Below are 72,089 nucleotides of genomic sequence, written 5' to 3' on the forward strand. Positions count from 1 at the left end.
GTGTTGGAGGAAGGCCACAAGAGAAGACTTAGCATACATCCGGGTATGACTAAGATGTACCAAGACCTCAAGAAGACTTTATGGTGGTCTGGTATGAAGAGGGAGATAGCTGAATATGTGGCGGCCTGTCTGACCTGTTAGAAGGGGAAGGTGGAGCATCAGAAGCTGAGTGGGTTGATGCAGCAGATGGAGATTCCAGAATGGAAGTGGGATAGTATCACTATGGACTTCATTGTCGAGTTGCCTAGGTCGGCTAGGAATAGTGATGTTATCTAGGTGATTGTTGATCGGTTGACCAAGTGTGCGCATTTCTTACCTGTCAACATCAAGTGGTCCTTGGAGAAGCTGACACAGTTGTATGTGAGGGAAATAGTATGGTTGCACGGGGTGCCTTCCAGTATTATTTCAGACAGAGATCCGAGGTTAACTTCCAGATTTTGGCAAAGTCTACATCAAGCCTTAGGCACGAAGCTGAAGCTGAGTTCTGCTTATCATCCACAGACGGATGGTCAGTCAGAGAGGACAATCCAGTCCTTGGAGGATCTGCTGAGGACTTGTGTGTTAGATCACTTGGGAAGCTGGGAGGATGTCCTACCGCTAGTTGAGTTCACGTACAATAATAGCTTTCATGCTAGTATTGGAATGGCGCCGTTTGAAGCCTTGTATGGCAGGAGGTGTAGGACTCCTCTGTGCTAGTATCAAGATGGTTAGTCAGTGGTTGTGGGACCGGAGCTGATCCTACAGACTACTGAGAAGGTGAAGCTGATTCAGGAGAGGATGAAGAATGCTCAGAGTAGGCAGAAATCATATGCTGATAAGAGGCGTAAGCCTTTGGAGTTTGTTGAAGGGGAACATGTGTTTTTGAAGGTGACCCCGACTTCTGGTGTAGGTAGAGCGCTGAGGGCAAGGAAGCTGACACCGAGGTTTGTTGGTCCCTATCAGATCATACAGCGTGTGGGTCCGGTTGCTTATTGGTTGGCCTTGCCACCGTCTCTTTCAAACCTACACGATGTATTTCATGTACCCCAGCCGAGGAAGTATGTTCATGATGCTAGTCATGTGGTAGAGCTGGATGATGTATAGGTGAAGGAGAATCTGACGTATGAGAAGTTGCCAGTAGTTGTGATTGATCATAAGCTGAAGGAGTTGAGGGGAAAGTCCATTGCTCTGGTGAAGGTGTTGTGGGATGCAACTACTGGTGAGGCTACTTGGGAGGTGGAGCAGCAGTGCAGGGAGCGATATCCGTTTCTATTCCCAAGTAAGCCTATTTTCGGGGACGAAAATTCCTATTTGTTGGGGGGTATTGTGACGTAGCAAGTTGGTGTTTTAGTAGCCCATAACGGGTCGTTCCCAATCTGGAACGGGCCGTTCCAAGCTATTAAAATGACTTGTATAACGTGGTTGAGAACGGGCCGTTCTGGTTGGAGAACGGGCCGTTCTGGTTGGAGAACGGGCCGTTCTGGATGAGTTCCAGAACGGTCCCTTCTGATTTTAGAACGGGTCGTTCTGCATGTGATTTTTGCACATGATGCCGGATTCGGTACAGGCCGTTCTGGCCACTCCAGAATGTCTATAAATAGAGGTTGTGAGCAATTGAGGAGAGGAGGTTTTTAGAGAGAAGTTCTAAAGAGAAGGGTTCTGGACTAGAAAGCTTACTTTTGAAGGATTGAAGTTCCAGGTTAAGCTTCAAAAAGGGAATTCCGCTTCTTGGCTATCCTGAACCAATCTTCAGGTAAGGGAAGCTAGTTCTTTGGCTGATTTTTGTTGGAAAATAAGTTCACAAACTCATTGAGTGGCTGATTTTCTGATAATTGATGAGCTGTTTTGATGAAAACGAGTTTTCGGGGTTTCCGGGGTTTTGATGAAAATCTTGGGATTTTTCTTGATTGTGGTTGCATGTGGGAAAAGCTGGGATTACTGGGTTGTTTGATGAAAATGTGATGTTTTGAGCCGATTGCATGCGTTTGGAAAGATGAGTTGGTGCAGGTTTTGAAGAAAATTTTCGAAGTTTGAGGGTTGCTGCTGGGTATCACGCCGGGCGCAATTCTTCGCGCCGGGCGCGTGACCATCAGAGAGCTCCATTGGGCAAGTCCTCCGGGCGCAGTGGTGTATGTGTCGGGCGAGCTTGAGGGTGTGAGCCTCTGGATGCCCCCCCCCCCGTCGGGCGTGGTTGGACTGCGCTGGGCGCGATATCAGTAAGTGACATTGCTTGGGGATTTCTGGTGAGGCATCGAGCGTGACCTTGTCTCGCCGGGCGTGCAGACTCCTTGGGAGTCTCTGCCAGAGGTGGCACCGGGCGTAATTTATATTGCGCCGGGCGTGAGACTTTGGGGAAGTCTCTACTTACCCTGCACCGAGCAAGGGTTTGCACGCTGGGCGTGTGGGACCTTCTGAGGTCTCTGCCTCCTAGCACGCCGGGCGCAATGGGAATTGTGCCAGGCGCGTTGAGCCCTGGTGCGCACCGGGCGCTGTCATGATATTTGATGTTTAGATGTTATGTGTAGAAATTTGCTGATAGATATGCTGAGCTGAGCTGTAGATGTTAAATATTGTTGTGCTGACTAGTTGATAATGCTGAATTATGATGTTGAGTTGTAGTTGATGTATATTGTTGTGTTGTAAGTTGTTTAGCTGTGCTGGATGCCGATATTGCTATGTTGTAAGTTGTTTAGTTGTGCTAGATGTCGATATTGTTGTGTTGTAAGTTGTTTAGCTGTGTTGGATGCCGATATTGTTATGTTATAAGTTGTTTAGCCGTGCTGGATGCTGATATTGCTGTGTTGTAAGTTGTTTAGCTGAGCTGTAAGCCGCTATTGTTGTATGCTGATTTGTTGTGTTGTTCTGTATGTTGTTGACTGGTGCTGTTATTGTCGTTATGCGGTGTTGTTATTGCCACTAATGTGGTGCTGTTATAGCTGCTAAGTCGGTGTTGTTATAGCCGCTAAGTCGGTGCTGTTATTGCCACTATGTGGTGCTGTTATTACCGCTATGCGGTGTTGTAATTGCTGTTATGCAGTGCTGTGCTCCGTGCTGTTAGGAGCTGTTGTAGGCCGTAAGGCTGAGCTGTTGATCACTAAGACTAGAGGAGATGTTTTTCAAAATTCCTCATCCCATTGTGTGGATTGAGTGGCTGTGGTGCTCTTAGAGCCCAATTTGTTGAAAACCCTCCCTGGAAAGCTGACCCTTGGAGTGGTAACTTGTTGTTCTCCTCTAGGTTTTTAGTGATCCCGTGTGTGGGCAAGGTCGAGGCACACGTGTACAAAGCGACCACGGTATAGGGGCCAGGTCGAGCTATACCTCTTACAAGCGACCAATACTAACTTATATGCGTGACGACGTACTGTGTGTTTACTGTTGTTTACCGCTGTGTACTGTTGTTTACTACTGTTATTGCTGAATGATGTGAGATGTGTGTTGTTATATATATTAAGCTGATGTTGTTAAGCTGATTGATGTGCTGATAGTTGTAGCTGTTTATTATTCATATATCTATATATGTATGTTGTTACTTTTCACTAGCTTACCCTTTGTTGAACTGCGATGATCATACTATGTGTGGGAGAAGAGCAGGGTTAGGTTGGTGTGCTGAGGAGAGTCTGCAGCTGGTAGATGGCGTTTGATTATTCTGTTGTATTTAGCTATTTAGTATAGCGATGCTGGTTGTATTTTGTGCACTCTAACTCTGGCCAGATTTGGACCTTGTATATATATATATATAATGTAGACACTATATGTATATACTTGTTCGTTTCTGTGTGGTGTTCTGGTGTACTGTGCTGTGTGTAGTGACCATTCACAAAAGTATTATGACTTTTCTCATATTAGTGAATAATAAATTTTCTCATATTTTATGTTTACGCCCATTCACAAAGGTATTATGACTTTGTTTGAATTTAATATAAAATATTAGACTGTTTTAATCTTGAATTAGTCTAGCTAATAAGGCTTTCAGTATATCATATGACATTTAATTTAAATTTATTTTCATCGCTGTTATTATATAATATATATATATATATTTATATATTTATATATATATATATATATATATATATATATATATAATATATATAGAGAGAGAGAGAGAGAGAGAGAGAGAGAGAGAGAGAGAGAGAGAGAGAGAGAGGAGAGAGAGAGAGAGAGAGAGAGAGAGAGAGAGAGAGAGAGAGAGAGAGAGAGAGAGAGAGAGAGAGAGGAGAGAGAGAGAGAGAGAGAGAGAGAGAGAGAGAGAGAGAGAGGGGGATCGTTTATTTCAATAGAAAGTTTATTTAAATTTATCTCTTTTAATAGTTCATATTCTACATTAGTTTTAATGATCTAATAGTTGAATTTAAAAATATTAATATATAAATCAAAATTTTAAATTTGTTAAAGAATTTGAAAATTATTTCATATTTCATTTCATTAATTCAAATTGATGAATAATCGTAAAATTATTTTATACGTTAATTTGAATTAACGAAATGAATTTGAATTAACAAAACGAAGTATTAAATAATTTTCAATTTTTTTAAAAAAATTTATAAATTTTATTTATACATTAAAAACTTTAAATTCAATGATTAGATCATTAAAATTTGAGATAGAATATGAATTATTGAACATAATAAATTTAAATAAATTTAAACAAGAATAAATAGATCCATTCTCATATATATATATATATATATATATATATATATAAAGAATAATCAATTTTCTTCGAGAGGAGGGACGGATTTTCTTCGAGATGATGGACGGATCTATATTCATATAAGGATGGGGACAATTGTCCCAACAAAATTTTTTCTCTCATTATTATATAATATATATTATATTATATTGCATTTTAATTATCCTTAATATATTTCATATATTAGTATTTTATTCACATTTTGTTGTACTAAGCAATTGTCCTCACCAATAAAATTATCTTTACTTTTTTATTAATATAATATTCTATAGTTTTAGATTAAAAAAATATATTTCTTGTATAGTGCTGTTATAATTTAATTTATCAAAATATCCTATTTTTCATTTCTTTTATTTTTAAATTTTTTCATCTTGTATGATAGTATAATATGTGTTGGCAGAGAAAATATATAAATAAGAAGAGAAAATAAAATAAATTTTCCTATAAATTAAAATTAAGTTATTATAAATAAGTTCTTTTACATAACTTCTCCCAAACATTACAAATTAATTTATATTTAAGTTAGTTTTAATTACAATTTATTTTATTATTTATATTTTTTCTTTCAAAAATTACTTTTAAAGAAGTTTATTCAGATATGGAAAATGATAAAATTTCCGAACGGGATTCCGAAATACGTTCTGAATAATTAAAATAATAATTTAAATTATAAAATATTAAATTAAATAATTATTTTATAATAAATTTATTAAAAAATATTAATTTTTTAATAGTCAGAGAATAATTCGGATAAAAGTTTCGGAATGTGTAACTATACTCTTCATACATATATTAGTTTTCCACCGACATTCTCATAGTACTAACCGCGTCTGAAATCGTCCGCAAAAGTATTTGTTAATTAATGATGTTGATTGAAAAGACTTATGAATGAAGACTTATGAATGACAGGAAATAAAAGTAAAATTGGTGGCGGCTAAAAATCGTGACTTATGAATGACAGGAAATAAAAGTAAAATTGGTGGCGGCTAAAAATCGTGAAGAACAGTGAATTAATACAGGATTGGTCGGGCTGCTCAATCAAATCACTTGTTAGTGATTACAAGTAAAAGAAAAATTTGGACGAAGAAAATGACGCTCGTTACACCTGGGGAAGAAAAAGTAAAGACGAAATTATAAAAAAAAGAGAAATTCTACTGTACCCGTTATAATCGTGGAAGTACCAGAATAATCATTTTTTTTATTGTATTTACTTATTTTATTTTTATTTTAATTTAATATTTTTAATAATTTATTTGTATAATTTTTTTTTATATCTTTATATTATTTTTATATTTTTTAATTTATATCTTAATGTAACATCTATTATAATTAAAAAGTTTAATATTAATATTTTGTTAATATTTTTTAGTTTTTCTTTGATGATAATTTTTTTGAATTTATAGTATAAATTAGTTTTTCAATTGTATTATTTTTTTTTTATTTTAATGTTTTTATAATATTATTATAATTTTTTGTTTTTAATTTTTTAATTTTGTCACATATAAACAAAATTTGTTATAAAAATTGGCCTTTTAATTATTTTTTTGAATTAGTCTTTTTGATTGATTCATCTTATACAAATTTTTAATCTAAAATATATGTTATTTTGAATTTATTTTTAAAATTTATTTACTCTCATAATTTAATATACTAAAACCTTTTAATTTTCATGGGTATAGCAACTCCTTGAAAAAAAAAACACAGAAGAAAAATTTGGACAAAGAAAATGATGCTCGTTCAACGATTTCATTAATTGGTTGGACTTTTTTTCAAATTAAATTAATTAAACTTGATATTAATAATTCACATATTTAAAATTTGAATCAATTCAAATTTAATTAATTTATATATTATTATTTTTTAATTAATTAATATATATCTATCATTTTGATGATTTTGAAGATATTTGTATTATAATATGTAAATTTATTTATTTATTTTTTCAAATACTTAAATAAATTAAGAAGAATTATATTACAATATATTAAATGTCACTTTTACATATCCATAGTTTTAAAAACCGGACCGGTCATCGAACCGGTTAAGGTACTGGGTCAGTGGGTCAAAGATTGAACCGGTGGGTCATTAGTTGAACCGCATGACTCGGTTTTTATTTATTTTTATTAAAAAATATTCATATTAAATATATTTTATACTTATAAATTTTAATAAATTCACATCTTATTTTAAATTTCAATTTTTCTATCTTATTTAAAATTATTTTTATTTTTATTTTGTAAAAAAATACATAAAAATTACATGTTAAACGGTATATTAATACAAATTAAAAATATAAATAATATGTACATATATAATATGCTTACAATTAATATCACAAAATAATATATGTAATATTTACATAAATATTATATTATTAAATATATAATTTAAAATTAATAATATATTATAAAAGTTATTTAAGTTGTATATATTGCAAACAAATATATTAGAACAAGTAGTCATTGTTATATTTAATAAGACTCCTTGCCTTTTCATTAAGAGATTCAATTTTTATTATTATTTTTTGTGATTTATGGTCCCTTAAAAAAATTTAGAAAAAAAAAAAAAGAAAAAAAAATGGTTGAACCGGTTTGACCCACCGGTTCACCGGTTGAACCGGAAAATTGACCGGTTCAATCCGATTTGAAACGGGTCGACTGCATAACCGATCCAACTTAAGATTTGGACCGGCTGGACCACCGGTTCCCGGTCCAACCGGTCCGACCGGCCGGTTCGGTCCGGTTTTTAAATCACTGTGTAAGTGTATTGAATGAAGTCTTTAAGTAATCTAAAGGAACAATATTATAAATGATGAGCTCCTTCCTTCTATGGTGCCATTTTTGACTTTCAAGGAAAAGCTCTCTCTTTCTCTACAGACTAGGAAGAAGGATGATGGTTGGATGTTTTATCAAGGGTGATGAAAAACAATATTAGTGATATGAGAGTGAAAGGTGGATAAAAAAGGAGAAGGAAAGGTGGAATGTGTTTTTGGTTCTCTTGGCTAGCTCTCTCCATCAAGGGATGGTGGAGACCACTCAAGTGAACTCAAACTCACTCTAGGGTGGAGAGGAGAGGAGATGGTCGTGAGGTCCTATGAGACTAAGGAAGGCTTTTTGAGACAACAAGACTCACTCAAAATGCATATATTCCAAAGAGGCTACAAGGTGGATGACCTAGAGTATTTATAGAGAGAGGAAAGCATTTAGGATTTTTTAGGAGCATTTAGCCGAAAATTTCAAGCCCAAATGCACCTAAATGAACCCTAGATGTAGCCCAAATGAAATGGTTCACATCTCTCCAAAAGACTAAAGTACTTTTAGGCCTAGAAAAGGAAAGAAATGGACTTTGACATCAGAAGTCAAGGTTTAAGTCCCAAAATAAATCCTAAGACTAATTTGCCCCATAATACAAAGGCTAAATAAAAATACAAAATAAAATCCTAATATTTAATGTTCCCCAAAATACAAGGGCAAATATAGGAAAAGAAAATAACAGACTAAGGAGAAGACTCAAAATCCACACACATGATGATCATGACTTTTTGTGTGGTGTGTTCTTCATCTTCCTCCACTTTCCTAATCATGGACCTTGTGATAGGCTCTATATGATACTTCGAGAATGGTCCTCCATCAATAAATCTATTAATTTAATTAATTTTTGATAATATATCAATTTAGTTAATGTTAAAAAATTTATTTTCTTTTTTAAAAGATATTTTTTAATTTTTTTTATAAATAATTTATTAAATATTCGATGATTCAAACCAAACTATAATCAACATTGAATTGATTCGGTTCAAATTAAATAAAAAAAATTATAAAATTCAAATTAATCAAAATCAATTAAATTTAATTTAAGTTAAATTTTTACTCAAATCTAAATCAATCTTGAAAATTGTTGCATCGTCTAAAAGTAGACTTCGAAACTTGTTTCAAATTATTAAAAAAATTGATTTAAATAATAAAATATTAAATAAAATATTTATTTTATAATAAATTTATTAAAAAATATTAATATTTTAATGATTCGAACGTTTATTCGTAATTTGTTTCGGCTTGTATAGGAATGCTCTACGATCTAACCCATTAACACCCTTAAATACGAGGTTATTACGTCCACTCGTGTATAGAAGACGTGTCATCTGTTTTTTATTTTTCACGTTGCAAATGTCATTATTATTTTATTTTTCACGTTGCAAATGTCATTATTATTTTATGAGGTTACGTCCACTGATGTAAAGAAGACGTGTCATCTGTTTTTTTATTTTTCTCGTTGAAAATTTCGTTATTATTTTCTTACAAAAAAAACATGTAGGCTATTACAAAACATTACTCAATAAAGGATTGCAAAACAGTCGGTCTCAAGTCCTAATTAAGAAGAACTAAAAGAATTAAACAATTGTGTCACCTTGCAGGAATATTGAAAATGTCATCGGATAGTTAAAGTAAAAAACAAAACTTTATTTTTTTAATTAAAAAAGACCTAGCTTAGGTTACCATTACCTAATGTGATTTAAAGTGAACCATGTTTACCGTCAAATTTATTAATGTTATATCTAATAGTTTGAGATTTGTTGAATGCAATCTTTTTTTCAACTAGTTACCACTTAGGCGGAAAATATATTTTTTAATTGTTTTACATATTTACCCTTTTTACAATTTATTGATGATGTGGAAAGTCATGTTTCACAAGTATAAATTAATCTTTAATTATCAAATGTCAATTATATAATATTGTAAATTATGTTTATGAACTAAAAAAAACAGCGAGAGACCTGATTTATTTGAAGGCACGTACTATTGTTTCTAACTAGAGGAAGGTATAACGACTCGATAGGTCTTTTAAATTTATATATATATAAATGAGTAAACAACCAAAAACATAAAATTCTTTAATGAGATTACAACACAATTATGCACACACACGTATACAAATATTAGAAATATAAAACATAAAATGTTATAAATTGTCGGTCAAACAACACCTAGTTGTATTAGAACAACCTTCATTCAAAACACACCAACACTAGGATGGCTCAACATCTTGCTCACCCTCTAGCCTATTCATAATAGTATGATCATCACAGTTTAACAAAATGAAAAAGTAAAGGTAAACTTGTATGTAAATAATATATATATACATGAGAAGGGATCCACTTACTCCAAAAGTAAGTCTACTTAGACTTAAACTTTACTCAATAACTCATACTCTACATTAGATTTTAACGATCTAACTACTCAATTATTAAAAGTTCTTAATACATAAATCAAGTCTGCAAACTTTTAAAAAATTTGAAAATTATTTGATACTTTGTTTCATTAATTCAAATTGACAAATAATCATAAAAATACATTGATTTGAATTAATGAAACAGAGTACCAAATAATTTTAATTTTTTAAAAAAAATTTGCAAACTTGATCTATACATTATGAAATTTTAATTCAATGATTAGATTCTTGAAATTTGATGTAGAACATGTGTTATTGAGTGGAGTAAGTCTATGAAGACTTACACTACGTAAATGGATCATCCTCTCTCTTTCTACACAACATGTATATATATGTGTGTGTGTGTGTTGTATATATATATATATATATATATATATATATATATATATATATATATATATATATATATATATATATCACTAGTGCAAAAATTGGATTTAAAATCGGAGTTTTAAGATCGGTTACAGGGTAACCGATCTTAAAAGTGATGTGGTGGCAATTTTGTAAATAATATGAATATTTTTAAAATCGGTTAAAATTTAACCGATTTTAAAAGTACTTTTAAAATCGGTTATTTTATAACCGATTTTAAAAGGTATGTCTGGCACAACTTTTAAGATCGGTTCAAATATAACCGATTTTAAAAATTATTTTTAAAATCGGTCACAATTTAACTGATTTTAAATCATGTCTTTTTTACTACTTTTAAGATCGGTTATATAGGAACCGATTTCATATGTAACATACAAAATCCGTTCTTAGATAACCGATCTTAAATATCCTTTTCCATTTCTACAATTTCAGCCTCCACTCTCTGCTTCGTTCGGTCAGGTTCGTTTGTTCGTGCTTAGGGTTCAGGCTTCTTGCTTCATTCGTTCCTACTGGTCTTCTTCGTTCCTTCATTCGTGCTTAGGGTTTCTACTGGTCTTCTTAGTTCAGGTTAGCAAAGAGACAGCTCTCCGTTCGGGTATGCAGAGAGGTTCGCGAATATTGAAGAATCTCCATCACTGCAATAGCACATAGACCCATATGCTTACCCGCGTTGCAGCCCCTTCTCCTTCTCCGTGAACAACATTAGGTGCGGGAACCAGATCGGCGCCAAGTTCTGGGAGATGATATGCAACGAGCACAACATCGACCACACCGGCAGGTACAGCAGCGACTCCGACCTCTAACTCGACCAGCGGCGGAAGGTACGTCCCACGCGCGGTCCTCATGGATCTGGAGCCCGGCACCATGGACTCCGTCAGATCCGGCCCCTGCGGCCAGATCTTCCGCCCCGACAACTTCGTCTTCGGCCAGTCCGGCGCTGGCAAAAACTGGGCCAAGGGCCACTACACCGAAGGTGCTGAACTCATCGACTCCGTCCTCGACGTCGTCCGCAAAGAAGCCGAGAATTGCGATTGCTTGCAAGGTACTGATTCATGATCCATTCATTCGCTCCTTCTTCATTCGGTTGTTAATCGGTGATTGTTATTGTTGTTGTTGATGTAGGGTTTCAGGTGTGTCATTCGCTTGGGGGAGGGACTGGCTCCGGCATGGGGACGTTGCTGATCTCCAAGATTCGACTAAAATTTTACATAATCATAGGTAAAATATACAAGAAATGTACAAGAAATGGCGAGGATCTGAATTCGAGAAAGCTCCTGTTCATTGCCCGTGCTTTGTTTTCTTGTTAGCATGGATAGCTAGCTCTTTGTTCCCTGCAGTCGTGTTGCTTTGTTTAACACTTGGCTCAAGTTATTTTCCCTTTTGTTCTTACAGGGGTATTCTGATCATCATTCACGGGCTTAATGAACACATGTAATCTTGCTTGGTCTACTTTTTTTGTGAAACTGCATTCTTTCTGGGCTTAATAGTTGTTTTTCATTGTGGGACTAGTGTAGTCTGCTTTTTGTTTTCCAAGTTTGATTTTTCAGGTCATTGTCAAAACATTAAAATCTTTTTCCTTTTTTTGTTTCTAATGTAAGATAATAGGATTTATCCCACAACTTCTGACTTGGTACTCATTTTTCAGTGGCAGATATGCAGAATTTGCAAGGCAATTAACCTCATGCAACTTTGGTGTCTATGCGATGGACTGGATTGGTAATTTGAGATTTCTTTTTCCATTTACTCCCACTGTGATCCTCATTGGTACACAATACTTTTTAATCTAATGCATTCCTGCCCTTATCATTTTGTGATGAATTTGGGGTGATTTGTCTGTTTGTTACAGGTCATGGTGGTAGTGATGGATTACATGGTTATGTTCCTTCTCTTGATCATGTGGTTGCAGACACAGTAAGTAATATATATACTTTCTTCAATTTGTATGAATATAGACTCGTTCGTGGCATATGTTTTTGTTGGTGATGGTAGTTCTTAGAATGGAAAAATGTTTTAGGCGTCGATAGTTTTCCTACCATTTCAAACATTGAGACGTAAGAAGTGAAATAAGCTATTGCGTAAAGTTCAAATGCATGTTAATCTTTAATTCTTAAGAGTATAAGGTAGTGAAGGTGTCTCAATTAACTTGCTATTTTTTTTTCTTGCTAGGTATATTTATTTTGACGTTGTCTCAATAGTATAGTAAGTATGTATCCATCGTTCAAATATTCTGTGCTATTCTTTGCTTGTTTTCCTTGGGAGATATATTATATTATTGCATTTCAAATGTCAGTCAGTGATTTTTGCTGTGTAATTTACATACTGATTGTAATGCCATGGATAGGGTGCTTTCCTGGAAAAGATTAGATCAGATAATCCTGGGATTCCATGCTTTCTCTTTGGTCACTCCACTGGTGGGGCTGTGGTCTTGAAAGTAAGGGCTTAAATCTTATGTATTATACCTTTTGCGATTAAATTTGTCTTTGATGAATTTTGAAGTTTAATTTCTACAAATTCTGTGTAGGCGGCTTCTCATCCTCATATTGAAGTAATGGTGGAAGGAATTATACTAACCTCGCCAGCTTTACGTGTGAAGCCAGCTCATCCAATTGTTGGTGTAAGTTTTGCAATTGTAGGTTGTGCATGATGTTTGAAATTAACGTGTTTCTGATTTGTTACTATAGTGCTAGCTATGATCACTTGGACTTATGTCAGAATATGAATATCTAATTTTATTTTATAAAAGATGTTCTGTCTTTACAACTCTTTTATATTCTTCATTGGATCTTGAATTGTGGAAAAATTTATGATCTTAAGGAAAAATGATTATTTTTGTTTTTATTTTATTCAGTTCATATGCATATTCAGTTCCTATTTTATTCAGTTAATTATTTTAAATTTTAATGTATATTTGAAATGTGCTTTTATATTCTTCATTGGATCTTTTAAATTTGATTCAGTTCCTATGCATACTAGAATAAATTTGCATTCATATTTCAAATTTGAGAGTTAATACATGGTTATTTTAATATCATTTATGCTATTTATTCTCTTTTGAGAAATAGATGAATTATCTGATTTTGTTTGTTCATGCCAAATATATAGAGGGGAGAGAACTGGTGCAGATATTGCTTGTAGCTGGAGCTGATCCATCTGCTCAAGATTCACAGAATGGGAGGACAGCTTTGCATACTAGTGGACAGGCATAAAAATGAGGCGAAGAAGCATTAATGTGGTAGGAGTAGTATTTTCTTTTCTTGGTAGCATGTTGCATCGTATCTTACATGAAGTAAATTGTGTGCTTGTGTGTCCCCCGCACAAGGTCCCAAAAGAATAAAAAGGCAGAACAAAAGTGGGAATATGGAATATCAGTCGCGACAAGCAAGCGTAAAACCACGGTATCTTTGGCATCTTAATACTGTTAAAGTTGAATTTGGATCCAACCCGGTTAGAATTTTGAATATTGAGGTAAATAAAGGTACCTAAAGCACATTCCACACTGCGTGCTCTCCAATCTCAAAGTCTGAAAGTCTTAATTGGTGTCTTAAAGCAACTATCATATCCTATCCAAGGATTTCCACCTTGTGGAGATTGCTGCCTCTTGCTTCCATCAATTTTCATTTATTAACTATGCATAATCCTAATTTAGTCTTTAATTTTTTGTAACAAACTATTCACTTTATTAGTGTGAGCAGGTTATATATTTGAACCTTTTGCACTGGATTTTATATATGAACCATTATAAGTGTGAGCAGGTTATGTTTGACTCATAAGAGAACACATTTTAGTTTTGAATTTTGTTTACTTCGTAGAAATAATTGGTAGTTTATATGTTCCCTATCTTTTGGAAGGAAGCTTCACCATTATGTCCTTTTCATTAAGGTTCTAATGTAACTTTGTATCAGGATGATGATGGTGACAATGCTTTCCATATCAAGTGGCTGAACGCTGTTTATAAGATATTATAACTGCAACAATTTTTTCCAACTATTTTACTCATTTAACTATTATAAGATTCATATTAAATTTTTTTTTTATTTCAATTGACTTTTAAAATCGGTTGTTACATAACCGATCTTAAAAGTCTTGACTTTTAAGATCGGTTATGATTTTAACCGATCTTAAAAGTCAAGACTTTTAAGATCAGTTATAAATCAACCGATCTTAAAAGTCTACTTTTAAAATCGGTTGATAACCGATCTTAAAAGTCTACCTTTTCAAAATCGGCTCTTTTAAGATCGGTTCCATAACCGATTTTAAAAGTCCAAAATAACCGATTTTAAAAGCCTTTTTTCCACTAGTATATATATATAAAAGAGATCAAATGATACTGGTGTAACTTATACCAACTATTACACTACTCGATAATTTTATATTAAAAATGAATTTTGTCAATTCAGCTATTGAATTATAACTTCATATTACCTAGTATATTTATATCAAATTTTGTTAAAATTTAACTACAATTAAAAGGTAATCAAGCTGTTCATATTTTAGTATATTTTAAAATATATATTATATCAATTTTGATTTATATAAAAGTGGTATCAAATTATTTTGGATTAATATAAAATTTTGTATATATGATCTAAGAGAAACCCTAAACCTTAAGAGAAATAAACTTTGAATCTAATGATTGGACCAAGAAATTCACTTTTAATATAAAGTTGTGTGTGTGTGCGTGTGTGTACGTTCAACACAATATCTTTATGCATCATTATGTATTTCAACTTAAAGATCTCTTACAAGATAAATGAGTAGTCTAAATAGTTTGATCTTACCGATTTACAACGTTTGATTCTTATAAAGGGGATCAAGTCAACACAACAACCTCTAGCATACTAATGTGAAGTCAATACAATGTGTGGCATACAAATGCCTATTCAACAACTTTATTAATTTCTCGGATGTTGCTACTTATATTAGAAAAGTCTAAAACCACTAGTGATAGAACAACTTGGGTGTAGGCCTACCATAACATTATTATGTGTTACACATTTGACAAGTATACCAATTATCGTAGTTGAAGAAATGGAGCTAAATCTCCAAAAAAAAAACCTCAAAATCAAAAATTATTTTAACATACTTCTTGTAGATTTTGATTACTCTCTTCTTTGGAGTCAAAGAAGTTAATATGGCACCTTCTAGAGTATACTTAATCAAAGATTTCACAGGTGAAAGTTGTGGTTTCTTCTAAAAATAGCATTGAGTCACAATTGAAGAAGCCAAAGTGGACCAAAATTTTTTGAGGAATCTCATTCTTCAACAAAATCTATGAAGCTTTGCCCAAACTTGTATAAAGGGAAACTAATAGTAGTTTACTCAAACAAATATTTTTTCCCAAGTAAAGAGACTAAGCTAAAGTAAAATAGTACTTAAGAATTTGAAGAAAAGGGAACAAAAGACACAAACTAATAACTAATACATCAAAAGGCAATGTGTTCATTATTTACAGGCGTCCTTTCTTCTCCAAAATGACCAACAATAAATGAAGTATAAGTCCTCTTATCCTAATTAATTTTGATTTCCTTCATTGAAATCTCATCATCAGCAAAAAAAAACCAGGAACATACCTATCCCCAATAGGTTTTAGTCCAATAATAGCAGCAATGTCCAAAAGTGTTGCACTAATGAAACCACAAGGAAACTCAAAAGTGCGAGTTTTCCAATTCTATAAAGAAATAACAACCAATAACATATAAGGATCAAAAGCATTGATTTCATACTCGGCTAGTTGAATAAAATCATAAATCCCTATTAATTGCCAAACATCACTTTTAGACTTTTCAGTCTCTCTAGCCATTTCATGTCTATCTTTACTAGGTGGAAAAACTATAAAAAAAAAACTTAGGGGCATCTTTAAAGGGGAAAACATCAATCTTCTCATAATCAATAAAAGGATATATATCATAATTATGAGGGAGAAGGGTGTTAGCATATTTCTTTTTCTTATGATTCCTATAAGGACCTAGGAAAGCATAAAAGATACCATTTTCTAGTGAAAAGGGAATTAGTACCTGAAAATTATAAATCTTTGAACTTTTTTCTTATAAACATGGAATAGGGACGACCTAGGTGTCATCCAACATGGTTAAGTTTCCTTTTTCTATCCATGGTGAAATGAGAGCTTGAGTTTGAAGGGGGTAGATGAGGAAATTGGAGCAACAATATATAAGCAAAAGCAGAAGTTGATGAAAAAGCCATCTTTAAAGATCAAAAGCCAAGAAAGTGAAAAATGTGTTTTTCGAGAAGAAGAGATGAAGAGTTTTTCTAAGTGGGAAAGCAAAAGGGTGAGAAAAAAACTTTAACAAGTATGTATGTACAAGGGGAATGATGGGCTTTTTGAATGGGCTTCAAATATTTTCAAACAAATATTTAAAATATAAACCTAAATTTTAAATTTTTAAAAGATCAAGGAAGATTCATGATTGTTTTTACATGTAAGAGTATTGTTAGCTACCAAATCCTTGATTGTTAGGTCAAAGATATTTGATATAATTGGTGTCAGACAACATTTGATGCAGATATTTCTCTTGATAATTTATATAGGAGAAGTTAATTGAAAGAATAAATGAATGGAGGAACTTTTCTTAAAAAATACTTGCTTTCAAACTAATCGAGACAAATATTTTTTAGGGGATCTCTATTATATGTAAATTTTTAAAAGACTCGAAGAGCAAGGATTGAATGAGAAGAATTCAAGTGAGGCGACTATCAATCCAGATTTTTGAGCATCAAAAGAAAGGAATTAGAGAAGTTACATCAAAATAAAAGAAGTTACCAACATTTAGTAAAGGTTTATTTATGGACATACATGTGACACCCTTACTACCCCAACATATATATTGTAATGATGAAAACTTACAAATAAATCTTTCAATTTCGGTAAAAGGGTTCACATGAGAAACTTCAAAATTGTTCTTCAATAACCACAATAATAAAAATTTAGAAAATGAAACATAAGAGTTTACGAATTGTTTTCAAAATAATATTTATAATTCCAAATCCATATAAAAATCTATGTCCTAAAAATCCTCTGCCCCGATGTGACAATATCAGAGCATACCCATAATTCAACTGTTGGTATTCTAGATGCCACTCGTAGCCGGATCTTCCTCACCTAAAACATTCACAATTTGTACGGTGAGAAAAGAAAACATCTATATGTAAAGCACATACAAACACACAACAATGTAATCTCATCATAACTCATTATATAATTAAATATTTACAATCATTTCTACATATCATAATTCTATCAATCAGGCATTAACTTCACATCACAATTTCACACCAATCCATCAAAAATCTTGCAATTAACATTATGCCAAGGTCACGCCTGTAGCATCTCTTGTCCAAGGTCGTGCCACTCCCGACATAAGTATTAATTGCCTCATACATCCCACCCTATGCCAAGGTCACGCCTGTAGCATCTCTTGCCCAAGGTCGTGCCACCCCCGACATAAGCATGAGAAATCACACATCCTACACTATGCCAAGGTCACACCTGTGACATCTCTTGTCCAAGATCGTGCCACCCCTGGTCACTAGCGTGAGGAACCAGAATCACATTCACACATCCTACACTATACCAAGGTCACGCCTGTGACATCTCTTGTCCAAGGTCGTGCCACCCCTGGTCACTAGTGTGAGGAATCATAATCACATCATATTCATATTCAATACAACATTTCATCTCCTAACTCAATTCCATATCACATACACTTAATAGATAAGTCTAACAAAATAGTGGTTCACATACCCCTCAAGCAATTCACCATGAATTCACATCTAGATCATCTAATTTTTTTACCATATAATATAGCAATAACATTTATAAATTATTATAACACTCAATTGAATCATCAATTTAATACAATATTAAATCAAATAGTAAAACTCCCAATTTTCCAAAACCTAACTCACAGACACTTTTCTATAATTTCGTTCTCTCTCCCAAATCATCATTTTTACAAATTAAATATATATTCATAATCCTAAATTCATACAGAATCACATAAGACCAATAATTTTTCAAACAGAAATAATTATAAAATTACTCATAATCCTACGAGCTTCCTCTTCTACCCAATTTCCTCATGTAACTTTGCATACAAATAATCTCCTCTTCTACCCAATTCCCTCATGTAACTTTGCATACAAATAATCCCCTTTTCCCCCGTACCTGGATAAATAGTAGCTGAAACTAAGGATCTGGTTGATCTCCTCTGCTAGGTTCCCCTCGGTCTTCAGAGAGTGTAGAAGAAGAGAAGAGAGAAAAGAAGAAAAGAAATTAGAAAATGAGAGGTGTGCTTTTTAGGAGTGGCAAAGAGCTCAATTTATAGGTATCAGGCTTCGCCAGAATGGCCCGTTCTAAATCCGGAACGGTCCATTCTGGACCCTTAAATCATGGGTAAAAAAATACATCTGGAACGGCCCGTTCTCAAACCAGAACGGCCCGTTCTGGTGTGCATTTATTACTCACAATGACCATATTTTGGAAATAGTGCATTCCAAGCCCGTTCCCATTTAGGGTTATAGGCAGTTTTAATAGTCCGGAACGGTCCGTTCCAACTTGAGAACGGCCCGTTCTGGGTTATAACTCACATTCATTTTGGTAATTTGGAACGACCCCTTACAATTTCAGAATAGCCCGTTCCAAGGTACTAAATCACCCCTATACATTTATAAAATTACCAAAATACCCTCAATAAAATAAAATAAAAATGAAATAAAAACTGGGGTGTTACAATACACGTGTTGAAATTTCAAGTGAATAACTACTATAATTTTTCTTTAAATACTCAAATCAAGGCTTGAGTAAGGGGTCAAAAATATTATACATGAACCTCTCTACATCATTCTACATAATCTCTCATGACTTCTAATTTCGAGGGATGTTTGTATGTATTTCTATACCACATGTTTCTTTTCTTTCTTTTCTTTCTTTTCTTTATTTGCTTTATTGTTAGTAATATATGATATGATTTCTTTGATCCATATTCTTGTAAATCACTTAATCATTATAATATACGCACACATATTCACAGCTCATACACATTCAATGTAGTGGACATGGACTCATTTAGATCTACATGCATGAGGCACCAAGGATCTCATAAGTTATGATCCGAAAGATAATACTCATGACCCGAAGGCGATTACTCATATCATAAAGACAATTACTCATAGCCTGAAGACAAATACTCATGGCCCAAGAGAATTTACTCATGACCCCAAGGCGGATTACTCATCCTCATGATGCATGCTTCACATACAAAATTTTATGCAACACTATATCTCGAAGATTCACCTCATACTCAAATCATTCACTTACATATATCATCATTTTAGTCTCATTCACACTTAAAAATGAAACTACAAGAAAAATATAAATTATCAACGGCCCGTTCTCCCTCCAGAACGGCCCGTTCTCCAACCAGAAGGGTCCGTTCTCCCTCCAGAACGGTCCGTTCTCCAACCAGAAGGGCCCGTTCTCCCTCTAGAACGGCCCGTTATCAACTACAATTTATAGGTCAATTTAATAGCTTGGAACAACCCGTTCCAAATTGGGAACGACCCGTTCTGGGCTACTAAATCACCTATATTAGGCTTTCTAAAACAACTTGCTACGTTACAAATATTTCATTCAATAACAATAAAGATGATTAAAATTGACAATCATATATTAAAAAAGATCAATAAAATTTTAAATATCTATATATATATATATATATATATATATTCTTATATATATATATATATATAGAGAGAGAGAGAGAGAGAGATTGAATCACCCATACGAGGCTTTTGGGCCTTCTAAAATAATTTACTACGTTACAACATACCTTTGTATTTGCCGTATAAAAAGGTTCCATCAACTTGAACAATTGATTTGCAAAAGGCAAAACCATCCATGCATGGTTTAAAGGTCCAAAATAACTTTTTGAATATAACATTCCCCTCTTTCCCAGAACGGGCCGTTCCAAAACCAGATCGGCCCGTTCTAAACTTTTAAAAAGACCTAAAAACCTAGTTTAGAACGGCCCGTTCTGGTTTTGGAACGGCCCGTTCTGGGTGTCAAAACGACCCATTTTGGGTGTCAGAACGACCCATTCTGACTTTGGAACGGACCGTTTCAGATGCAAAATTAACGCATGTTCAAGCAGAACAGCTCGTTCTGGTTGCAAAACGGGCCGTTCCAAACGCACAAAAAAAATTAAAAAAAAAAGTGAACAGTAAATGGTGCTAGTTGAGAAATAAATTTGCAAAGTTGCTATTTGGGTAAAAAAATTTTAAAAATATATTATTTAGGTAAAAAATTCTTATTTTGAAAGTATATCACGCTCTACCAACACATATTATACTATCATACAAGATGAAAAAATTAAAAAATAAAAGAAATAAAAAATAAGATATTTTAATAAATTAAATTATAACATCACTATACAAGAAATATATTTTTTTAATCTAAAACTATAGCATATTATATTAATAAAAAAAATAAAGATAATTTTTTTGGTGGGGACAATTGCTTAGAAGAACAAAATGTGAATAAAATACTAATATATTAAATATATTAAGGATAATTAAAATGCAATATAATATAATATATATTATATAATAATGAGAGAAAAAATTATATTGGGACAATTGCCCCCATGTTATGAATATAGATCCGTCCCTCCTCTTGAAGAAATTTGATTATTCCATATATATATATATATATATATATATAAAAGTCTAATTTAAGTTTATTTAAACTTATTTCGTTCAATAATTCATGTCAAATTTTAATGACCTAACCGTTGAATTTAAGGTTCTTAATGCACATATAAAGTCTACAGATTTTCTTTTTAAAATTAAAAATTATTTGATATTTCATTTTGTTAATTCAAATTCGTTTAGTTAATTCAAATCAACGTATAAAATGATTATATAATTATTCGCCAATTTGAATTAATGAAACAAAATATCAAATAATTTTTAAATTTTTTAACAAATTTAAAAATTTAATTTTATACATTAATATTTTAAAATTAAATTATTGGATCGTTAAAATTAATATAGAACATGAATTATTAAAAGAGAAATTTAAATTGACTTTCTATTGAATTAAACGATCCCCTTTTATTTATATATATATATATATATATATATATATATATATATATATTATATAATGACAACGATGAAGATAAATTTAAATTAAATGTCATATGATATATTCAAAGCCTTATTAGCTAGACTAATTCAAGATTAAAACAGTCTAATATTTTATATTAAATTCAAACAAAATCATAATACCTATATGAATGCGCGTAAACATAAAATATGAGAAAATTGACTATTCACTAAGAGTGTAAAATTATTTTACACGATTATTCGATTAACTACGGATTCTTTATAACTTATCAATTAATTATTCGATTACAGTTTCTTCGAAATCTTGGTACCAATAATTTGATATGAATTGATAGTGTAAAATATCGATGGATGGTTAGTAGAGTAATACCAAAGACTCTGAATCATATTGAAGGAAAATATCCTCCCAAATGTTTGGAGGAAAACCTTTTTACAACAAATAAATTATGATTTTTTGTAATAAGGTTTGCAAAGAAAAATATTATTATAAATATTTTTTATAAAAATATTTATATAATATTTCATCCTTTATTTTTTTTGTTAGATTCAAATTCAAAAATATAAGAGTCAAGTAAATAATATTTTCAAAAGTTCATAACTAAAGATAATATATCTAAATAAATATTTTTTATAACTAAAATATAAGACAATATAGTTCAATATTTTATCAAATTAATAAATTGATAATAAAGAATATACATATATAAATTATTTTTCAAATATGTAATACCTCATATACAAATTCAATTGTTGAGAGTTTTGCAAAAAACAATATTATTGTTTAAAAATAATATTAATAAAAATTTTATTATTTTTTATTAATGAACATAAATGTCACTTAATAATAATTATTAGATTTCGGAAAAAGTAAATTTTTTAATAGTAAATGTACAATTAATATCAATTAATATTGCTTTATTTTTATTTATAATTAAAATTAATTTATTTGTAACCGAAAATTTAACAAAATTTAATCTCTTATTGCATAATATTTTTTGTATTTTATTTTTTATAATAAATACTTTAATTAAATTTATTTTTCCTTCATTTTCTTGCAAAATAAATAGTTGCATATCAATAAATAATTTATAAGATCCTCGACCACGGAGGAGGCGGGGCATGACGCGAACTTTACATCCCAATCTCCAAAAGGTAATGCACCTGAACCGCATGGTGACTGGCTGATAGTTAGACGAAGGAATAAGAAGCAAATTCATAAAAGACTCTCGTTGAATCACCATGCACCCCACTATGGGGAGGCGCCAAACCAAGTGGCCAATAATGTTGAAGGGGCTGGGAACAGTATGGGCAGACAACATAAGACAGATTCCACTACCAAGGAAAGTGGGGCCCATCAAAATAATGAGCCATGCGGAGCATCAGCGTCACCAGCAATACGGATGGGACATGCCATGCAGTTCCATGCAACTAATCAGGCGCACGAGAATACGGTGCAACGGAAAGAGAAAAAGCGAGGCCGAGTGGAGGAGTTTAAACCTCAACGAGATATCTCCTGGGCCACCATGAAAGCACCCTCACGTGACCCAAAAAAGACCATCAACTTCAAGTCTGCACTTCCCATTGTCCATGTTGAAGGAAGTCGTTTCTCATATCAGGATGCCCCTGTGTACGACATAAGACGTAGTTAACAACAACAAAGTGGCTCACACACAAGATCTGGGAGGCTCAGCTAGTAACGAACCGGAGGGTGTAATGCTAGTTGATAACAAGGAAGATATGCAGAACATCCCGAGTGCCTGCAACGAGGATATGATCTCCTAATCTTGTTGCTTTGGATCTCGTTACTCATGTTTGCAATGATTGAAGCACTGAATATCATCAGCTGGAACATTAGGGGCGCTGTAAATGCGAAGGGTAGAAGACGGATCACAGAACTGGTGCAACTGCATCATCCTGCTATCTTTGTTGTCATGGAAACACACTGTTCGTTCTCCAGTGCTGAGCATTTTGGACAAAGCTTGACTATAAACTTTGCCATAAAGTGGAAGCATGTGGTCACTCAGGAGGAATATGGATACTGATTGCCCAGCATAGCCAACTAGTGACCAGTGAAGTAGCTGTATCTCCCCAAGCCGTAACTTTTCGGGTGCATCAGGGCCATAAGGAATGGTCGTGTACGGCTGTCTATGCTAGCCCATGCTATAACCTGAGGGCACAAGCTTGGGCTCATATAAAAAGTCTGAGAAGTCAGATCTCCACTCCTTGGATGTTGATAGGTGACTTCAACGAGATAGTATCACCTTCTGAATGTAGAGGTGGTCTATTTTCCATGTCTCGAGCATCACAGTTTGTACAGTTAATTGACGACTGCAACCTTTTGGATTTGGGTGCCACGGGCCTTAGATTCACCTGGTATCGAAACCAACTCGGCTCCGCTCTAGCTAAGCGCCTGGACAGAGCACTTTACGACACACAATGGCAGACCCTGTTTCCAAATGCCTTTGTGGAGAACCTTTGTCGAGTCTATTCTGATCATTGCCCCCTGCTCGTTAGGTGTGGTGGCCTGAGTGAGACAAAAAAGCTCCGACCCTTCAGGTTTCAAGCTGCCTGGGCAACTCATAAAGGATTCGAGAAGATTGTAAAGGATGCTTGGATAAGGAGCACGCCAACTCTTGTGAATGGTTTGAACACGGTTCGGAAGGAAGCCACTGAGTTTAACAGGAATGTCTTTGGCAACATTTTCTTGAGAAAACGAGAGATTCAGGCCAGACTTAACGGTGCCCAGCTTGAACTAGAGAAACGACAGTCTGAAAGTCTCACCAGACTTGAGACTACACTCCAAGAAGAACTAAACGAAGTCTGTTTACAAGAAGAATTTCTCTGGTTTCAAAAATCGAGAGAGAAATGGGTACGGTTTGGACTTTGGAGATAGGAACACGACCTTTTTTCATGCACAGACCCTATCCCGCAGGAGACGAAATAAAATCAGAGGATTATTCCTCCCTGATGGAACTTGGCACACAGAGCTGGAAGTGCTTCAACGTGAAGCTATTCGATTTTACAGAAATTTATTCTCAGATGACTCACAAGGCCACTTCGTAGATATGCAATACGGCGTACCACCGCAGCTTGATGCAGAAGCAGTGACTTCGCTTTTGGCACCCGTTACAAAAGAGGAGGTCCGTAGAGCGGTAATGAGTATGAAATCGTTCAAGGCACCGGGACCCGATGGTTTCCAACCTTTCTTTTTCAAGCAGTACTGGTCCATTATAGGGGATGAGCTATGGCGAACTGTTAATGAGGCCTTCGTCAACGGTTCATCGGATTCTTCTCTCTTAGAAACTCTTGTGGTCTTAATACCAAAAGTTGACCACCCCATGCACCTCAAGGAGTTCCGACCCATAAGCTTGTGTAATGTCGCATTTAAGGTCATCTCAAAGGTAATTGTCGCTAGGATTCGCCCCTTCCTAAACGACATTATAGGTCCATTTCAAGGGAGCTTCATACCTGGGCGGGGGACGACAGATAACAGCATTTTGGCTCAGGAAGCAATTAACTTCATCCAAAAGGACAAGTCCAGACGGGGTTCGTTGGCATTGAAAATCGACCTGGAAAAAGCATATGATCGAATCAACTGGAATTTCCTCCAGGCCACGCTTTGGAGATTTGGCTTTCCAGAGAGTATTATCAAGCTTATCATGTGGGGTGTAACAAACTCATCCTTGTCTGTACTTTGGAATGGAAGCAAGCTACCCTCCTTTGCACCAACTCGAGGCTTAAGACAAGGAGATCCCCTCTCCCCATATTTATTCGTATTATGCATGGAACGACTAGCTCTCAGAATTAATGAACTGAATAGCGAGGGCAGCTGGAACCCAATCCATCTCTCTCCAGGAGGACCATCCATCTCGCACCTCCTCTTTGCAGATGACGTTATACTTTTCAGCCAAGCAACAAATGATCAAGTCCAAGTAATGGCTTCTGTGCTAGAGAACTTTTGCACCGCATCGGGTCTCAAGATAAATCTAGAGAAATCAAAATTTGTAAATATATAATATAAAGGGTTGAGAGATGAAAATTAATTAAATAAAGAGGATTAAATATTTTTTAGATAAAATGTAAGTATATAATATAAAGGGTTGAGGAGAAAAAAGAGAGGAGAAAACTTTTATTTTTGACAAAGATTATCATGTGAAATGAAAATAAACAAAGAGGGTGAGAGATAGATTAGATAGAACATAAATATTTATGAAAAATAAACAAAGAGGGTGACAGATAGATTAGATAGAACATAAATATGTAATATAAAAGGTAGAGGAGAAAAAAAAAGAAAAAAAGTGAGAAAGATTGTCATGTGAAATGAAAAATTTACAAAGATAGTGATAGATAGACTAGATAGAACGTAAATATGTATGAAAAATAAATAAAGAGGGAGAGATAACTTAGATAGAATATAAATATATAATACAAAAGGTAGAGGAAAAAAAGGAAAAAATGCAATACTTTTCATTTCTAACAAAAATTGCCATGTAAGATGAAAATTAAACAAAAAGAATATGAGATATATTAGATACAACAGAAATATATAATATAAAGGGTAGAGGTAAAAAAAAAAAGAAAGACAAAAAAAAGTAATATCATTTGATGATGAAATAAAAATTAGATAATAGAAAAATGAGAGTTAAATTCAAATTAAGAAATATAAGAGTCAAGTAAATACTCTTTTAAAAAGTTCATAACTAAAGATAATATATCCAAATAAATATATTTTATAAATAAATTATAAAATAATCTATTTCAATATTTTATCAAATTGATAATAAAGAATATACATATATTTATTATTTTCAAATATGTAACACCTCATATAAAGGGAAAACTGCTTTTATTTTTATTTTTCTTATTTGTGGATTTAATGCATTGAACTTGAATTTTAAATTATTTGTTAATATGTAATTATTTATTTTTATAGAAAAATAAAAAATTTAATTAAAGCGTTCATTATAAAACATAAAATACAAAAAATATTATGCAATAAAAGATTAAATTTTGTTAAATTAATTATTAGTTACAAACAAATTATTTTTAATTATAAATAAAATGAAGCAATATTAATTGATATTAATTCTGTTTCTCTATTAAAAAATTGGTTTTGCCGAAACCTAATAATTATTATTAATTGATATTTATGTTCATTTATAAAAAAGTAATAAATTTTCATTAATATTAATTTTAAAAAACAATAAAATAAATTTTGGAAAACTTCTGAACAATTGAATTTGTATATGCATGAGGAGTTACATATTTGAAAATAATGAATATATGTATATTTTAAGTTTTTAATTGTATAATTCTTTTTTCTGATCATTTTCAGATAAAAATTACATAATTTTTATAATATGATATTTTTTTGCACATTCATTAAAACTATTTAATTCGAATTCTATTACATATTTTATGTGTGAAATTTGATGATATTTTTTAAATTAACTTGTAAAATAAAAGTAAAAAATTAGAGAACAAAAAATTATAATAAAAGATATTATTAGCAATCAAATAAATTTTTAATTAGTTTTTTTTAAAATGAAACTCTTATGGAAATTTAATTATCTAATAAATGACTTTAACTTTAATGAAATCTTTTAATATTTTTAAAATTTTAAATTAGAAGGTTACAATTAGCTCTTTTATCATAAAAAAAATCAAATAAATAGTGCATATTCAATAAAATTATTTAATTCAAACTCTATTACATATTTTATGTGTGAAATTTGATGATATTTTTTAAATTAACCTTTAAAATAAAACTTAAAAATAGAGAAAAATTTTTAAAAATTATAATAATAAAATATTATTAGTAATTAAACTTAGTTTTAATCATTTTTTAAAATTAAATTTGTTTTGAAAACTTAATTATTTAATAAACGACTTTAGCTATAATGAAACTTTTTAATTTTTTACAATTTAAAATGTAAGGTTACAATTAATTTTTTTTGTCATAAAAAATTTAATAAATATTTAAATGTGTAACAGCCCAATTTTTACTAGGCCAAAAGGTCAATTAAGGTAGTTTAGTAGCCCGGAACAGGCCGTTCCAAAATTGGAACGGGTCGTTCCAAAATTAGAACGGGCCGTTCCAAAATTAGAACGGGTCGTTCCAAATTACTAAATAGACCTATTTTTGGTAGCCCGGAACGGGCTGTTCCGAATTTAGAACGAGCCGTTCCAAACCATTAAATAGACCTATATTTGGTAGCCCGGAACGGGATGTTCCGAATTTAGAACGAGCCATTCCAAACCATTAAATTTGCCTATGATTCCTAATTGAGAAAGAGCCGTTCCAGAGTTGAGAACGGGCCGTTCTAAAATATGACCATTGTGATTATTAAATGCACACCAGAACGAGCCGTTTCGGTTTGAGAACGGCCCGTTCTAGATGTGATTTTTACCCATGATTTAAGGGTCCAGAACGGGCCGTTCCAGATTTGGAACGGGCCGTTCCAGCAAAGCCTGATGCCTATAAATTAAGATCTCTGTCACTCCCAAAAAGCACACCTCTCATTTTCTGATTTCTTTTCTTCTGCTCTCTCTTCTTTCCCTCTACTTTCTGCTTCAGACCGAGGGGAATTCAGCGGAGGAGATCAACCAGATCCTTAGTTTCAGCTACTATTTATCCAAGTACTAGGGAAAAGAAGATTATTTATATGTAGAGTTACATGAGGGAATTGGGTAGAGGAAGAGTCCCTTAGGATTATGAGTAATTTTATAATTATTTCTGTTTGGAGAATTATTGATCTTATGTGATTCTGTATATATTTAGGACTACAAATATATGATTTATTTGTAAAAATGATGCTTTGGGAGAGAGAACGAAATTATAGAAAAGTACCTGTAAGTTAGGTTTTGGAAAAATTGGATTATTTCTGTTTGAGGAATTAATGATTCCATTAGACTGTATATGTATTGAGGATTAGAAATATGCTAATAATTTGTACAAATGATGATCTGGGAGAGAGAACGAAATTGTAGAAAAGTGCCTGTGAGTTAGGTTTTGAAAAAATTGGGGATTTTATTGTTTGGGTTAAGATTATATTAAATTGGCGATTTAATCTGGTTTTATATTAATTTATAAATATTATTATTACATGATTTGGTAAAATTGATGATCTAAATGAGGATGAGGATTCATGGTGAATTACTTGAGGGGTATGTGAACCACTATTTTGTGTGGATTGTGTATGTATTGTGGAATTGAGATGTGGATGTGGATGTGAATGTGATTGTGGTTCCTCACACTTGTGACCAGGGGTGGCACGACCTTAGACAAGAGATGCTACAGGCGTGACCTTGGCATAGTATGGGATGGGTGATTTCTCATGCTTATGTCGGGGGTGGCACGACCTCGAGCAAGAGATGCTGTAGGCGTGACCTTGGCACAATGTAGGAGTGTGATTTTTCATACTTATGTCGGGGGTGGCACGACCTTGAGCAAGAGATGCTCTAGGCGTGACCTTGGCATAGGGTGGGATGTGTGAGGCAATTAATGTTTATGTCAGGGGTGGCACGACCTTGAGCAAGAGATGCTACAGGCGTGACCTTGACATAGGGTTAATTGTAAGATTTGTGTGGATTGTAATGGATTTGTTTGATTATGAATTGTGATGTGAAGATGATGAATAATTGATAGAATGATGATATATCTATAGAAATGCTTGTAAATAACATTTCAAGTTATGATGAGATAATGTTGTGGATTTCCTTGTATGCTTTATATATAAATGTTTTCTTTTCTCACTGTACAATTTGTGGATGTTTTAGGTGAGGAAGATCCGACTTTGAGTGGCATCTAGAATGTCAACCGTTGAGTTATGGTTGTGCTCTGATATTGTGACATCGGGGCAGAGAATTCTAGGATAAATTTTTATATGTATTTAAAGTTATTCCTTCTCTTTTGAAAGCAATTTGTAAACTCTCAAGTTTTAGCTTCTAAATTTCATTTTTAATTATTTTGGTTATTTTTGAATGTTTTATGTGAACCCTTTTACCAACGTTGAATATTTTATTCTTTAGTTTATTTACAAGATTTATTTATATATGTGTTGGGGTAGTAAGGGTGTCACATTTAGTGGTATCAGAGCAGGTCGATCCAATCGGCCGTGAGTTATGAGTCTACTATGCTTATTTGGTAGATAATTGATGGAATGAATTGATTGTGGAATTTTTTGATATGTTAGTGCAATGATTGATTAAGTTTGTTGTTTATTTAATTAGAGTATAATTGTTAACTTTTCTGGGGATCAGAAAAGTAATGGCAGGAGGTAGGAACGATCGTGCAATCGCTGATGCTCTACAAGCGATGGCTCAGGCTCTTGGTAATATGAACCAACGACTAGAGTCTATGATGAGGACAACCGTGCTAGAGTAATTCATTATAAGAGTGGAGGACCCATGAGGAATCATAATAAGTTTGGGTCATCTAGTAAGGGTAAGCCTTACACCAAGTCTGTTGGAGATTCGAATTCTAAAGTGAATAACCAAGGTTCTTTGCAACAAAGGAGTCAAGCTCCAATGACTAGCCAAACTTCTAAAGGGGGAAGTGTTGGTTCTGTTCCACACAACAATTGCTTCAAATGTGGAGAGCCAGGTCATAGGGCATACGAGTGTCAGGCATCAAAAGTAATAACATGTTTTAATTGTCAAGAGAAAGGACACAAAGCTTGTGAATGCCCTAAGAACAAGAAAGGAACAACAGAAGTTGGAGGGAGCGCTAGAAAACATAGGGCGATGGGAATGGTGTTTGCCTTGAGTGGTGCTGAAGCTACTCAATCCAAAGACTTAATCCAGGGTATGTGTTTCATCGATGGAACTCCTCTAATTGTCTTGTATGACTCTGGTGCGACTCACTCTTTCATATCGCATACGTGTGTGTCCAAATTAAAATTACATGTTTCTGCTTTGTCTTTTGAATTAATAGTAGAGTTTTCCATAAACTTAATTAGTACCAAGAACATGACCTATTTCTATTGCACCTTATAGGATGTCACCCGTAGAGTTAGTGGAGTTTAAGAAACAAATAGAAGACTTGTTGGAGAAGGGGTTTGTGAGGCCTAGTGTATCACCTTGGGGAGCACCCGTACTCTTAGTTAAGAAGAAGGATGGTAGCATGAGATTGTGTGTAGATTATCGCCAATTGAATAAGGTAACCATTAAGAATAAGTATCCATTGCCTAGGATAGATGATCTTATGGACCAGTTGGTGGGTGCTTGTGTATTTAGTAAAATTGACCTTAGATCAGGGTACCATCAGATTAGAGTTAAGGGTGAGGATGTACTTAAGACAGCATTTAGGACTCATTATGGACACTATGAGTATCTAGTAATGCTTTTTGGTGTGACGAATGCTGTGACACCCTCTACCCCAACATTATTAATAAACCTAAACTATATTTATAAAAGATTATCATAGAATGATATAAAACAATAAGTATCATAAGGTAGAAGATGCACATTCATAATTCATACACATAAATATTAAACTCAAGAAATTATTATAAAACAAAGATTATAAATCAATCCCAGTAAAGGTGGCAGTGCCTCCTAGTTAGGAATCAATTTATAATTTATTAAATTACACAAGAAAAGAAAATATTTTTAGAACAAGAAATACATAAGAGAAATCCTAGCTAAACCCGATGTCACATCCTATCAGAGCATGCCCCAAGAAGCCTTTAGGCCTCATCACCAACATCCTCATGATGATGATCACCTGCAACATAAATTTAAACATATACAAAAAAAATAACAAGGGAGTGAGAAACATCTCACTCAGTTGTAGATGAAGAAATAAAAGTTAAATAGCACACACACATAATCATTATCATATATAATAATTATTTATCATGCAATGATGTCATAGACTCAACTCATAAATATATGCATGTGGCGCCATACGGAAGTTCACATATCATCATTGATGACCCTAAGGCACACCTAGTTAGCATATCGTGGGTGACCCAAAGGAACACCTGGTTACATCATTGGTGACCCAAAGGCACACCTTGTTAGTCGTGGGTATGCGGCCTCAGCGGCATACCTGGAGTATATATGCATATGATGCATGTCATACAATCATAAACTTAACATTTCACATGTTACAGAATTTCCTATAATATACCATATCATAAGCTTAATTCATACTTATATTATATTTTATTAATCCAATAGTCCAAAGGTCCAATAATTCAATAGTCCCATAGTCCAAAGGTTCAATAGTCCAATAGTCCATTGTCCAACAGTCCAACAGTTCAATAGTCCAAGGTCATTAAGTCAAAGGTCCAATAGTTCAAAGGTCTTTAGGGATCATATAATTTATATTTCCTGGTATAATTATATCCTTAAGTAAAATAGGAAGCTTAATGAAAATAAGGAGGCTCGGCCTTCCATTTAGATAATAAAGTCTAAATTTATAAGTTAATAGGAGATTTAGTCTTCCATTCAATGAATATTTTAGAATAGTAAAAATGAAGTTATCCATTAATTATAATTATTAATTACCGCAACAAGAAAATCAAGTAGTACAAACAAAACACAGTAATAATATATATTCAAATAATCAAACAACAGACAAGGGATCGGGAGCCAATCCAACAAACAGACTATTTAACAATTATTTCTACACCCCCAAGCAAGATTTCCCACTCCCCCCTTACCTGGGTAAATAGGAATTTGGGCAGAATCTCCTCTCTTTCTCCTTAAACCGGAACCGGAACTAGAGCAGAACCTTCTCTATTCTCCTCCTCTTTTCACAACCTAGGCAGAACCTTCTCTCTTACTTTCTCTCTCTATTTCTCTAGAATTTCCTTCTCTCTAGAATTCTAAATTTTCCAAAACCTTAGGCCCCTATTTATAGAAATTTTGAAGTTACTATGCACTATGCACTATTCATTAAAATAATATTATAAGTTACTATGCACTATGCACTATTCATTAAAATAATAATATAATTACTATTCATGAATAGTAAAATACTATTCATCCAAATAATTTGAGTTTTGCGTAAGCGTTTTTTCAAAATTACTATTCATATGAATAGTAAAATACTATTCATAAATACGTATACATAAATAGTAAAATACGTATACATAAATAGTAAAATACATATACATGAATAGTAAAATACGGGAATAAAATACTTATTCACATAATAAATAACTCTTTTCATTTGAATAAAATTTTGGGATATTACAAATGCTCCTGCAATTTTTATGGATTACATGAACTGAATTTTTCATCCGTATTTGGATAAATTTGTAGTTGTCTTCATAGATGACATACTAGTTTATTCCAAGACTAAAGAGGAGCATAAGGAACACTTAAAGGTAGTACCTCAAACCCTCAAGGAGAGACAACTTTATGCCAAGTTTTTTAAGTGTGACTTTTGGCTAGAGGAGGTGAGTTTCTTAGGACATGTGATTTCAAGTGGGGGTATAGCAGTAGATCCATCTAAAGTTGAGGCGGTGGTTAAGTGGGAGACACCTAAGTGTTAGTGAGATTAGGAGCTTCCTTGGATTGGCTGGATACTATAGAAGATTCATAGAGGAATTCTCTAAGTTAGCATTACCCTTGACAAGTTTAACTAGGAAAGGAGTTGTGTTTGTATGGGATAGTAAATGTGAGAATAATTTCCGAGCCCTTAAGGAGAAGTTGACTAGTGCACCTGTTTTAGTGTTGCCTGACCTTAGTAAGACTTTTTTGGTTTATTGTGACGCTTGTAAGATGGGTTTGGGTGGAGTGTTAATGCAAGAAGGAAAGGTCGTATCTTATGCATCTAGGCAATTGAAAATACATGAGAAGAATTACCCCACCCATGATCTTGAATTAGCAGTTGTAGTATTCACACTTGAGATTTGGAGACATTATTTGTATGTTTCAAAATTTGAAGTGTTTAGTGATCATAAGAGTCTTAGGTATTTATTTGACAAAAAGGAATTAAATATAAGGCAAAAGAGATGGTTAGAGTTCCTTAAGGACTATGATTTTGATCTTAGTTATCATCCGGGCAAAGCCAATGTGGTGGCTGATGCTTTAAGTATGAAATCTTTGCATTTCTCTTCCCTTATGATTAGAGAGATGAATCTTTTTGGCTTAATTAGAGATTTAAGTTTGGCTTATAAGGTTACCCTTAGTAGTGTGAGACTAAGTATGACTTGAGTAACGAATGGATTGTTGAAGGAAATTGGAGAAGCATAATTAGTTGATTCATTTTGGTGACAAGATATGAGGTTATAGGATAAGGTGATGGATAAGAGTTTGACTTGGGTGTAGATGGAGTGGTGAAATTAAGAGATCTGATATGTATACCTAGTGAACCTACGCTTAGATGCTTGATCTTTAGAGATGATCTTAGAATTAAAACCAATATTGTGGCAGATGTCTTGATTATGATGACCTCTTATATATCATTTTTGATGATTTAAGGGTTGGATTTGATTGAAGAATTTAGAGACTTGTGCTTGGTGTGTGAGATTATCCTTAGGAGCATTGAATTGATTATGTTGAAAGTGACTAGTGAATTAATGGATGAGATTAGAGAAGCCTAAGAGTCAGATCCTTTCTTAGGGAACCAAGTGGAGAAGATTGGTAGAAGTATAGATAACCATTTCTGAGTAGAAATCGACGTTGTTTTGAGGTGCAAGAACAAACTTGGGTGCTTAGTAACCTTGAATTAAGAAAGATGATCTTAGAGGAAGGACATAAGAGTACTCTTAACATTCATTTAGGAGCTACTGAGATGTATCAGGACCTTAGGAGAATGTATCAGAGTGGTGCAACGGAAGCATAGTGGCCTAAGATAAAGGGAGAAGTAGAGGAATTTGTATACTCGTGTTTAGTATGCTAGAAGTCTTTAGAAATTTTTGTAGCACTTAGACGTCCCATTTTGAAAGTGTGATGGTGAGTGGATAGACCTTAGTTGTAGGTTTGTCTGAGACGCTTAAGAGATTGATTCTCTTTGGGTTATAGTGGATAGACTCGCCAAGTTTACTTGTCTTACCCTTGTTGATAATAGACATTCCTTGGTGAAATTGATAGAGTTGTACATCTATAAGGTAGTGAGGTTGCATATGAATTAGAAAGCAAGATGCGAGGAGTCTACCATTGCAAAAATTTCGGGGACGAAATTTCATAAAGGGGGGAGAATTGTAACAGCCCAATTTTCACTAGGCCAAAAGCCCAATTAAGGTGGTTTAGTAGCCCAGAACGAGCAGTTCCAAATTACTAAATAGACCTACTTTTGGTAGCCCGGAACGGGCCGTTCCGAATTTAGAACGGGCCGTTCCAAACCATTAAATTTGCCTATGATTCCTAATTAAGAACGGGCCGTTCCAGAGTTTAGAACGGGTCGTTCCAAAATATGACCGTTGTGATTATTAAATGCACACCAGAACGGTCCGTTTCGGTTTGAGAACGGGCCTTTCTAGATGTGATTTTTACCCATGATTTAAGGGTCCAGAATGGGCCGTTCCGGCGAAGCCTGATGCCTATAAATTGAGCTCTCTGTCACTCCCAAAAGGCACACCTTTCATTTTCTGATTTCTTTTCTTCTGCTCTCTCTTCTTTCCCTTTACTTTCTGCTTCAGACCGAGGGGAATTCAGCGGAAGAGATTAACCAGATCCTTAGTTTCAGCTACTATTTATCCAGGTATGGGGGAAAAGGGGATTATTTATATGTAGAGTTACATGAGGGAATTGGGTAGAGGAAGAGTCCCTTAGGATTATGAGTAATTTTATAATTATTTTTGTTTGGAGAATAATTAATCTTATGTGATTATGTATATATTTAGGACTACGAATATATGATTTATTTGTAAAAATGATGCTCTGAGAGAGAGAACGAAATTATAGAAAAGTGTCTGTAAGTTAGGTTTTGGAAAAATTAGATTATTTCTGTTTGAGGAATTAATGATTCCATTAGACTCTATATGTATTGAGGATTAGAAGTATGCTAATAATTTGTACAAATGTTGATCTGGGAGAGAGAACGAAATTGTAGAAAAGTTCCTGTGAGTTAGGTTTTGAAAAAATTAGGGGTTTTATTGTTTGGGTTAAGATTATATTAAATTGGCGATTTAATCCGGTTTTATATTAATTTATAAATATTATTATTACATGATTTGGTAAAATTGATGATCTAAATGAGGATGAGGATTCATGGTGAATTACTTGAGGGGTATGTGAACCACTATTTTGTGTGGATTGTGTATGTATTGTGGGATTGAGATGTGGATGTGGTTGTGAATGTGATTGTGGTTCCTCACACTTGTGACCAGGGGTGGCACGACCTTAGACAAGAGATGCTACAAGCGTGACCTTGGCATAGTATGGGATGGATGATTCCTCATGCTTATGTCGGGGGTGGCACGACCTCGAGCAAGAGATGTTGTAGGCATGACCTTGGCACAGTATAGGAGTGTGATTTCTCATACTTATGTCGGGGGTGGCACGACCTTGGGATAGGGTGGGATGTGTGAGACAATTAATGTTTATGTCGGGGGTGGCACGACCTCGAGCAAGAGATGCTACAGGCGTGACCTTGAAATAGGGTTAATTGTAAGATTTGTGTGGATTGTAATGGATTTGTTTGATTATGAATTGTGATGTGAAGATGATGAATGATTGATAGAATGATGATATATCTATAGAAATGCTTGTAAATAACATTTCAAGTTATGATGAGATAATGTTGTGGATTTCCTTGTGTGCTTTATATATAAATGTTTTCTTTTCTCACCATACAATTTGTGGATGTTTTAGGTGAGGAAGATCTGGCTTTGAGTGGCATCTAGAATGTCAACCGTTGAGTTGTGGGTGTGCTATGATATTGTGACATCGGGGCAGAGAATTCTAGGATAAATTTTTATATGTATTTAGAGTTATACCTTCTCTTTTGAAAGTAATTTGTAAACTCTCAAGTTTTACCTTCTAAATTTCATTTTTAATTATTTTGGTTATTTTTGAAAGTTTTATGTGAACCCTTTTACCAACGTTGAATATTTTATTCTTTAGTTTATTTACAAGATTTATTTATATATGTGTTGGGGTAGTAAGGGTGTCACAAAATGTACTAGTAAATATCATAATGATGTGACCAATGACGAATCTAGAAAATATTTATAATGAGGCAATAAGATAGTCTAAAATATTTATTCAAAAAAAATTTAATATTTATTTTATCAAATACATATTTTTGTAATAAAAAAATCTAAAATATCTTTCTTTCATAAATTATAATTATCTCGTGAATAAAGTGACAATTTTCTTTTTTTCTTCTTCTTTATTTTAGATTATATTAAAGCATAAATTTATAATTTTGTGTGATTTTTTTAATATTAAAGAAACAAAATAGTAAAAATTTAAAGAATAAAATTAGTACTAATTTATTTTCATTTTTATTGTAACGACACAACTGGTCACTACACACTGCACAACAAAACAACACCACACAGAAAGAACAAGTATATATATATATATATATACACAAGGTCCAATCTGAGCTAAACACCAGAGTATAGATACAACCCAATGTAGCCAAAATAGTGGCCAAAACATCAACAACAAAAAGAATCAGCTCTATCTGCTAGCTGCAGACCTGCCTCATCTCACCAACCTAATCCTGCTCTGCTCCTATACAACGTATGATCATCGCAGTCCAAATACATGGAAACAACAAAGGGTAAGCTAGTGAAAGGAATCAACATATATATATATATATATATATATATATATATATATATATATATGTATATATATCATACATGAATGGTAAACAGCTACAACTAACAGCACATCATCAGCATACAACTCATCAGCTATACAGCATAAACAACAATAACATACAATGCGTCGTCAGGCATATCAGCTCGGAGATCTCCTACAACAGCTCAACCTTACAGCCTACAACAGCTCAGCCTTACGGCCTACAACAGCTTAGCCTTACGGCCTGCAATAGCTCAGCCTTACAACCTATAACAGCTCAGCCTTACGGCCTTCAACAGTTTATATCAACATACAACACAACACAACTTACAGCAATATCAACTTACGGCATGGCTAAACAGCTTACAGCACAACATTATCATCTTACAACACATCTAAACCACTTACAGTAATATACATCTAATACAGCTCATCATCATAATTTGGCATTATCAACTATTCAGCACAACATATTCATCAATTACAGTTCAGCTCAACATAAAACAACATTTCTCAGCATTTCACAACATCGAACAACATATAGTTAAACATCACCTCCGCGCCCGGCGCACTCCTGGTCGCGCCCGGCATGGCACAACCAGAGAGCTCCAGGGGCCAGAGCGCCGGACGCAAGAGTGCCCGCGCCCGGCGTGAATTAGCCAGAGAGCCGGAGGCTCACATCCTCAAGCTCGCTCGGCGCACACACCTTTGCGCCCGACAGGCTTGCCCAAATGGAGCCCTCTGATGGTCGCGCGCCCAGCACAAAGAACGGCGCCCGGCGTGATTCTTAGCAGCAACTCACCAAGTTCGAAAATTTTCCCAAAACCTGCAAAAATCCACATTTCCAGCACATGCAATCCATTCAAAGTACCACATTTTCATCAAACATCTCAAAAATACAATCTTTTTCAACATGCAACCACAAATCATCAAAAACCCAAATTTTCACCCAAAACCCCGAAAACCTCGAAAACTCCATTTTCTTCAAACAGCCCTCAAATCCGTAAAGAGTCAACCAACAAGTGAGTCTCAAGCTCACTCTCCACAAATCAGCACAACCAATGCTAACTTCCCTTACCTCGGTGCAAGGAATCCGAGCTTCCGGGAAGAGACGAACGACGAACGGAGGAGAAGAGTGACGGAGAAGAAGGGAAACAGCTCAAATCCACACGGCTCGACAAGAAAAATCAATACCTACTCAGCACCTTGAATCCAAGCAAAAGAGGAGAAGTGAGAGTTTGAGAGGGAAGAAGAGAGTGAATCAACAAAAGTGAGTGAGAAGAGAGTTTGGGGAAGAAAAGAAAAAGGAAAAGGGTCTCACAACCTCCCCAACAACAAGAGTTTTCGTCCCCGAAAATAGACTTACTTGGGAAAATAAATGGATACCGCTCCCTGCACTGCTGCTCCACCTCCCAAGTAGCCTCACCAGTAGCTGCATCCCACAACACCTTCACCAGAGCAATGGACTTTCCCCTCAGCTCCTTCAGCTTATGATCAACCACAACTACTGGCAACTTCTCAAACGTCAGGTTCTCCTTCACCCCCACATCATCCAGCTCCACCACATGACCCGGGTCATGGACATACTTCCTCAGCTGGGATACATGAAATACATCGTGTAGGTTTGAAAGAGATGGTGGAAAAGCCAACCGATAAGCAACCGGACCCACACGCTGTATGATCTGATAGGGACCAACAAATCTCGGTGTCAACTTCCTTGCCTTCAGCGCTCTACCCACACCAGAAGTCGGGGTCACCTTCAGAAACACATGTTCCCCTTCAGCAAACTCCAAAGGCTTGCGCCTTTTATCAGCTTATGATTTTTGCCTACTCTGAGCAGTCTTCATCCTCTCCTGAATCATCTTCACCTTCTCAGTAGTCTGTAGGATCAGCTTCGGTCCCACAACCACTGATTCACCATCTTGATACCAGCATAGAGGAGTCCTACATCTCCTGCCATACAAGGCTTCAAAAGGCACCATCCTAATACTAGCATGAAAGCTATTATTGTAAGTAAACTCCACCAGCGGTAGGACTTCCTCCCAGCTACCCAAGTGGTCTAACACACAAGCCCTCAGCAAATCCTCCAAGGACTGGATTGTCCTCTCTGACTGACCATCCGTCTGTGGATGATAAGCAGAACTCAGCTTCAGCTTCGTGCCTAAGGCTTGATGTAGACTCTACCAAAATCTGGAAGTGAACCTCGGATCTCTGTCTGAAATGATACTGGAAGGCACCCCGTGCAACCGTACTATTTCCCTCACATACAACTACGTCAGCTTCTCCAAGGACCACTTGATGTTGACAGGCAAGAAATGTGCACACTTGGTCAACCGATCAACGATCACCCAGATAGCATCACTATTCCTAGCCGACCTAGGCAACCCCACAATGAAGTCCATAGTGATACTATCTCACTTCCATTCTAGAATCTCCATCTGCTGCATCAACCCACTCGACTTCTGATGCTCCACCTTCGCCTTCTGACAGGTCAGACAAGCTTCCACATACTCAGCTATCTCCCTCTTCATACCAGACCACCAGAAAGTCTTCTTGAGGTCTGTCGCCACCGGCCCGAAACGGGCTTTCGGCATTCGCGAAGGATGGTTGGACTCTTTTATTTGTTAAAAAAATATGGATTGCTAGAATGACTTATTCTCAAACTGAGACCTCGTCAAACGAGCAATTTTATTAAAAGGCTCACCAATCCATGTTAATCCCAAGCGGGACCCTCCATGGATTAGCGGTTTTCATAAAAAGGAAGGGTTCATGGAGTCGCCACCAATGTTTTACTCAAAACATTGGAAAAAGAAGTTTAAGGCAATCGATTCAAAAATCGACTTCGGCCATTACAACCAGAGTCGGGTAAGGGAGTCAGTTACGCGTGGGGAAGGTGTTAGCACCCCACAGCGCCCCTTTCGGGTTCCCTATGACAGATTATTTAACAATAATAGTGCGAAATTACTAAATTACCCCTATTTATTCTAAGCAATTATAAATTAATTATCTACATGATGACAGTTTAAATATGTACAATCAGAAAGCGGTAAAAGAAGGGATTTTTAGAAAAGAAACCTCTTGAAGCGTGCTTTTTATATATCAAGTAAAACTGGGAAGCTTTTTGGCGTTCCCTCGCTCTACAAGCCCGCTCACTCCTTCCTAAAAAATTTTAACTATGGAAATCCGGAGGATTTCCCTTCGACTAAGTTCGAATCTCCAAGCTAAATGCTCGGAATTCCAGAACTTCGTCGGATCGACTCCCAGAGAGATTTCTAAGGCAGAACACTGCTCAAAAACCCCAGAATACTCAAGGAGGGAGTCAAAACTCAGTGAAAAAGTGTAGAATGACGTCCCATTAACGTCATATTTATAGGGAAGAGGCTCAATACGGTTTATGAGGGTCAATACGGTCCGTATTGAAGTTTTGAACTACAATACGGCCGTATTGAATTCAATACGGCCGTATTGAAATTCAAAAACCTCAATACGGCCGTATTGAAGTTCAGTGCAGCCGTATTGAGTTCAAAAACCTCAATACGGCCGTATTGAGTTCAAAAACCTCAATACGGCCGTATTGAAGTTCAGTGCAGCCGTATTGAATTCAATGCAGCCGTATTGAATTCAATGCAGCCGTATTGAAGTTCAGAAACTTCAATACGGCCGTATTGAGTTCAGTGCGGTCGTATTGAAGTTCAAAATGTTCAATACGGCCGTACTGAACCTCTGGGAGGCCGTATTGGGCTTCATTCCTCCTACTTTTCTTATTTTAGCTATCCTAAGACCTCTAGACCTATAGAGAACCCTCCTTGGGCCTTCTGGATGTCCTTCTGGCTGATCTTCCTTCAGTCTTCGAGAGTCTTCAAGCTTTATTTCCGACCCGGACAATTTTAGGGGTCTATAGCTGCCCCCCCTTTACTTAGTCGGACGGCCTTTTGGTGTACCGGCTGACAAGTAAAGGAGTTGACCCAATTGTCCGGGTGATGTGCCAACCTTCTGACTTGTAGCGTCTTCCGGTGGAAAATTGTTGAGTAGCCTCTCCAGGTTGTTGCATACCTCGGCTCTTCTGACAACCTCGGTAGCTAAGTTTACCCTCTCCAGGGTCAACTTCACTCGACGCCCGAGCTGGAAGTTGAACACCAACGTGCCTCTGACGACGCTGATGGTTGAGTACTGTCTCTCCAGACCTGTGCATACCTCGGTGCTCTCGACAACTGGGTAGCTGAGTACCGCCTCTCCAGGCTTGTGCATACCTCGGTGCTCTCGACAACTGGGTAGCTGAGTATTGCCTCTTAGGCTTGTGCATACCTCGGTGCTCTCGACAACTGGGTAGCTGAGTATTTCCTCTTAGGCTTGTGCATACCTCGGTGCTCTCGACAACTGGGTAGCTGAGTATTGCCTCTTAGGCTTGTGCATACCTCGGTGCTCTCGACAACTGGGTAGCTGAGTATTGCCTCTCCAGGCTTGTGCATACCTCGGTGCTCTCGACAACTGGGTAGCTGAGTACCGCCTCTCCAGGCTTGTGCATACCTCGGTGCTCTCGGCAACTGGGTAGCTGAGTATTGCCTCTTAGGCTTGTGCATACCTCGGTGCTCTCGACAACTGGGTAGCTGAGTATTGCCTCTTAGGCTTGTGCATACCTCGGTGCTCTCGACAACTGGGTAGCTGAGTATTGCCTCTTAGGCTTTGAGATGATTTTGTCTCCACAATCCACGATGCTGCTTCGACGGTTTGATTTTGATTTTGGTGCCGCTGAGGGCTGGATAACGCAGGGATCCGTCTAGGGGATGTGCAGTTACTCATAGGTTCTTGTGTCCCAACTTTCCATTGTGTAGTTGGTACCCATTGAGGAATTTCTGTTTCCTTGGGGTGTAGACACGAAGATGCTCTTTCTGAGATGAGCGGTGCCTTATGATTGGCTGACGTCCTTTCAACGTTGGTGGAGTATCCCGGTTATCCTTATTCGGGTGACTCTTTTGATTTTTTTGATTTTTGTTGCCTCTGTGTAGGCTGTTATCCGCTGGGGGATTTTGTCGTTGATTTTGATTAGCCTCTTCTGTTAGGCATATCATCTTGATGTTCAATGATTGGCTGAAAAGCCAAATTCCGCTTGGGGAATTGTTATTGATCTTTTGGATTTTTGCTTTTTGTAGGAATGCCTCTGTGTAGGCGACTGGGGATTTGAAGTTCTTATGTATCCCAGAGTATTATTTAGAAAGCCTCTTCAGGCTTAGCTTCACTCTTCGTTTGAGTTGGAGAGCTATCTTCCACTGAGGAAGTCTAAGTCCTTTGACTTGGATATTTTGTTTGGATCATGCTTCCGTTGGGGAATTTTGCTGATCTCGCTTTGATAGCTTTCACTGGGGAATTTGGCCCGTGAGTGGAAGCTGAGATATCTCTGGGGAGTATTATTTCAGCGAGCCTCTCCAGGCTCAATTATTCTGAGAGAGTATTATTTCGGCAAGCCTCTCCAGGCTCAGTTATTCTGTGGGAGTATTGTTTCGGCAAGCCTCTCCAGGCTCAGTTATTCTGCATGAGTATTGTTTTTTGTTCAGCCCGAGAATGCGAGCTGAGACGTCTTTTGGAGAGTATTATTTCGGCAAGCCTCTCCAGGCTTAATTATTTTGTGGGAGTATTTTTTCAGCAAGCCTCTCCAGGCTCAATTATTCTGTGGGAGTATTATTTCGGCAAGCCTCTCCAGGCTCAGTTATTCTGTACGAGGCGATTGATTTTCTAAATCTTTTGCCTTTTTTGTCGTTTTTTGGCTTTTTCTGTATTTTTTGCCTTTTTTGTCATTTTTTGGCTTTTTCTGTATTTTTTGCCTTTTTGTCGTTTTTTGGCCTTTTCTGTTGACTGCTGTCATACACAAGCAATTTTTCTATTTTTTCTATTTTATGCAATTGCCTCATGATAAGGTCTTTGAATGTGCAACTAATGTGTGTGTGATGCACAAATGCAAGTTTGATTATTTTATTAATGCTTTTTAGAAAAATGAATGGCTCTCCCCATCCTCCTCTTCTTAGAGGAATTTCTGTCGTCGACATGAGGGAATATTTTTGTGAGCCTTTTATGCAGGAGATTATGGATTTTATAGGAACCCCTCCAATTTTCTTTGTTGACCGATTATTAAGGAATTTCATACAATTTTTTAGAAATACCAATTTAGAGGCATAATCACATGGTCAAGAGAGAAAAGAAATGAATAGATATTTTATTAATATTCACAAGTGTTTTTACAGAAAGATATACAGAAGGAATTTCTGAAGAATGGCTGGCCAGGGTAGGCTATATACATTGGGCTTAACAATTATATCTGTAATTGTTGCTCTTTACATTCCCCTAGTTGCTTCGGGTGAGTGTCGCCACCGGCCCGAAACGGGCTTTCGGCATTCGCGAAGGATGGTTGGACTCTTTTATTTGTTTAAAAATATGGATTGCTAGAATGACTTATTCTCAAACTGAGACCTCGTCAAACGAGCAATTTTATTAAAAGGCTCACCAATCCATGTTAATCCCAAGCGGGACCCTCCATGGATTAGCGGTTTTCATAAAAAGGAAGGGTTCATGGAGTCGCCACCAATGTTTTACTCAAAACATTGGAAAAAGAGGTTTAAGGCAATCGATTCAAAAATCGACTTCGGCCATTACAACCAGAGTCGGGTAAGGGAGTCGGTTACGCGTGGGGAAGGTGTTAGCACCCCACAGCGCCCCTTTCGGGTTCCCTATGACAGATTATTTAAAAATAATAGTGCGAAATTACTAAATTACCCCTATTTATTCTAAGCAATTATAAATTAATTATCTACATGATGACAGTTTAAATATGTACACACAGAAAGCAGTAAAAGAAGGGACTTTAAAGAGATAAACCTTTGAAGCGTGCTTTCTTATATATCTTGACAGAAATTGGGAAGCGTTTTGGCGTTCCCTCCCTCTACAAGACCGCTCGCTCCCTCCTATAAAATTTTAACTATGGAAATCCGGAGGATTTCCCTTCGACTAAGTTCGAATCTCCAAGCTAAATGCTCGGAATTCCAGAACTTCGTCGGATCGACTCCCAGAGAGATTTCTAGGGCAGAACACTGCTCAAAAACCCCAGAATACTCAAGGAGGGAGTCAAAACTGTGTGGAAAAGTGTAGAATGACGTCCAATTGACGTCATATTTATAGGGATGAGGCTCAATACGGTTTCTGGGGGTCAATACGGTCCGTATTGAAGTTTTGAACTACAATACGGCCGTATTGAATTCAATACGGCCGTATTGAAGTTCAAAAAACCTCAATACGGCCGTATTGAAGTTCAGTGCGGCCGTATTGAAGTTCAGTGCAGCCGTATTGAATTCAATGCAGCCGTATTGAAGTTCAGAAACTTCAATACGGCCGTATTGAGTTCAGTGCGGCCGTATTGAAGTTGAAAATGTTCAATACGGCCGTACTGAACCTCTGGGAGGCCGTATTGGGCTTCATTCCTCCCACTTTTCTTATTTTAGCTATCCTAAGACCTCTAGACCTATAGAGAACCCTCCTTGGGCCTTCTGGAAGTCCTTCTGGCTGATCTTCCTTCAGTCTTCGAGAGTCTTCAAGCTTTATTTCCGACCCGGACAATTTTAGGGGTCTACAGCTGCCCCCCCTTTACTTAGTCGGACGGCCTTTTGGTGTACCGGCTGACAAGTAAAGGAGTTGACCCAATTGTCCGGGTGATGTGCCAACCTTCTGACTTGTAGCGTCTTCCGGTGGAAAATTGTTGAGTAGCCTCTCCAGATTGTTGCATACCTCGGCGCTTCTGACAACCTCGGTAGCTAAGTTTACCCTCTCCAGGGTCAACTTCACTCGACGCCCGAGCTGGAAGTTGAACACCAACGTGCCTCTGACGACGCTGATGGTTGAGTACTGTCTCTCCAAACCTTGAGTACCGTCTCTCCAGACTTTGAGTACTGTCTCTCCAGACCTTGAGTACCGTCTCTCCAGACTTTCTTTGAGTACCGTCTCTCCAGACTTTCTTTGAGTACCGTACCGTCTCTCAAGACTTTGTTTGAGTACCGTCTCTCCAGACTTTGTTTGAGTACCGTCTCTCCAGACTTTGTTTGAGTACCGTCTCTCCAGACTTTGTTTGAGTACCGTCTCTCCAGACTTTGTTTGAGTACCGTCTCTCCAGACCTCGTTTGAGTACCGTCTCTCCAGACCTTGTTTGAGTACCGTCTCTCCAGACTTTGTTTGAGTACCGTCTCTCCAGACTTTGTTTGAGTACCGTCTCTCCAGACCTTGTTTGAGTACCGTCTCTCCAGACCTTGTTTGAGTACCGTCTCTCCAGACTTTGTTTGAGTACCGTCTCTCCAGACTTTATTTGAGTACCGTCTCTCCAGACTTTGTTTGAGTATCGTCTCTCCAGACTTTGTTTGAGTACCGTCTCTCCAGACTTTGTTTGAGTACCGTCTCTCCAGACCTTGTTTGAGTACCGTCTCTCCAGACCTTGTTTGAGTACCGTCTCTCCAGACCTTGTTTGAGTACCGTCTCTCCAGACTTTGTTTGAGTACCGTCTCTCCAGACTTTGTTTGAGTACCGTCTCTCCAGACTTTGTTTGAGTACCGTCTCTCCAGACCTTGTTTGAGTACCGTCTCTCCAGACCTTGTTTGAGTACCGTCTCTCCAGACCTTGTTTGAGTACCGTCTCTCCAGACTTTGTTTGAGTACCGTCTCTCCAGACTTTGTTTGAGTACCGTCTCTCCAGACTTTGTTTGAGTACCGTCTCTCCAGACTTTCTTTGATTGTCTCTGACGACCTAGGCAACTGAGTTTGCCCTCTCCAGGGTCTGCGTCCGTGTCTTCTGATCACTTCGGCAATGCGAGTTTACCCTCTCCAGGGATCTGAGATGATTTTTTGGTCTCCACAGTCCACTATGCTGCTTCGACGTTTTTCTGATTTTGTGCCACTGAGGGCTGGATAACGCAGGGATCCATCTAGGGGATGTGCAGTCATTCATAGGTTCTTGTGCCCCAACTTGCATTTGCATAGTTGGTACCCATGGGGAATTTCTGACTCCTTGGGGTGTACACACAGATGCTCTTCTTGAATTGAGCGATGCCTTATGTTTGGCTGACGTCCTTTTGACGTAAGTGGAGTATCCCGGTTATCCTTATTCGGGTGACTCTTTTTGTTTTTCTGGTTTTGTCGCCTCTGTGTAGGCTGTTATCCGCTGGGGGATTTTGTCATTGATTGTGATTAGCCTCTTCTGTTAGGCAGATCATCTTGACGCTTGATGTTTGGCCAAAAAGCCAGATTCCATTTGGGGAATGATTATTGATCTTTTAATTTTTTCTTTTTGTAGGAATGCCTCTTGAGTAGGCGACTGGGGATTTGGGGATCTTATGTATCCCAGAGTATTATTTAGGAAGCCTCTACAGGCTTAGACTCACTCAACGCCTGAGTTGGAGAGCTATCTTCCACTGAGGAAGTTTTAAGTCCTTTGACTAGATATACTGCTTGGGTGATCGTGCTTCCATTGGGAATTTTGTCGATCTTGCTTTGATAGCTCTCGCTGGGGATTTGTTTCGTGAGCTTGAGTTGGGGTTTCTCTGGGGAGTATTATTTCTGCGAGCCTCTCCAGGCTCAATTATTCTGATGAGAGTATTATTTCGGCAAGCCTCTCCAGGCTCAATTATTCTGAAAGAGTATTATTTCGGCAAGCCTCTCCAGGCTCATTTATTCCGAAGGAGTATTATTTCGGCAAGCCTCTCCAGGCTCAGTTATTCTGAAAGAGTATTATTTCGGCAAGCCTCTCCAGGCTCATTTATTCTGAAGGAGTATTATTTCGGCAAGCCTCTCCAGGCTCAGTTATTCTGTATAATTTGTTGGATTTTCTGTATTTTGCCTTTTTGTTGATTTTGGCTTTTTCTGTGTTTTTGCCTTTTTTGTTGATTTTGGCTTTTTCTGTGTTTTTGCCTTTTTTGTTGATTTCGGCTTTTTCTGTATTTTTTGTTGATTTTGGCTTTTTCTGTATTTTTGCCTTTTTTGTTGGTTTTGGCTTTTTCTGTACAGAAATGTCTCTGAGGAGTATTATTTCGGCGAGCCTCTCCAGGCTCAATTATTCTGAGAGAGTATTATTTCGGCGAGCCTCTCCAGGCTCAGTTATTCTGCAAGAGTATTATTTCAGCAAGCCTCTCCAGGCTCAGTTATTATGAGAGAGTATTATTTCGGCAAGCCTCTCCAGGCTTAATTATTCTGAGGAAGTATTTTTTCAGCAAGCCTCTCCAGGCTCAATTATTCTGTACAAACTGAGGAGTATTGTTTGTATCCTTGCCTTTTTTCGTTTTCGGCTTTTGTTGACTGCTGTCATACACAAACAATTTTCTATTTTTTCTATTTTATGCAATTGCCTCGTGGTAAGGTCTTTAAATGTGCAACTAATGTGTGTGATGCACGCGATGCAAGTTTTTATTTTTGTTCTTTTATTTTAGAAAAGTGAATGGCCCTCCCTATCCTCTTCTTCTTTTAGAGGGACTTCTGTTATTAACGCGAGGGAGTATTTTCGTGAGCCTTTTAATGCAGGAGATTACTGATTTTTATAGGAACCCCTCCAATTTTCTTTATTTGACCGATTATTAACAGAGTTTCGTACAATTTTTGAATTATCAATTTAAAGGCATAATCACATGGTCAAGAGAGAAAAGAAACAAATGGATATTTTATTGATATTCAAATGTTTTTACAGAAAGATATACAGAAGGAATTTCTGGAGAATGGCTGGCCAGGGTAGGCTATATACATTGGGCTTAACAATTATATCTGTAATTGTTGCTCTTTACGCTCCTCTAATTGCTTCGGGTGAGATGCCTGAGCCAGTAGTGTAGATGCTGCAAGACGCTTGCTTCTAGAAGATAATCATTTGAACCGCCTTTCGGTTTTCGATTCAAGTGACCGTTGCTTGCTTTGCTTTTACATCTTATTCTTTTGCCCCTAACTTTTGCCTAGGACATATCCTAGCGGGGATAATTTTGCCTTTGTTTTGCCTAGTACCCTTGTACTGGCGGGCTTTTTGTTTTGCCCTAACTTTTGCCTAGGATGCCCTTTTTCGGGTTTTCATCCTAGCGGGCTTATGCAAGCAACGTCTTCAAGCATAATACTTCTTTACCACGTCGGCGTTGACTGGGTATCGAAGTTCTCCTCCATCTATGTCTGTGAGGATTAATGCTCCTCCTGAGAAGGCTCGTTTTATCACGTATGGTCCTCCGTGATTTGGGGCCCACTTTCCGATTTTGTCCTTTTGAGCTGGTAGCAATTTCTTCATTACTAGCTCTCCCTCATGGTAGACTCGAGGGTGGACTTTCTTGTCAAAAGCCTTTTTGGTCTTCCTCTGATAGGCTTGACCATGGCATATGGCGTTCAGCCGTTTCTTTTTGATAGGGTTCAACTGGTCGTATCGGCTTTGAACCCACTCTGCCTCGGAAAGTTTTGCTTCCATAATTACCCTTAGAGAAGGTATCTTGACTTCGACGGGTAGAACTGCCTCCATCCCATAAACGAGGGAGAATGGAGTAGCTCCTGTAGACGTGCGTACTGAAGTCCTATAACCATGAAGAGCGAAGGGTAACATCTCGTGCCAGTCTTTAAATGAGGCAACCATCATTTGCCCTATTTTCTTGATGTTCTTATTGGTTGCCTTGACTGCCCCATTCATCTTTGGCCGATATGGGGAAGAGTTATGGTGTTGGATCTTGAATTCTTGGCACAGTTCTTCCACCATTTTGTTATTTAGATTGGATCCATTATCAGTGATGATTTATTTCTCCATGCTTCCACTAGATTATTCTAAAATCATTTGGGACAAGAGAGAAAAGAAAGGAAAGATATTTTTTGTTCTGAAGTTTGTGTTTTAGAGGGGATTTATTTTTCAAAAATGGTTTTTGTAAGAATGGATGGCCAAGGTAGGCTTATGTGTTTAGGCTTGTTTGATTAAACACTTATGAAGTTAAAAAGTCGTGTTGTGATTCGACAACTTGGATAGCTTCCCTTGAACCTTTCTTGAATTCGGTTCATGGTACCATCATGGATTTCTTTTGTTTTTTTGATTGTCCTTATTTTTTTGCCTAAAACACCCTTTTGTGGTGTTTCAGCGGACTTTTGTTTTTTGTTTATTTTGCAACCCTAATTTTTGCCTAGGTCACCCTTTCGTGGGATTCCTAGCGGGTTCTTTGCTCTTATTTTTGTGCATCCCCCTTTTTGGGTTTCCTGCCGAGCTTCTTTTATTTGAAAGATTTCTTTTTACCCATGATGGCACTTGTCGAGGCCAAGGGAAGGTGCTCCAAGTTGTCACACACACTTCCACATAAAAATGATGTGGGTTTATTATTATTAAGATGATTTTAACCTCATTCATGTTTATTCAAACAGGGTTAAAAATAATGTGGTTTAGAATTTTATTATAAGCAAGAAAAGAAGCAATGAAGAATGATTTTATTATAATCATAGCGGAAACATGTGTCCTTATTTCATCACTGATATGGGTCCCAATGTTGACCTCTTATATCTCTCGGCCATGCCCCAAATTCACAGCCTCCAATTTCTCTTGACGAGCTTCTTGATCTAGCAATCTTTGCAGATCCGGAGAAATGGTCTCCTCATCACTGTCCAACTCAACCCATTCATCCTCAACTTTTGGATCCCGGTCAGAGCGAACAATTACAGACATAATTATTTTATTGGTTCTATTTAGGTTTAGAATTATTAATGTTAATGAGGAAAGAGAGAAAAGAACAAAAAAGAGAGTAATGTGAAAAATGCCTCTTTATTGATATTAAAAAAAACTGTAAAACCCTTATTTACAAGAAAAGGTTCTCATGATCTCGGGTACTGATCATGAGTCCCTAAAAGAAGAATATGGAGGGGCCCTATCGTGGCTTGTTCTTCTCTCTAATCCTGCTTTGGCCGAGGATTCTTGCTCACGTCGGGCGCTGTCGAATCAAAAGTGATCCACCCGGCATCAATAAGGCTTTGGACCTTGTGTTTGAGAGCTAGGCAGTTCTCTGTTGAATGCCATGGTGCCCCCGAGTGGTATAGGCATTTATCTTGTGGTTTGTACCACTCGGGATAAGGTGGATCCATCTTCTTTGGTGGAACGTAAGCTAGAAGACGTGCTTCCACTAGCTTCGGCAGGAGATCGCTGTAGGTGGTCGGAAGTTTATCAAACTTCTTCACAGGGGTGAATTGCGATCTTCCTGACTTCGAAGTGGAGGAAGATGAGGAAATGGTTATGGCACTGACTCCTCCCTCCTTCTTCTTCCCAAAGGTCTTCTTAGCTTTAAATGATTGGGAAGGTTTAGCTAGCTTCCCACTTTTCAGCTCTTGTTCCACTCTTCCTCCAACATGATGGGACTCATGGTCACTGTGCTCAGCCCCTTGTATGTTGTGGTGACGCATGAGTTCCATCATTTGCGCCATTTGCTCCTTGAGCTGTGAGAGCTCGGCTGTAAGCTTCTTATATTGTTCCTCCAACGCGTCCATCTTATTGATTTTCTATGCGCGCGTGAGGACAGAGAGATGACCAGCCACTTTCTAAAAATGAATATTTAATCTAATTAATTTATGGTATGAATACACTCTTGACATGAGCTTGATAACCCTCCATTTTTAAGGCGCTGCCTTTTTAAAACGGAGTGTTACCACCCTCCTTGACTTATGATCCCTCCCCAACGGAGAAACTCGATAATTATGGGTCTCTTTTACTCATGTCAAGAGGTATTGGTGAACCTAGAATGCATGGTTTATGAGGATGCATGATAACTTATTGGTAATGATGCACATGCTCCTCACTTTTATTATATTTTCGCACATGGTCTTTCCTCTCATGTCATGGTTTTTTCATGCATGGGGATTATTCTTTAGACCTTATCACGAGGTTATTTATTAATGCACAAACAATTTGCACATAAGCATTTACACAAACAATTCACTCATCCACGAACAGTCACGAGCGAATCACGAGGTAGGGGTTTCCTGCAGAAAGGTGCATATTCAAGGTGGTTCTAACTGTTCTCACCGGTCTGAGGCCCCCAAGGTGCCCCCATTATAGGGACCCAATTCCTCTCGTCGTAAGTCGATGGAAAGCTCCAACGCACTGTCGGACTCGAGTTCATGGTTATCACCTTGAGTGATGCTTTCCGACAACGGTCTACGGGCACCTATAGACCCATTCGACAACCGGCCGTACTAACATCCACTCCCTATGGCTTACCACTCATGCCCCCGGGTATAGAGGGAACTGTTGTGTGCAAAGGTTTGTGTGCAGTTTTTATTTCAAACAATTGCGAAAATTTAACATACAACAATTATTAAAGCCAAATAGATAAACATGTTATCATACAAGCAAGGGGTAATGAAGTAATTTTAACTATTATTTGTTAAAAATAATCTGTCACTAAATGGGACTGACTCTCAAGGCTTCCCTAGTGGAGTCGCCATCTGTCGCCACCGGCCCGAAACGGGCTTTCGGCATTCGCGAAGGATGGTTGGACTCTTTTATTTGTTTAAAAATATGGATTGCTAGAATGACTTATTCTCAAACTGAGACCTCGTCAAACGAGCAATTTTATTAAAAGGCTCACCAATCCATGTTAATCCCAAGCGGGACCCTCCATGGATTAGCGGTTTTCATAAAAAGGAAGGGTTCATGGAGTCACCACCAATGTTTTACTCAAAACATTGGAAAAAGAGGTTTAAGGCAATCGATTCAAAAATCGACTTCGGCCATTACAACCAGAGTCGGGTAAGGGAGTCGGTTACGCGTGGGGAAGGTGTTAGCACCCCACAGCGCCCCTTTCGGGTTCCCTATGACAGATTATTTAAAAATAATAGTGCGAAATTACTAAATTACCCCTATTTATTCTAAGCAATTATAAATTAATTATCTACATGATGACAGTTTAAATATGTACACACAGAAAGCAGTAAAAGAAGGGACTTTAAAGAGATAAACCTTTGAAGCGTGCTTTCTTATATATCTTGACAGAAATTGGGAAGCGTTTTGGCGTTCCCTCCCTCTACAAGACCGCTCGCTCCCTCCTATAAAATTTTAACTATGGAAATCCGGAGGATTTCCCTTCGACTAAGTTCGAATCTCCAAGCTAAATGCTCGGAATTCCAGAACTTCGTCGGATCGACTCCCAGAGAGATTTCTAGGGCAGAACACTGCTCAAAAACCCCAGAATACTCAAGGAGGGAGTCAAAACTGTGTGGAAAAGTGTAGAATGACGTCCAATTGACGTCATATTTATAGGGATGAGGCTCAATACGGTTTCTGGGGGTCAATACGGTCCGTATTGAAGTTTTGAACTACAATACGGCCGTATTGAATTCAATACGGCCGTATTGAAGTTCAAAAAACCTCAATACGGCCGTATTGAAGTTCAGTGCGGCCGTATTGAAGTTCAGTGCAACCGTATTGAATTCAATGCAGCCGTATTGAAGTTCAGAAACTTCAATACGGCCGTATTGAGTTCAGTGCGGCCGTATTGAAGTTCAAAATGTTCAATACGGCCGTACTGAACCTCTGGGAGGCCGTATTGGGCTTCATTCCTCCCACTTTTCTTATTTTAGCTATCCTAAGACCTCTAGACCTATAGAGAACCCTCCTTGGGCCTTCTGGAAGTCCTTCTGGCTGATCTTCCTTCAGTCTTCGAGAGTCTTCAAGCTTTATTTCCGACCCGGACAATTTTAGGGGTCTTCAGTGAGATGCCTGAGCCAGGAGCGTAGATGCTGCAAGACGCTTGCTTCTAGAAGATAATCACTTGAGCCGCCTTTCGGTTTTCGATTCAAGTGACCGTTGCTTGCTTTGCTTTTACATCTTATTCTTTTGCCCCTAACTTTTGCCTAGGACGTATCCTAGCGGGGATAATTTTGCCTTTGTTTTGCCTAGTACCCCTGTACTGGCGGGCTTTTTGTTTTGCCCTAACTTTTGCCTAGGATGCCCTTTTTCGGGTTTTCATCCTAGCGGGCTTATGCAAGCAACGTCTTCAAGCATAATACTTCTTTACCACGTCGGCGTTGACTGGGTATCGAAGTTCTTCTCCATCTATGTCTGTGAGGATCAATGCTCCTCCGGAGAAGGCTCGTTTCATCACGTATGGTCCTCCGTGATTTGGGGCCCACTTTCCGGTTTTGTCCTTTCGAGTTGGTAGCAATTTCTTCATTACCAACTCTCCCTCATGGTAGACTCGAGGGTGGACTTTCTTGTCAAAAGCCTTTTTGATCTTCCTCTGATAGGCTTGACCATGGCATATGGCGTTCAGCCGTTTCTTTTTGATAAGGTTCAACTGATCGTATCGGCTTTGAACCCATTCTACCTCGGAAAGTTTTGTTTCCATGATTACCCTTAGGGAAGGTATCTCGACTTCGACGGGTAGAACTGCCTCCATCCCATAAACGAGGGAGAATGGAGTAGCTCCTGTAGATGTACGTACTGAAGTCCTATAGCCATGAGGAGCGAAGGGTAACATCTCGTGCCAGTCTTTAAATGAGACAACCATATTTTGCACTATTTTCTTGATGTTCTTATTGGTTGCCTCGACTGCCCCATTCATCTTCGGCCGATATGGGGAAGAGTTATGGTGTTGGATCTTGAATTCTTGGCACAGTTCTTCCACCATTTTGTTGTTCAGATTAGATCCATTATCAGTGATGATTTATTTCTCCATGCTTCCACTAGATTATTCTAAAATCTTTTGGGACAAGAGAGAAGAGAAAGGAAAGATATTTTTGTTCTGAAGTTTGTGTTTTAGAGAGGATTTATTTTTCAAAAATGGTTTTTGTAAGAATGGATGGCCAAGGTAGGCTTATGTGTTTAGGCTTGTTTGATTAAACACTTATGAAGTTAAAAAGTCGTGTTGTGATTCGACAACTTGGATAGCTTCCCTTGAACCTTTCTTTTTGAATCCGGTTCATGGTACTATCATGGATTTATTTTTGTTTTTTGATTGTCCTTATTTTTGCCTAAAACACCCTTTTGTGGCGTTTTAGCGGACCTTTGTTTTTGTTTATTTTTGTAACCCTAACTTTTGCCTAGGTCACCCTTTCGTGGGATTCCTAGCGGGTTCTTTGCTCTTATTTTTGCGCATCCCCCTTTTTGGGTTTTCTGCCGAGCTTCTTTTATTTTAAAGGATTTATTTTTATCCATGATGGCACTTGTCGAGGCCAAGGGAAGGTGCTCCAAGTTGTCACACACACTTCCACATAAAAATGATGTGGGTTTATTATTATTAAGATGATTTTAACCTCATTCATGTTTATTCAAACAGGGTTAAAAATAATGTGGTTTAGAATTTTATTGTAAGCAAGAAAAGAAGCAATGAAGAATGATTTTATTATAATCATAGCGGAAACATGTGTCCTTATTTCATCACTGATATGGGTCCCAATGTTAACCTCTTATATCTCTCGGCCATGCCCCAAATTCACAGTCTCCAATTTCTCTTGACGAGCTTCTTGATCTAGCAATCTTTGCAGATCCGGAGAAATGGTCTCCTCATCACTGTCCAACTCAACCCATTTATCCTCAACTTTTGGATCCCGGTCAAAGCAAACAATTACAGACATAATTATTTTATTGGTTCTGTTTAGGTTTAGAATTATTAATGTTAATGAGGAAAGAGAGAAAAGAACAAAAGAGAGAATGATATGTGAAAAATGCCTCTTTATTGATATGTATTAAAACTGTACAAAAACCCTTATTTACATGAAAAGGTTCTCATGATCTCGGGTACTGATCATGAGTCCCTAAAAGAAAAGAAAAATATGAAGGGGCCCTATCGTGGTTTGCCATTCTCTACTCCTGCTTTGGTAGAGGATTCTTGCTCACGTCGGGCGCTGTCGAATCGAAGGTGACCCACCCAGCATCAATAAGGTCTTGGACCTTATATTTGAGAACTTTACAGTCCTCCGTTGAATGCCCCGATGCCCCCGAATGGTATAGACATTTGTCTTGTGGTTTGTACCAATCGGGGTATGGTGGATCAAATTTCCTCGGTGGAACATAAGCTAGAAGCTGCGCCTCCACTAGCTTCGGCAGGAGGTCGCTATATGTGGTCGGAAGTTTATCAAACTTCCTCACAGGCTTGTATTGCGACTTTCCCGACTTCAAAGTGGAAGAAGATGGAGAAATGGTTACAGCGTTGACTCCTCCTTCTTTCCTCTTCCCGAAGGCCTTCTTAGCTTCATATGGTTGGGAAGGCTTAGTCAGCTTCCCACTTTTGAGTCCTTGTTCCACCCTTTCTCCAATGGTGATGATGTCCGAGAAGAGTGTTGTCGTGTTCCCTATCATCTTGTCATAATAGGGACCGGTCAACGAATTTATGAACAAGGACACCGTCTCCTTATCCGACAGCGGGGGCTCTATCTGTGCCGCCAACTCTCTCCATCGTTGGGCGTACGCCTTGAAAGATTCATCATTTGTTTTACTCAAGGCTTGAAGATCTGACCTATCGGGTGTTAGGTCGATGTTGTATTTGTAGCGCTTGAGAAAGGCGTCGGCTAACTGTCTCCATGTGTGTACTAGATTTCCATCTAGCTGCATATACCAGTTGAGCGCGGTATCAGCCAAGCTCTCTTGGAAGCAATGGATCAAGAGCTTTTCATTTGTGGCATATGCAGCCATTTTGCGACAGTACATGGTGAGATGACTCTTAGGGCAAGTCGATCCCACGTACTTTGGGAAATCCGGCACTTTAAATTTAGGAGGGAATTGGATGTCCCTCACTAAACACATGTCGGCGGCATCTTTAATATCGAAGTCATGCCCCTTCATAGCCCTTAGCCGATCCTCTAGGGCGTGGAATTGTTCCTTTGAAACTTCGGGCTCTTTAATCACAATTCCAGCCCCAATAGGTATGGCGTGCGAAGGCTCTTCTTCATGCACCTCCTCTTCCTCATGATGGGACCCATGGTCACTGTGGCTTGATCCATGGAAGTTATGTTGACGCATGAGTTCCATCATTTGCGCCATCTGCTCTTTAAGCTGTGAAAGCTCGGTTGTGAGCTTCTTATTTTGCTCCTCCAATGCTTCCATTTTCTTGATTTTCTGCGCGCGTGTGAGGACAGAGAGATGACCAGCCACTTTCTAAAATGAATGTTTTAATTAGTTTATTTATGGGATGAATACGCTCTTGACATGAGCTTGATAACCCTCCATTTTTAAGGCGCTGCCTTTTTAAAACGGAGTGTTACCACCCTCCTTGACTTATGATCCCTCCCCAACGGAGAATCTCGATAATTATGGGTCTCTTTTACTCATGTCAAGAGGTATTGGTGAACCTAGAATGCATGGTTTATGAGGATGCATGATATCTTATTGGTAATGATGCACATGCTCCTCACTTTTATTATATTTTCACACATGGTCTTTCCTCTCATGTCATGGTTTTTTTCATGCATGGGGATTATTCTTTAGACCTTATCACGAGGTTATTTATTAATGCACAAACAATTGCACATAAGCATTTACACAAACAATTCACTCATCCACGAACAGTCACGAGCGAATCACGAGGTAGGGGTTTCCTGCAGAAAGGTGCATATTCAAGGTGGTTCTAACTGTTCTCACCGGTCTGAGGCCCCCAAGGTGCCCCCATTATAGGGACCCAATTTCTCTCGTCGTAAGTCGATGGAAAGCTCCAACGCACTGTCGGACTCGAGTTCATGGTTATCACCTTGAGTGATGCTTTCCGACAACGGTCTACGGGCACCTATAGACCCATTCGACAACCGGCCATACTAACATCCACTCCCTATGGCTTACCACTCATGCCCCCGGGTATAGAGGGAACTGTTGTGTGCAAAGGTTTGTGTGCAGTTTTTATTTCAAACAATTGCGTAAAATTAAACATACAACAGTTATTTAAAGCCAAATAAATAAAGCATGTTATCATACAAGTGAGGGGTAATAAAGTAATTTTAACTATTATTTGTTAAAAATAATCTGTCACTAAATGGGACTGACTCTCAAGGCTTCCCCAGCAGAGTCGCCATCTGTCGCCACCGGCCCGAAACGGGCTTTCGGCATTCGCGAAGGATGGTTGGACTCTTTTATTTGTTAAAAAAATATGGATTGCTAGAATGACTTATTCTCAAACTGAGACCTCGTCAAACGAGCAATTTTATTAAAAGGCTCACCAATCCATGTTAATCCCAAGCGGGACCCTCCATGGATTAGCGGTTTTCATAAAAAGGAAGGGTTCATGGAGTCGCCACCAATGTTTTACTCAAAACATTGGAAAAAGAAGTTTAAGGCAATCGATTCAAAAATCGACTTCGGCCATTACAACCAGAGTCGGGTAAGGGAGTCGGTTACGCGTGGGGAAGGTGTTAGCACCCCACAGCGCCCCTTTCGGGTTCCCTATGACAGATTATTTAACAATAATAGTGCGAAATTACTAAATTACCCCTATTTATTCTAAGCAATTATAAATTAATTATCTACATGATGACAGTTTAAATATGTACAATCAGAAAGCGGTAAAAGAAGGGATTTTTAGAAAAGAAACCTCTTGAAGCGTGCTTTTTATATATCAAGTAAAACTGGGAAGCTTTTTGGCGTTCCCTCGCTCTACAAGCCCGCTCACTCCTTCCTAAAAAATTTTAACTATGGAAATCCGGAGGATTTCCCTTCGACTAAGTTTGAATCTCCAAGCTAAATGCTCGGAATTCCAGAACTTCGTCGGATCGACTCCCAGAGAGATTTCTAGGGCAGAACACTGCTCAAAAACCCCAGAATACTCAAGGAGGGAGTCAAAACTCAGTGAAAAAGTGTAGAATGACGTCCCATTGACGTCATATTTATAGGGAAGAGGCTCAATACGGTTTATGAGGGTCAATACGGTCCGTATTGAAGTTTTGAACTACAATACGGCCGTATTGAATTCAATACGGCCGTATTGAAATTCAAAAACCTCAATACGGCCGTATTGAAGTTCAGTGCAGCCGTATTGAGTTCAAAAACCTCAATACGGCCGTATTGAAGTTCAGTGCAGCCGTATTGAATTCAATGCAGCCGTATTGAAGTTCAGAAACTTCAATACGGCCGTATTGAGTTCAGTGCGGCCGTATTGAAGTTCAAAATGTTCAATACGGCCGTACTGAACCTCTGGGAGGCCGTATTGGGCTTCATTCCTCCTACTTTTCTTATTTTAGCTATCCTAAGACCTCTAGACCTATAGAGAACCCTCCTTGGGCCTTCTGGAAGTCCTTCTGGCTGATCTTCCTTCAGTCTTCGAGAGTCTTCAAGCTTTATTTTCGACCCGGACAATTTTAGGGGTCTACAAGGTCTTGGTACATCTTAGTCATACTCGGATGTATGCTAAGTCTGCTTTTGTGGCCTTCCTCCAACACAGCTCTCTTCAGCTCAGTATCCTAAGGTAGGCAAATTCTGCCCTTGAACCTCAAGATTCCATCTTTGCCCAGCTCAAAACCAACAGCCTTCTCGGTACACAGCAAACCAAGAAGCTTCACCAGCTCAACATCTTGCAACTGCTTAAGTCCAACCTGCCTCAAGAACTCACTAGTTATGGTAATCGCCCCACAACTAATTTGATCTTGAGCTAACTCCACACAGAGATTCAAATCTTTGAACTTCTCCACCAGCTCCAGCTCTCTCACCATCATACTAGACATGTGGATGGATTTCCTACTCAGCGCATCCGCCACAACATAGGCCTTGCCAGGATGATACATCAACTAGAAATCGTAATCCTTCAGAAACTCCATCCACCGCCTCTACCTCATGTTCAGCTCCTTCTGATCAAACAGGTACTTCAGACTCTTGTGATCACTGAAGACGCTGAACCGAGCACCATACAAATAATGTCTCCATATCTTCAAGGCAAACACCACAGCTGCTAACTCCAAGTCATGAGTAGGATAATTCCTCTCATGGTTCTTCAGTTTCCTTGAAGCATATGCCATTACTTTCCTGTTTTGCATCAGCACACACCCCAGACCCTGGTGAGAAGCATCACAGTACACATCAAAGGGCTCACCAGAATCCAGCAACACCAGCACAGGAGAAGTAGTCAAGCTCCTCTTCAGCTCATCAAAACTCTGCTCACAGGTATCTGTCCAAATGAACGGCTACTCCTTCCTCGTCAGCTGGGTTAGAGGCGTTACTATCTTGGAGAATCCCTCAATGAACCTTCGATAGTAACCCGCCAAACCCACAAAACTTCTAATATCAGTGACAGTTCTTGGACGCTCCCACTGCAACACCGACTCCACCTTAGCCAGATCAACAACAATCCCTTCAACTGAGATCACGTGTCCCAAGAACTTCACCTCATCCAACCAAAACTCACATTTTGAAAGCTTAGCGTATAGCTGCTTCGCCTTCAAAATCTCCAGCACTAACCTCAAGTGCTTTCCATGCTCCTCTGGGGTCCTTGAATAAATCAGGATGTCATCAATAAATACTACCACAAATTTATCCAAGAACGGCCAGAAAATCTTGTTCATGTAATCCATGAACACTGCCGGGGCGTTGGTCACACCAAATGGCATCACCACATACTCATAGTGACCATACCTAGTCCTGAAAGCAGTCTTCGGTATGTCACCCTCCTTCACCCTGATTTGGTGATAACCTGACCTCAAGTCAATCTTCAAGAAAACGGATGCTCCCCTTAGTTGATCCATTAAGTCATCTATCCGGGGAAGTGGATATTTGTTCTTAATGGTCAACTTGTTCAACTGCTGGTAATCCACACAAAGTCGACTACCTCCATCTTTCTTCTTCACCAACAACACAGGAGCACCCTAGGGCGAAACACTCGCCTGCACCAACTGCTTCTCCAACAAGTCCTCCAACTGACCTTTCAGCTCAACCAGCTCAGCAGGAGCCATCCTATAGGGAGCCACCGACATTGGCCCCGCACCTGGAACCAAGTCAATGCTAAACTCCATCTCCCTAATAGGAGGCAACCCAGGCACCTCGTTAGGGAACACCTCAGCAAAATCCCTCACCACATCAATCTCAGCAATGACCCTTTCGATCTCCACATTCATAGCAGCAAGTAGAAGACAACACTCGGCTCCATCCCTCAGCAATGATTTAGCTTGGCCAGCTTAAATCAACAGCTCCTCTTCCACCTGAGGGAAGATCAACCGCCTATTGGCACAATCTATAAGGATGCGATTGGCAGACAACCAATCCATCCCTAAGATTATGTCAATATCAACCAAAGGCAAACAAATCAAGTTCACCTTGTACCTCTTCCCATTCACAACAATAGGGCAGCCAGCACACAACTCAGAAGAAACTACCGAAGCAGAAGCGGGCGTCGACACTAGCAGTCTCAACCCCAAATCACACACAGGCACACCCAGCATAGCAGCACAAGCATAGGAAATAAACGAATGAGAAGCCCTAGAGTCAAACAAAAACATCACATCCTTACCAGTAGCTTTGCCCTTCCCCTTCACAAGATCAGAAGAAGTCGAAGCCTCAGCACCCGTCAAAGCGAATACCCTACTAGCTGTAGTGGGTCTGTCACCCCTCTGGGCATCACCTCTCTGCACATTACTCCTCTAAGTACTCCTCTCCGGTTTGTTTCTGGTGGGGCAGTTGAATGACTCATGGCCCATCTGTTGACACCTGAAACACCGGCTCTATGTGTGGAAAATCCTTGATCAAATGGGGCCCAGCACACCTGTAGCATCTAAGGGCAGCACCTTCACCCTGTCTCCCTCCTCTAGCAGCATCAGCAGGTTGCCTAATGATAGGACCCCCTTGCTGTGGTTGGGGCCTATCATATGGCTTCCTCTGATTTCCTCCTTTCTTGGACCCAGCTGGTCCCTCAGCAGTCTTCACCATACGGTTGCCACATTCCAACCGCTCCACAACCTTTGCCTTCTCCACTAAGGCCAGAAACTCGGTGATGGCCATAGGCACCACCACCCTCTTCAGCTCATATTTCAGACCCTCAACAAACTTCCTGCATTTCCAGGCCTCAGATATAGCTTGCGAATAGAAACGAGCCAGGTGCTCGAATCTCATCGCATACTCAGAAACTGACATCCCTCCTTGGTGCAACTGCATGAACTCAGCTTCCTTGGCGTGCCTCACGCTCTCCGGGAAGTACTTTTCCAGGAACACTCCCCTGAAGCACTCCCAGTCAACAGCTATTTCTCTAGCAGTAAGCATATGGTGAGTACCCCTCCACCAATGCTCAGCCTCTCCTACCAGCATGTAAACAGCGTATGCCAGCCTCCTCTCCTGAGAACATCCCATCACAGTGAAGATTTTCTCCAGCTCACAGATCCAGTGGTCAGCTACCTCCAGATCTGCATCTCCCTTGAACTGTGGAGGATGGCATTTCTTGAACTCAGCAAGATCCCGGCTCTCCTGTGACCCCGTGGGCCTTGCTGCACCAGCTGCAGCTCTATCAGTATCCATCCGAGCAAAATAGGCATTTTGCTGTTGCATAGCCATAACCATCATCTCCATGGCACGGACTATCTGCTCATTGGTTCTATTCATTGTCTACAAAAGCAACAACATCTTCAGTACACAATAACTAAACCAAACAACAATCAACAACACAACAAACAACAAGAAGTCAGCACAACACAGAGTTCAGCACAACAAAAGCCTAAAGGAACCACCCCCAAAGAGTGCCCACTAGACTCGAACTGCTCTGATACCACTAAAGTGTAACGACCCGGCTGGTCACTACACACTGCACAACAAAACAACACCACACAGAAAAAACAAGTATATATATATATATATACACAAGGTCCAATCTAAGCTAAACATTAGAGTATAGATACAGCCCAAAGTAGCCAAAATAGTGGCCAAAACATCAACAAAAAAAAGAATCAGCTCTATCTGCCAGCTGCAGACCTGCCTCATCTCACCAATTTAACCCTGCTCTGCTCCCATACAACTTATGATCATCGCCGTCCAAACACATGGAAACAACCAAAGGTAAGCTAGTGAAAGGAATCAACATACATATATATATATATATATATATATATATATCATACATGAATGGTAAACAGCTACAACTAACAGCACATCATCAGCATACAACTCATCAGCTATACAACATAAACATCAATAACATACAATGCGTCCTCACGCATATCAGCTCTGAGATCTCCTACAACAGCTCAGCCTTACGGCCTACAACAGCTCATCCTTACGGCCTACAACAGCTCAGTCTTACAGCCTACAATAGCTCAGCCTTACGGCCTACAACAGCTCAGCCTTATGGCCTAACCCAGCTCAGCCTTACAGCCTACAACAGCTCAGCCTTACGACCTGCAACAGCTCAGCCTTACGGCCTATAATAGTTTATATCAGCATACAACACAACACAACTTACAGCAATATCAACTTATGGCACGGCTAAACTGTGACACCCTCTACCCCAACGTTAATACACAATAAATGTAAACAATAATTTCTTTTTCTTTCTGAGTAAATAAAATCTTTCATAGTTTAATAACATCTTTCATGTATAAAACAATTGTTTCAAATCTCATAAGGTAGAAGATTCACATTCGTAACTCATCAATCATAAGAAGTCAAATATAAGTATTAAACTCAAGAAATCATATAAAGGAGAATATATATTAATTCCAGTAAAGGTGGCAGTGCCTCCTAGTTAGGAATTAATATATCACTTTCAAATCATGTAATAAAATAGTATGACAAAGATGTACATTTTGGTCTTTTCTCAAGAACGTTCAAAATTACAAAGGAAGAGAAAATTAAAGCTTTTAAAATAATAACATCCAAAATAAGCCTAGCTATGCCCGATGTCACATCCTATCAGAGCATGCCCAACTGAAGCCTTAAGCCTCATTACCAACATCCTCATGATGCTGATCACCTGCAACATAATTTAAACATATAGAAAAACAACAAGGGAGTGAGAAACATCTCACTCAGTTTCAGGTGCAGAAATAACTGCTAGATAGCACACACACACAACATATATAAGTCACATGTAAACAATACACATAAATAATTAATATCACATATATATACTCATTTATCATGCTTATGATGTCATGGACTCAACTCATAAATGCATGCATGTGGCGCCATATGGAAGATTCACAATTCATCGTTGGTGACCCTATGGTACACCTGGTTACAACTGTCGGTGACCCTTAGGTACACCTTGTTAGCATCAACTGTCGGTGACCCTAAGGTACACCTTGTTAGCATCAACTGTCGGTGACCCTAATGTACACCTTGTTAGCATCAACTTTCGGTGACCCTAAGGTACACCTTATTAGCATGTTACATCGTGGGTATGCGACCTCAGCGGCACACCTGGAGTAATATATGCATATGATGCATGTCATACAATCATAATCTCATTGACTCAATATTTAACTTATTATAGAATTTCATTTAGTACATCATGTCCTCATTTGTCATAGTCTCATAATTATAGTTTGTCTCAATAGTCCATTCTTAGGTCTCATGTCATTTATCCATATTTCACATGGTCATGTCATAAATACTCCTCATAAGGTCCGCATAGGAATTCACAGAGAACATTCTTTTTCATATTAAAACTTATTTATTTTTAGCATTAATTCCATATTCATTTATTACTTCCAACAAGGAATAAAGTAGAGCAAATAGAAAATCAGACAGAACAACGGCAAGGGATTGGGATTTCATAATCATTTATTATTTTCAACAAGAAATAAAGTAGAGAAAACGGAAAATAAGACAGAACAACGGCAAGGGATTGGGGGCCAATCCGACAAACAAACTATCCAACAATTATCCTCACACCCCTGAGCGGGGTTTCTCACTCCCCCTTTACCTGGATAAGCGGAGTTGAAACTTGGGCAAGGCCTCCTCCTCTGGGTTCCCTCTTTCCTTCCCTCTCTTTCTTTCTTTCTTTCTCTCTCTCTCTCTCTCTCCTCTTTCTCTCTCTAAGATTTCACCTTCTCACTCAGTATAAAATTTTCACCCCCCTTGCCCCTATTTATAGGCATCCTGGGGTCCCCGGAACGGTCCGTATTTAATTCGGAACGGCCCGTTTCGGATCCCTTCGAACATAGGCAAATTTAGCAACTGGAACGGCTCGTTCCAAAAAGCAGAACGACCCGTTTCAAAAAGCAGAACGGCCCGTTCTGAAGTTCACGTTAACATTGATTGACCATAGTTGGAACGGCCCGTTTCCAACTAAGGTCTATAGGCAATTTCATAACCTTGAAACGGCCCGTTTCCCTTTGGGAACGGCCCGTTCTGGAAATACAAAAATGAGTAATTTTCTTCTTTGAAACGGCCTGTTCCACTTTTGGAACGGCCCGTTCTGGTCCCTCAAAAACAACTTATTTTCATTATCTGGAACGGTCCGTTCCACTTTTGGAACAGCCCGTTCCATCCTAAAAAAAATAGAATTTATAAAAATATTCATAAATGATTTTAAATTATTAAAAACCTTTACAAATATTTTATAAAAACCCCTTTTAATTAACCAAAATAATCTTCATAAATATATAAAAATAGACAATAATTGATATTGCTATTGTAGAAATTCCAGGGTGTTACAATTCTCCCCTCCTTTTTGAAATTTCGTCCCCGAAATTTACCTGAAAACAAAAATAGATAAGTTTCTCGCATCTTGCTTTCTAATTACCATGTAGCACTCACTACCTTATTGATGTGCAACTCTATCAATCTCTCTAAGAAATATCTAATGTTCATAAGTAAAAGGTGCGCAAACTCTGTAAGCCTATCCATAAGATCAAATTTCTTAAGAATATCATACATAACTACAACTATGTCCATAAATACATAATCTTATTTCCAAATTAGGACGTCTAAAGGTTGCATAAATCTGGGAGTTTTTTGGTGTTCTATCTTAACGTTCTGACATACTAAGCAAGCATACACAAATTCCCCCACTTCCCTCTTCATGTTAGGCCACCAAAATATCTTTTTAAGGTTTTGGTATATTTTAGTAGCTCGTCGATGGATACTAAGATTACTCTTATGACTTTCTTCTAGGATTACTCTCTTAAGATCTGGCACACTAGGAATGCACAACCTGTCCTTAAATCTCAAGACTCCATCCACTCCAATTCTAAACTCACTTTTCACACCTTGATTCAACTTCTCTACTTCTCTTTTCACCTTAAACCATCACGCTTCCGCTGCGCCACTCTGATACATTTTAGTAACTCCTAAATGAATGCTAAAAGTACTCTTATGTATTTTCTCTAAGATCATCTTCCTTAATTTGGGTTTACTAAGCACATAGATTCTATCCTTGAACCCCAAAACACCATCAACTTCCACTTGTAAAAGAACCATTCATATCCCTACCAATCTTTTTCACTTGGGTTACTAAGAAAGGATCTAACTCCTAGGTCTTCTAATCTCATTCATTAATCTATTAGTCCTTTAAACATATTCAATTCAATGTTCTTAAGGGTGAGCTTACATATTACGCTTAAGTCTCTAACATCCTCAATTGAATCCAACCCTTATATCATCAAAAATGATAGATGAATGCTCATCCTACTCAGGGCATTTGTCACTATATTAGTTTTACTTTTATAACCCTCTCCAAGGATTAGGTGCCTAAGTGTAAGTTCACTATGTACTCATCCTTGGTCTTCAAGTCTTACCACTTCATTTATACCCCAAGCAAACTTTTATTCACTACCTTGTCCTATATCCTCATGTCTTGCCACCAAAATGAATCGACTAATTATGCTTATTCAATACCCATCAACAATCTACTCGTTACTCGAGTCATACCTAGTCTCTCACTACTAGGAGTAATTTCACAAGTCAAACTTAAATTTCTAATCTGAGCCAAAAGATACATCTCTTTAACCATAAAGAAAGATAAATATAGATGTTTCCTATTCAAAGCATCAACTACTACTTTAGATTTACCCATATAACAACTAAGATTAAAATCTTAATCCTTACAATTTCCAACTATCTCCTCTGTCTCATATTCAACTCCTTCGAATCAAACAGATATTTAAGATTCTTATGATCACTAAATACCTCAAGCTTAGAGTTATACCAGTAATGTCTCCAAAATCTCTAACGCAAATATTACAACCTCTGATTCAAGGTCATGGGAATAATCTACCCAAACCTGTCTTCAAAGCATCACTATATACCACATAAGACTTACTAGAGTCCGGTAATATTATCACTAGTCAATCTTGCCATAAGAGTTAGAACTACTCTTATACTTACTATCCCACAAAAAGACAATACTCCTCATAATGAATGTAGTTAAGGGCAATGCTATCCTAAAAATTCTTTCAATAAATCTCCAATAATAATAAGCCTCATAAATATCTTATCCTCACTAACTTGCTTAGATATCTCCTCACTTAAACACAACTTCTACCTGAGACAGATCCATGTTTACCTCAATTGAAATTTACAGGAACTAGAAAACTTACCTCATATAATAAAATAAAATAAAATAGTAATACTTAAATAATTTAACATACAACCATCTTGGATATATCTCCACCCTCAACTACAATATGATCATATCACCCCCTAAGATCACTCTCACTAACCTCACGCTATTCACCAATTGATCCCTAACTAAGGTCATGTATCCACATATCAACATACATGCATATCAAGTCATATTAGAATACCTACTTTAAACCTTCATATATACCATCCATAAGCATGTACATGAACAACCTTTACCACATAGCATCATACAACCTTAAACAACCTCTCAATCCACATGAAAACACCCCAAAACATCTTAACAAAGTCCATTCTTATCCTTGCATTGCCTACTAACCGAAAACATTATTACAGCCTACCTCTTCTTTCAACAACTATCAAAGAAAACAACACATAGAGAGTTGTACTCATCCACGTGATCTCAACCTATCACCAAAGAAAGCTAAGTGATTAAGCTACAACTCTTAGGGAGACATGAGATTTTAAAAGGATCATCTTCTTAGCTAAAAATTCAAAAATCACCACAGATATATTCAACGCTTACAACTTGACCTTTGATTACCAAAGTAGCTATAACTGGAGTGTAAACATCCCCTACACAATAACGCATCAACATCTAGTCCACAAAATACCTCAATCCTTCCAAACTTACTTTTTTCCACCTGAAATTCAAATCAAAGTTTCCCACTACAAATCTAAACCAAACAACTCACATATTCAGTACAAAAGGCTTAGAAAATAAAATTCACATGCAACCATCAAACTCTAGAAATCATCAACACTTCAATTTCTCCTTAAGAATACCAAAACTTCAATTCTCAACATACATCATCCTTGGATTCAATCGCTACAACTATAGCTTTCAAAAATTTCACCAATCGTAAACTTTTAATACACTTGAAAAATCAATGTCTTACCCAAATCTAAGGCCTCAATAGTTCCTACAATATTAGCATAATATCTCGTCTACTACTCGCACATATGCTTACAACACAAGTGATATCACTCAACCACTACTTCTTACATAAGCAAGAAGTATCAAACAAATAAGCAATCATAAGAATGAAGAAGAGCAGTCATAATGGTATTAGCTAACACTATCATGACTATCATTCCTCTAATTACAAAATAACTTAACAATATCAAACTCTACAATATCAGCACAAGGAGAACATCATCTTCATCATTATCAAAGCAAAGCATCATCAAAGTATACAACAAACAAAACACTGTCAGAGTACACAACAGAATCACGATAAGGCACGGCCGATTTGATCGACCTGCTCTGATACCACTAAATGTGACACCCTCTACCCCAACGTTAATACACAATAAATGTAAACAATAATTTCTTTTTCTTTCTGAGTAAATAAAATCTTTCATAGTTTAATAACATATTTCATGTATAAAACAATTGTTTCAAATCTCATAAGGTAGAAGATTCACATTCGTAACTCATCAATCATAAGAAGTCAAATATAAGTATTAAACTCAAGAAATCATATAAAGGAGAATATATATTAATTCCAGTAAAGGTGGCAGTGCCTCCTAGTTAGGAATTAATATATCACTTTCAAATCATGTAATAAAATAGTATGACAAAGATGTACATTTTGGTCTTTTCTCAAGAACGTTCAAAATTACAAAGGAAGAGAAAATTAAAGCTTTTAAAATAATAACATCCAAAATAAGCCTAGCTATGCCCGATGTCACATCCTATCAGAGCATGCCCAACTGAAGCCTTAAGCCTCATTACCAACATCCTCATGATGCTGATCACCTGCAACATAATTTAAACATATAGAAAAACAACAAGGGAGTGAGAAACATCTCACTCAGTTTCAGGTGCAGAAATAACTGCTAGATAGCACACACACACAACATATATAAGTCACATGTAAACAATACACATAAATAATTAATATCACATATATATACTCATTTATCATGCTTATGATGTCATGGACTCAACTCATAAATGCATGCATGTGGCGCCATATGGAAGATTCACAATTCATCGTTGGTGACCCTATGGTACACCTGGTTACAACTGTCGGTGACCCTTAGGTACACCTTGTTAGCATCAACTGTCGGTGACCCTAAGGTACACCTTGTTAGCATCAACTGTCGGTGACCCTAATGTACACCTTGTTAGCATCAACTGTCGGTGACCCTAAGGTAGACCTGGTTAGCATATCATCAACTTTCGGTGACCCTAAGGTACACCTTATTAGCATGTTACATCGTGGGTATGCGACCTCAGCGGCACACCTGGAGTAATATATGCATATGATGCATGTCATACAATCATAATCTCATTGACTCAATATTTAACTTATTATAGAATTTCATTTAGTACATCATGTCCTCATTTGTCATAGTCTCATAATTATAGTTTGTCTCAATAGTCCATTCTTAGGTCTCATGTCATTTATCCATATTTCACATGGTCATGTCATAAATACTCCTCATAAGGTCCGCATAGGAATTCACAGAGAACATTCTTTTTCATATTAAAACTTATTTATTTTTAGCATTAATTCCATATTCATTTATTACTTCCAACAAGGAATAAAGTAGAGCAAATAGAAAATCAGACAGAACAACGGCAAGGGATTGGGATTTCATAATCATTTATTATTTTCAACAAGAAATAAAGTAGAGAAAACGGAAAATAAGACAGAACAACGGCAAGGGATTGGGGGCCAATCCGACAAACAAACTATCCAACAATTATCCTCACACCCCTGAGCGGGGTTTCTCACTCCCCCCTTACCTGGATAAGCGGAGTTGAAACTTGGGCAAGGCCTCCTCCTCTGGGTTCCCTCTTTCCTTCCCTCTCTTTCTTTCTTTCTTTCTCTCTCTCTCTCTCTCTCCTCTTTCTCTCTCTAAGATTTCACCTTCTCACTCAGTATAAAATTTTCACCCCCCTTGCCCCTATTTATAGGCATCCTGGGGTCCCCGGAACGGTCCGTATTTAATTCGGAACGGCCCGTTTCGGATCCCTTCGAACATAGGCAAATTTAGCAACTGGAACGGCTCGTTCCAAAAAGCAGAACGACCCGTTTCAAAAAGCAGAACGGCCCGTTCTGAAGTTCACGTTAACATTGATTGACCATAGTTGGAACGGCCCGTTTCCAACTAAGGTCTATAGGCAATTTCATAACCTTGAAACGGCCCGTTTCCCTTTGGGAACGGCCCGTTCTGGAAATACAAAAATGAGTAATTTTCTTCTTTGAAACGGCCTGTTCCACTTTTGGAACGGCCCGTTCTGGTCCCTCAAAAACAACTTATTTTCATTATCTGGAACGGTCCGTTCCACTTTTGGAACAGCCCGTTCCATCCTAAAAAAAATAGAATTTATAAAAATATTCATAAATGATTTTAAATTATTAAAAACCTTTACAAATATTTTATAAAAACCCCTTTTAATTAACCAAAATAATCTTCATAAATATATAAAAATAGACAATAATTGATATTGCTATTGTAGAAATTCCAGGGTGTTACAATTCTCCCCTCCTTTTTGAAATTTCGTCCCCGAAATTTACCTGAAAACAAAAATAGATAAGTTTCTCGCATCTTGCTTTCTAATTACCATGTAGCACTCACTACCTTATTGATGTGCAACTCTATCAATCTCTCTAAGAAATATCTAATGTTCATAAGTAAAAGGTGCGCAAACTCGGTAAGCCTATCCATAAGATCAAATTTCTTAAGAATATCATACATAACTACAACTATGTCCATAAATACATAATCTTATTTCCAAATTAGGACGTCTAAAGGTTGCATAAATCTGGGAGTTTTTTGGTGTTCTATCTTAACGTTCTGACATACTAAGCAAGCATACACAAATTCCCCCACTTCCCTCTTCATGTTAGGCCACCAAAATATCTTTTTAAGGTTTTGGTATATTTTAGTAGCTCGTCGATGGATACTAAGATTACTCTTATGACTTTCTTCTAGGATTACTCTCTTAAGATCTGGCACACTAGGAATGCACAACCTGTCCTTAAATCTCAAGACTCCATCCACTCCAATTCTAAACTCACTTTTCACACCTTGATTCAACTTCTCTACTTCTCTTTTCACCTTAAACCATCACGCTTCCGCTGCGCCACTCTGATACATTTTAGTAACTCCTAAATGAATGCTAAAAGTACTCTTATGTATTTTCTCTAAGATCATCTTCCTTAATTTGGGTTTACTAAGCACATAGATTCTATCCTTGAACCCCAAAACACCATCAACTTCCACTTGTAAAAGAACCATTCATATCCCTACCAATCTTTTTCACTTGGGTTACTAAGAAAGGATCTAACTCCTAGGTCTTCTAATCTCATTCATTCTATTAGTCCTTTAAACATATTCAATTCAATGTTCTTAAGGGTGAGCTTACATATTACGCTTAAGTCTCTAACATCCTCAATTGAATCCAACCCTTATATCATCAAAAATGATAGATGAATGCTCATCCTACTCAGGGCATTTGTCACTATATTAGTTTTACTTTTATAACCCTCTCCAAGGATTAGGTGCCTAAGTGTAAGTTCACTATGTACTCATCCTTGGTCTTCAAGTCTTACCACTTCATTTATACCCCAAGCAAACTTTTATTCACTACCTTGTCCTATATCCTCATGTCTTGCCACCAAAATGAATCGACTAATTATGCTTATTCAATACCCATCAACAATCTACTCGTTACTCGAGTCATACCTAGTCTCTCACTACTAGGAGTAATTTCACAAGTCAAACTTAAATTTCTAATCTGAGCCAAAAGATACATCTCTTTAACCATAAAGAAAGATAAATATAGATGTTTCCTATTCAAAGCATCAACTACTACTTTAGATTTACCCATATAACAACTAAGATTAAAATCTTAATCCTTACAATTTCCAACTATCTCCTCTGTCTCATATTCAACTCCTTCGAATCAAACAGATATTTAAGATTCTTATGATCACTAAATACCTCAAGCTTAGAGTTATACCAGTAATGTCTCCAAAATCTCTAACGCAAATATTACAACCTCTGATTCAAGGTCATGGGAATAATCTACCCAAACCTGTCTTCAAAGCATCACTATATACCACATAAGACTTACTAGAGTCCGGTAATATTATCACTAGTCAATCTTGCCATAAGAGTTAGAACTACTCTTATACTTACTATCCCACAAAAAGACAATACTCCTCATAATGAATGTAGTTAAGGGCAATGCTATCCTAAAAATTCTTTCAATAAATCTCCAATAATAATAAGCCTCATAAATATCTTATCCTCACTAACTTGCTTAGATATCTCCTCACTTAAACACAACTTCTACCTGAGACAGATCCATGTTTACCTCAATTGAAATTTACAGGAACTAGAAAACTTACCTCATATAATAAAATAAAATAAAATAGTAATACTTAAATAATTTAACATACAACCATCTTGGATATATCTCCACCCTCAACTACAATATGATCATATCACCCCCTAA

The 72,089-nt window shown here is 37.3% G+C and overlaps 1 protein-coding gene and 1 long non-coding RNA gene across 4 annotated transcripts; one reads left to right on the forward strand and one right to left on the reverse strand.

Moving 5' to 3' along the window:
* Positions 1-11,062: 11,062 nt before the first annotated feature.
* LOC114915444 (uncharacterized) lies at positions 11,063-14,065 on the forward strand. Of its 3 annotated transcripts, XR_014430300.1 has the most exons (6): positions 11,063-11,315; positions 11,396-11,989; positions 12,120-12,184; positions 12,615-12,704; positions 12,795-13,505; positions 13,593-14,065. XR_014430300.1 is itself a non-coding variant. In XM_083065829.1 (4 exons), exons 1-4 carry the CDS (start codon positions 11,977-11,979, stop codon positions 12,915-12,917), a joined length of 291 nt encoding a protein of 96 aa, XP_082921955.1. In that variant the 5' UTR covers positions 11,938-11,976; the 3' UTR covers positions 12,918-14,034. The 3 variants fall into 3 exon arrangements, 1 of the variants encoding a protein (XP_082921955.1); XR_014430299.1 differs by having other exon boundaries at positions 11,396-12,184; positions 12,795-14,065; XM_083065829.1 differs by lacking the exon at positions 11,063-11,315 and having other exon boundaries at positions 11,938-11,989; positions 12,795-14,034.
* Positions 14,066-30,905: 16,840 nt separating this feature from the next.
* Positions 30,906-32,340, reverse strand: LOC145952775 (uncharacterized). The gene is made up of 2 exons (XR_014430268.1): positions 32,086-32,340; positions 30,906-31,142 (listed from the first exon to the last, which is right to left on the reverse strand). It is a non-coding gene; the product is annotated as an uncharacterized LOC145952775 (long non-coding RNA).
* Between the last annotated feature and the right edge of the window lie 39,749 nt (positions 32,341-72,089).

The sequence above is a fragment of the Cajanus cajan genome, chromosome 10 (genome assembly GCF_000230855.2).
Source record: "Cajanus cajan strain Asha chromosome 10, NIPB_CcT2T_4, whole genome shotgun sequence".
Classification (NCBI taxonomy): Eukaryota; Viridiplantae; Streptophyta; class Magnoliopsida; order Fabales; family Fabaceae; genus Cajanus; species Cajanus cajan.

What these genes read in the sequence shown, in the direction of transcription:
- LOC114915444 (XM_083065829.1), top strand. An exon ending in ATCATGTGGTTGCAGACACA is followed by an intron (nt 12,185 to 12,614) that starts GTAAGTAATATA and finishes TGCCATGGATAG; the next exon opens with GGTGCTTTCCTGGAAAAGAT. An exon ending in GTGGGGCTGTGGTCTTGAAA is followed by an intron (nt 12,705 to 12,794) that starts GTAAGGGCTTAA and finishes AATTCTGTGTAG; the next exon opens with GCGGCTTCTCATCCTCATAT.